This window comes from Triticum aestivum, chromosome 7B, assembly GCF_018294505.1.
Source record: "Triticum aestivum cultivar Chinese Spring chromosome 7B, IWGSC CS RefSeq v2.1, whole genome shotgun sequence".
NCBI classification, from domain to species: domain Eukaryota; kingdom Viridiplantae; phylum Streptophyta; class Magnoliopsida; order Poales; family Poaceae; genus Triticum; species Triticum aestivum.
In genome coordinates this window covers 236,386,204-236,458,292 of record NC_057813.1, presented here as the reverse complement: position 1 = coordinate 236,458,292, position 72,089 = coordinate 236,386,204, and the positions used below count along the sequence as shown (strand labels likewise).

Here is a 72,089-nt window from a genome sequence, read left to right as displayed (position 1 = left end):
TTGTCACGCCTAATGGAAAAACCGACGAATGTATATTGTTCCTTCAGGAGGAACTTTCGCAGGGATGTGCTCACCCTTGGCGACTAGCATACCTGGTAAACGAGTCAATTAGAGTCGTTGCAAAAGACAGATGATTGATGCGTTGTCCTGCGAGGGAGTGTACTACTCGAGGTCTATGCCGACGACCACCGGTTCATACGCTCGCATGTACGCCTCGCTCTCTTGTATCCACGTGTTGATGGTGTTGATCTCATTGGTGTAGACGATGTTGATGGTGCAGCCACCATGGAGGTCGACATGGTATTCCCAAGTGAACGGGGATAGTAAGCCCGGCATCGCCGTCTTGTCGCCATCGAGGGTGCTGAAGGATCCAGCGCGAGACATGGTGCTAGTGATAGAAAGATGCGGGAGAGATTGAGAGTGGAATGGGGAAGGCGATAGAGAGGGGAGTTGGCAATCGCTAAAATCATGGGGGGAGACGAGGAGGCCGCCAAAGCAGTTTGAACGACGGCCATACCAAGTGTGCACCGTGTAGCCACGATCTGAGGGTGCCTAGTTCATGCGAGGCAGACGAGGAGGCACATGAAGACTTGACGTTCGTTGCTTTTTTTCTACACACGAACACGTGGCAGTGCATTGCTTTTTTTCAACGTGCAAACACTATGAAAGTGCTCTTGGTGTATAGTGGAAGCTCTCAAATTGTTTTCATGCATATTTTGAAAGCCTTTACAAATATTTTTGAAATTTCTCACACTATTCATGAAAAAACATTTTCAAAAAGTTAACAATGGTGCAATCACATATTTTTACCTGAGCACCATGCATTTGTACATCACCACACCACTTATTCTATGTAAATAAGTATAATGCAAGAACACACGACATCTTTGACCTAGTACAATCATAGTTACAACATATGATTGCTCATACTTAAATTAGCATACTACTAGTTGAATGTAGACACCCAAGTTCTTGCAATAACACACAACGTCTTTGACCTACTGCGGTCATAGTTAGAACATATGTTCGCTCGATCTAAATGAACATACTACTAGTTGAATGTACACACCCAAGTTCTTGCAATTCACCACCTATTGTCTCCCTTTCGGTGCTTCTAGTCACTCGAAGATCCCTCGTCTTTGTTATTACAAGGGTGGAGTCATTCCCTTAATGGTGGTTAGAGAAGATGATGTAGCCCATCCTTAATGATTAGGATCCTACGGTACAACTCGTAGCTAATGTACCTGTTTTTTGCTATGTACTCGAGGTGGGGTGGGGAAAGCAGCTTTCACTCCCAGTACCAGTGATTGTTCCTTGGGAATGATTTCTTCATGTTCTTGTACGACGGGTCGATGATGGCCCCTGCAAGGTCACCCATGGAGTCCTTTTCTCCACCACCTTTGATATAGAACTGCTCTTGGATGTCGACTTGGTGTTCGTTTGGAATCGTTATCCATGCACGGGAAAGCATGATCTTGTCGCCTCTCATGTCCATGCTAGTGAAAATTATCGATTTGTGTTGCAAAAATTGATCCAACGCCTGGCACCACTTGGACCTGTAGTAGTGGTACACGAGGACATGCTTGCACATTGTGAGTTGCATGACGGTGACCCCTTGTCATCTGTAACTTCTCAAACGGGTGTACTGGAGGTCGAGTCCAACGAACTTGTTCTTCTCCTCCTAGAGCCATTGCTCGTACATGGAAATGACTCACACCACAGTCCCAGGCTCGTTGGTGTACACCACCTCTAGCACGGTTGTGCCATGGGCAATGATATGTTGGGTTTCCATTGTTAGTTTCTTGTCGTTCATTGATACCTCCATTTTGCATCATGTTTTCCTAGTGTTATTTATGATGTTTTCATGCATAACAATGCTTTTTGGAGTAATTCTAATGCCTTTTCTCTCATAATATGCAAGGTTCCCACAAAGAGGGAGAATACCAGCAGCAGGAATTCTGGACCTAAAAAAGCTACATCGGACTACCTATTCTGCATAACTCCAAATGAGCTGAAACTTCACGTGGAATTTTTATGGAACAAATAAGAATTATTGAAGCAAATAACTACCAAAGGGGGCCCACCAGGTGGGCACAACCCACCTGGGTGCGCTTGGGAGCCCAGGCGCGCCCTGGTGGGTTGTGCCCTCCTCGGGCCACCTCCGGTGCCCATCTTTTGGTTTATAAGTCATTTTGACCTAGAAAAAAATAAGGAGAGGACTTTCGGGACAAAGCGTCGTCGTCTCGAGGCGGAACTTGGGCAAGAGCACATTTGCCCTCTGGTGGAGCGATTCCGCCGGTGGAACTTCCCTCCCGGAGGGGGAAATCATCGTCATCATCATCAGCAACAACTCTCCTATCTTGGGGAGGGCAACATCCATCAACATCTTCAACAGCACCATCTCCTCTGAAACTCTAGTTCGTCTCTTGTGTTAAATCTTTGTATCGGAACTATAGATTGGTACTTGTGGGTGACTAGTAGTGTTGATTACATCTTGTAGTTGATTACTATATGGTTTATTTGGTGGAAGATTATATGTTCAGATCCATTATGCTATTTAATACCTCTCTGATCATGACCATGATTATCATTTCTGAGTAGTTACTTTTGTTCTTCAGGTCACGGGAGAAATCTTGTTGCAAGTAATCATGTGAACTTGATATGTGTTTGGTATTTTAATGGTATGTATGTTTTGATTCCCTTAGTGGTGTCATGTGAACGTCGACTACATGAAGCTTCACCATACTTGGGCCAAAGGGAATGCAATGTGGAGTAGTTATTAGATGATGGGTTGCGAGAGTGACAGAAGCTTAAACCCTAGTTTATGCACTATTCCGTAAGGGACTGATTTGGATCCAAAAGTTTAATGCTATGGTTAGATTTATTCTTAATACTTTTCTTGTAGTTGCGGATGCTTGCGAGGGGGTTAATCATAAGTAGGAGGTTTGTTCAATTAAGAACAGCACCGAAGCACCGGTCCACCCACATATCAAATTATCAAAATAGCGAACACAAATCAAACCAACATGATGGAAGTGACTAGATGAAATTCCCGTGTACCCTCAAGAATGCTTTGCTTATCATAAGAGATAGTTTTGGCATGTCCTTTGCCTCAAAAGGATTGGGCTACCTTGCTTCACTTTTGTTACCATTACCATTACTTGCTCGCTACAAATTATCTTGCTATCAAACTACTCTTTACTTATAATTTTAGTGCTTGCAGACATTACCTTGCTGAAAACCACTTGTCATTTCCTTCTGCTCCTCGTTGGGTTCGACACTCTTACTTGTCGAAAGGACTATGATTGATCCCCTATACTTGTGGTCATCAAGGCTCTTTTCTGGCGCCGTTGCTGGGGAATGAAACGCTCTTGGTAAGTGGAAATCGGTAAGGAAAAATTATTACTATGTGCTGAAATTTATTGTCACTTGTTACTATGGAGAACAATCCTTTGAGGGGTTTGTTCGGGTATCTTCACCTCGGCCGGAACCACAATTAGTTACCCCTCAACCTACTGCACCTACTGAAAATATTGGTTATGAAGTTCTTCCGGGTATGATAGAACAACTGCTAGCTAATCCTTATGCAGGAGATGGAACCAAACATCCTGATATGCACTTTATATATGTGGATGAAATTTGTGGATTATTTAAGCTTGCATGTTTACCCGGAGTTGAATCTAAGAAGAAGGTTTTCCCTTTATCTTTGAAGGGAAACGCATTGGCATGGTATAGGCTATGCGATGATATTGGATCTTGGAATTGGAATTGATTGAAATTGGAATTTCACCCAAAAAAATTATCCTATGCATCTAGTTCATTGTGATTGGAATTATATATATAATTTTTGGCCTCGTGAAGGATAAAATATCGCTCTAGCTTGGTGGAGCTTAAGTCAATTTTATATTCATGCCCCAATCATGAGCTCTCAAGAGAAATTATTATTCAGAATTTTTATGCTTGGCTTTCTTATGATGATCGATCCATGCTTGACACTTCTTGTACCGGTTCCTTTATGAAGAAGGCTACTGACTTCCAGTGGGACCTTTAGAAAGAATTAAATGCAACTCTGAAGATTGGGAACTCGACGAAGGTAAAGAGTCAGGTATTAAGCTTAAGTATGATTGTGTTAAATCTTTTATGAATACTGATGCTTTTCAGAAGTTTAGCACTAAATATGGACTTGACTCTGAGATAGTAGCCTCTTTTGTGAATCATTTGCTACTCATGTTGACCTCCCTAAGGAGAAGTGGTTTAAATATTGCCCACCTATCAAAGAAGAAATTAAAGAACCGGTAATTGCTAAAGATGAAACTATTATCTATAATGTTGATCCAGTTGTTCCTACTGCTTATATTGAAAACCACCTTTCCCAGTTAGGATAAAGGAACATGCTGAACAAATCAAAGTAGAACCTAGTGTTGCTATGGTTAAATATCTCTTGGTTGAAAATATAGATGTGCATGTTATTTACTTCTGTGATGAAGCTACTAGAATTGCCAAACCTGATGAAAAAGATAAACATAGACTTGTTGTTTGCATGCATGTTGTCTCGGTTAAAATAGGATAACATTGTTATCATGGTTTATGCGACATAGGTGTTAGCGTGAGTGCTATTCCTTTTACCTTATATCAAGAAATTATGAATGGTATAGCACACGCTGAAATAGAAGACATAGATATTACTCTTAAACTTGCTAATAGAGACACCATCACACCACTTGGGATTGTTAGAGATGTTGAAGTCTTGTGCGGGAAAATAAAATATCCTACTGATTTTCTTGTTCTTGGTTCCCCACAAGATGACTTTTGTCCCATTATCTTTGGTAGACCTTTCTTGAACATCGTTAATGCTAAAATAGATTGTGAGAAACAAACTATCGGTGTTAGTTTTGGTGATGAGTCTCATGAGTTTAATTTTTCCAAGTTCAGTAGAAAACATCATAAGAAAGAATTGTATAGTAAGGATGAAATAATTGGTCTTGCTTCTATTGTCATGCCTCCTACTGATCCTCTAGAACAATATTTGCTAGACCATGAAAATGATATGCATCTGCATGAAATAAATGAAATAGATAAAAATTTCTTTGAACAACGTGCTCTGCTTAAACACAATTTTCCTATTGAAACTCTATGAGGTCCTCCTCCACATAAAGGTGATCATGTGTTTGAATTAAAACAATTACCAGACACTTTGAAATATGATTATCTTGATGAGAAAAAGAAATATCATGTTATTATTAGTGCTAACCTTTCAGAACATGAAGAAGAAAGATTATTGAAGGTTCTGAAGAAGCACTGAGCTACCATTGGATATACTATTGATGATTTAAAGGGCATTAGTCCCACTATCTGTCAGCACAAAATTAATATGGAACCTGATGCCAAACCCATTGTTGATCACCAATGACGTTTAAATCCCAAAATGAAAGAAGTGGTAAGAACAGAAATACTGAAGCTTCTGGAGGCAGGTATAATCTATCCTATATCTGATAGTAGATGGGTAAGTCTCATTCATTGTGTCCCTAAGAAAGAAGGTATTACCGTTGTTCCTAATGATAAGAATGAACTTATTCCACAAAGAATTTTCACTAGTTATAGAATGGTAATCGATTTTAGAAAATTAAATAAAGCAACTAGAAAAGATGATTACCCTCTGCCTTTTATTGATCCAATTCTAGAAAGACTATCAAAGCACACATATTTTTGTTTCCTTGATGGATATTCTGGTTTTTCTCAAATACCTGTTTCACAACCTGATCAAGAGAAAACCACCTTTACTTGTCCTTTCGGAACTTATGCTTATAGACGTATGCCTTTTGGTTTATGCAATGCACCTGCTACCTTTCAAAGATGTATGACTGCAATATTCTCTGACTTTTGTGAAAAGATTGTTGAGGTTTTCATGGATGATTTTTCCATTTATGGAACTTCTTTTGGTGATTTCTTAAGCAACATTGATCGAGTTTTGCAGAGATGTGAGAAAACTAATCTTGTTTTGAATTGGGATAAGTGCCACTTTATGGTTAATGAAGGTCTTGTCCTGGGGCATAAAATTTCTGTATGAGGTATTGAAGTGGATAAAGTTAAGGTTGATGCGATTGAGAAAATGTCATGTCCCAAAGATATCAAAGGTATTCATAGTTTCCTAGGTCATGTTGGTTTCTATAGGAGGTTTATTAAAGACTTCTCTAAAATTTCTAGGCCTCTTGATGATGATTGTGTAGAAGCCTTTGAAACACTTAAGAAAGCCTTGATTTCTGCACCTATTGTTAAACCACCTGATTGGAACTTGCCTTTTGAAATTATGTGTGATGCTAGTGATTATGCTGTTTGTGTTGTTCTAGGACAAAGAGTCGATAAGAAATTAAATGTTATTCATTATGCTAGCAAAACTCTAGATAGTGCCCAAAGAAATTATGCTACTACTCAAAAAGAATTCTTAGCAGTGGTGTTTGCTTTTGATAAATTTAGATCTTACATTGTTGATTCTAAAGTGACTGTTCACACCGATCATGTTGTTATAAAATATCTTGTGAAAAAGAAAGATGCTAAACCTAGACTCATGTGGGTTCTTTTGCTAAAGGAATTTGACTTACATATCACTGATAGAAAAGGAGCTGAGAACCTCGTAGCTGATAACTTGTCTAGGTTAGAAAATATTCTTGATTACTCACAACCTATTAATGATAGTTTTCCTGATGAACAATTAGCTGTAATAAGTGTTTCTCATAACACTCCTTGGTATGTTGATTATGCTAATTATATAGTTGCTAATATATACCACCTAGCTTCACATACCAACAAAAGAAAAAAATTCTTCTATGATTTAAGACATTACTTTTGGGATGACCCACATCTTTACAAAGAAGGAGTAGATGGTATTATTTGACGTTGTGTACCTAAGCATGAACAGGGACAAATCCTACAGAAATGTCACTCTGAAGCTTATGGAGGACACCATGCGGGAGATAGAACTTCTCACAAGGTATTGCAATCTGGTTTTTATTGGCCTACTCTCCTCAAGGATGCCCATAAGTCTGTTTTATCTTCTGATGAATGTCAAAGAATTGGAAATATTGGTAAGAACCATTTGATGTTTGGGGATTTGATTACATGGGACCTTTTCCTTCCTCTAATGGGTATACTCATATTTTGGTTGTTGTTGATTACGTTACTAAGTGTGTAGAAGTTATTCCAACTAGTATTGTTGATCACAACATCTCTATGAAAATGCTTAAGGAAGTTATTTTCCCAAGGTTTGGAGACCCTAGATATTTAATGACTAATGGTGGTTCACACTTTATTCATGGTGCTTTTTCCGTAAAATGCTTGCTAAGTATGATTTTAACCATAAAATTGCATCACCCTATCATCCTCGGTCTAGTGGTCAAGTTGAACTTAGCAATAGAGAAATAAAGTTAATATTACAAAACACTGTCAATAGGTCCCGAAAGAACTGGTCTAAGAAATTAGATGATGCACTTTGGGCTTATAGAACAGCATATAAAAATTCTATGGGTATGTCTCCTTATAAAATGGTTTATGGAAAAGCTTGTCATTTGCCTCTTGAGTTAGAACATAAAGTTTATTGGGTAATTAAAGAACTCAACTATGATTTCAAACTTGTCGTTAAACGAGGTTATTTGATATTAGCTCACTAGATGAATGGAGAACCCAAGCTTATGAAAATGCCAAGTTATTTAAAGAAAAGGTTAAAAGATGGCATGATAAAAGAATCCAAAAGCGTGAGTTCAAGGTTGGAGAATATGTTCTTTTGTACAACTCTCGTTTCAGATTCTTTGCAGAAAAACTCCTCTCCAAATGGGAAGGATCATATGCTATCGAGGAGGTTTATCGATATGGAGCCATCAAAATAAATAATGCTGAAGGTACTAACCCGAAGGTTGTTAATGGGCAACGGATAAAACATTATATCTCAGGTATGCCCATTAATATTGAAAGCAATATTATCCAAACTATGACACCAGAAGAACACATAAAAGAAACCTTCCGGAACACTCCAGAATCATGAAAAAACGAGGTACGTGATACAGTAAGTAAACAGACTCTGAAAAATCTGCAAAAATATTTTCTGTCTGTTTTGGAATATAACAAAAAATAGGAAAATAAGAAACAACCAGGAATGCATCCCTGGTGGGCACAAGACACCAGGGCATGTCTGGCTTGCCAGGCGCGCCCAGGTGGGTTGTGCCCACCTCGGGTACCTTCCGGACTCCGTTTTTCTTCCGTTTGCTTGTTTCCCAGGATAAAAAATCTTTATATACCCCCCCCCCCCACCGAACCCATTGACCACCGTATCATTGATAAATCTTTTGTTTTCTTTTCCTTACTGTTTTTCTGACAGATCTAGTTCATCATGGCTGCTTCGAGCTCCCCAAAGGACAAGTTCTTCGAGAACGTCATCAACCCATATTTGCAGGAGGTGATGCAGCACCCCCAAGCTATCCATATGCATGAGGGGGTGCTCCACATCCGCGATGTGCAAGGCCCCAAGGGGACTAGATCCGTGTAAGCTAGGCTTGAAGCTATGGAGTAGGAAGTCTTCCAGTGTAAGGGGATGGTGGAACATGGACTCAATGCCAATCACCTCATGATCGCGGACTACACCCATGATCTCAAGGTGGATGGCAAGTCCATGAAGGGCATCGTCTTCACCTTCAATGAGCAAATCAACTTCCTCCAAAGCCTTATCTATGATCTCCAAAACCAAGTCTTTGAATATGAGGCAAGGTTTAAAGGTATGAGTTTGGCTGCCAGTTGCAGGACCCGTGAGACTCACTCCTCCTCTTATGATGGTGAGCCCTTGCCATGGAAACTCGAGGATAATATTGCTACTACTTCATCACCACCACCTCCTTCATCACCAAACGAAAATTGAGTATCGGGTATGGGCACTCCCCTTGGCTTGTGCCAAGCTTGCAGGAGGTGCCCCGGTATCGTATCACCCCCATTATCTTTATACCTTTACTTATCTTAGTTCGGTCCATAGTTATCTTTTGCTTTAGATGAATAAAAGTTTAGTTCAATCCTTTCCTTTCGAGTGTTTGCTTAGTGATCTATCTTTATAATCGTGTGCAAGATACATAATAAAGTTTAGTTTGAGTTTTTTTCTTTAATTTCATGTTCAATAGAAAGAAAGGAAATAAATGAAAAAGATCATATGCTAATCTTATGGTAAGTAATGACATCACATAAGGAAGAGTATAAGTAGAAAGTTTTATTGGAGATTGACAAACATAGCGTTGGTCAATGATGCAAGAATTAATAAGGGAAGAGAAGATTCACATGCAAAATAAGTATCCTGGACATCTTTTGTGATTGTGAGCCCCCATCAAAATATTATATGCCAAAATTGTTGACGTTCGACAAGGAAGACAACATAATGATTTATGTTTGTTCATATTCACATAGAAGTTATATTGTCATAGATCCTTCAACATGTGGTGCTTGCCCCACCTTTGCTATCCAAAAATTATGCACTAAGTAGAGATACTACTTGTGCATCCAAAAACCCTTAAACCCATATCTTGCTTTGAGAGTCCACCATACCTACCTATGAATTGAGTTACATCCTTCAAGTAAGTTGTCATCGGTGCAAAAAGGCAAGAAAAATTGCTTCTAAAAGTGTTGGATCATTTAGTGTAAGAGAAAATTGAGCGTTGTACGAACTTGTGATGGCAAAGAATAAAAGCGACATACTGCATAATAAAGGTTGCTATCATAAGGGGCAATATAACGTGACGTTCTTTTGCACTAAGAGATTGAGCATACAAACCAAAAGCGCATGGCAACCTCTGCTTCCCTCTGCGAAGGGCCTATCTTTTACTTTTACGTATTTACTTTTATGCAAGAGTCAAAGTTCTTATCTCTATTTCTTTTTATTTTCTCTTTTGGCAAGCATCATGTGGTGAGGAAAGATCTAGGCACATATATCCAGTTGGATATGGGTAGCGTGAGTTATTATTGTTGACATCACCCTTAAGGTGAGTATGTTGGGAGGCAAAACTATAACCCCCTATCTTTGTATGTGTTCGGTTGAAACTTTTTGCTCATGTGTATGAGGTGAGTGTTAGCAATCATAGAAGACTATATGATGGTTGAGTATGTGGACTTGCCAAAAGGCTCCGATACGTGACCCTTCCTGAAAAGATGATGAATTTTAGTTGCAAAGTTGACTGAGAACATTGTTTGTTGGTTTTCAATAGAGTTTTTGCTTTATACTTCGATGTTGTGATGAGTTGTTACTTGTTCATGAGAAGTCTATGATAGAAATTATATGATAAAAGTTCTATGATAAAGTTTTATGTTAAAGTTTGTTGATGTTATAATAATATACATGGTGCTTATATGCCTGTATTTTGTTTTTATTGACACCTCTCTCTCTCTCTCTAAGCATGTGGACATGTTTTTTGATTCCGGTTTTCGCTTGAGGACAAGCGAGGTCTAAGCTTGGGGGAGTTGATACGTCCATTTAGCATCATGTTTTCCTACTATTATTTATGATGTTTTTATACATAATAATGCTTTTTGGAGTATTTCTAATGATTTTTCTCTCATAATATGCAAGGTTCAAACAAAGAGGGAGAATACCGGCAAAAAAGCTACGTCAGGCTACCTATTCTGCACAACTCCGAATGAGCTGAAACTTCATGAGGAATTTTTATGGAATAAATAAGAATTATTGGAGCAAGTAACTACCAGAGGGGGCCCACCAGGTGGGCACAACCCACCTGGGCATGCTAGGGAGCCCAGGCACGCCTGGTGGGTTGTGCCCTCCTCGTCCCACCTCCGGTGCCCATCTTCTGGTATATAAGTCATTTTGACATAGAAAAAAAATAAGGAGAGGACTTTCGAGACAAAGTGTCGCCATCTCGAGGCGGAACTTGGGCAGGAGCACTTTTGCCCTCCGGAGTGATTCCGCCGGGGGAACTTCCCTCCTGGAGGGCGAAATCATTGTCGTCATCATCACCAACAACTCTCCCATCTTAGGGAGGGCAATCTCCATCAACATCTTCAACTGCACCATCTCCTCTCAAACTCTAGTTCATCTCTTGTGTTCAATCTTTGTACCGGAACTATAGATTGGTACTTGTGGGTGACTAGTAGTGTTGATTACATCTTGTAGTTGATTAATATATGGTTTATTCGGTGGAAGATTAAATGTTTAGATCCATTATGATATTTAATACCCCTATGATCATGAGAATGATTATCATTTGTGAGTAGTTATTTTTGTTCTTGAGGTCATGGGGGAAATCTTGTTGCAAGTAATCATGTGAACCTGATATGTGTTCGATATTTTGATGGTATGTATGTTGTGATTCCCTTAGTGGTGTCATGTGAACGTAGAGTACATGAAACTTCACCATACTTGAGCCTAAGGGAATGCATTATGGAGTAGTTATTAGATGATGGGTTGCAGGAGTGACAGAAGCTTAAACCTTAGTTTATGCGCTATTCCATAAGGGACTGGTTTGGATCCAAAAGTTTAATGCTATGGTTAGATTTATTCTTAATACTTTTCTCGTAGTTGCGGATGCTTGCGAGGGGGTTAATCATAAGTAGGAGGTTTGCTCAAGTAAGAACAGCACCTAAGCACCGGTCCACCCACATATCAAATTATCAAAGTAGCGAAAACAAATCAAACCAAGATGATAAAAGTGACTTGATGAAATTCCCGTGTACCCTCAAGAATGCTTTGCTTATCATAAGAGACCGTTTTGGCATGTCCTTTGCCTCAAAAGGATTGGGCTACCTTGTTGCACTTTTGTTACCATTACCGTTACTTGCTAGTTACAAATTATCTTGCTATCAAACTACTTGTTACTTATAATTTATGTGCTTGCAGACATTACCTTGCTGAAAACCACTTGTCATTTCCTTCTGCTCCTCGTTGGGTTCGACACTCTTACTTATCGAAAGGACTACGATTGATCCCCTATACTTGTGGGTCATCATCCATGGCTATAGGGAGGCTGCGGGGGTTGTGGAGGACGAAGAACGGTCGACGAAAAAGATGCAAATGGATGCGGTACAAGGAATGCAATCATTAATTTCTCATGCAAAAAGGTAGCCGACTAGAGCAGTTTCGACATGGGTGGCAGTTCCAAGATGCATGGGCAATCAAGCATCTATTGAAGCAAAAAAAATTATGTATTTTTACTTGAAGCAGGCCTCTGTATCCACGAAAAATAAATCTGGACCCTGTTCCGGCACCCTGACGGAGGAGGAAATCATCACAAGTGGCCATCTTCATCATCCTGGCGGCCACCATCATGAGGAGGGAGTAGTCCACCCTCGTGGTTGAGGGTTAGTACTAGTAGCTATGTGTTTAATCTCTCTCTCTCTCTCTCTCTCTCTCTCTCTCTCTCTCTCTCTCTCTCTCGTGTTCTTGAGATGGCACGATCTTGATGTATCACGGGCTTTGTTAATATAGTTGGATCATATGGTGTTTCTCCCTCTCTATCTTGTTTTGATGAATTGAGTTTTCCTTTGAGATTTCATTCTTATTGGATTGAATATTTTTACGGATTTGAGAGCACTTGATATATGTCTTGCTTATGAATATCGGTGGGTATAATGGGGTATTATATTGATTCACTTGATATATGTTTTGGCACTCAACTCATGGATTCCTGAGGTGACATTGGGGTAATCTATGCATAGGGGTTGATGCATGTTTTCATCCTAGTTTCTCCGGTAGAAATCTTAGGGCACTCTTTGAGGTTCTTTGTGTTGGATTGAGTATTATGAATCTGAATTTGCTTTGGTGTTATTTTATTACAAACTCTTGATAGATCGATCGGAAAGAATAACTTGGTGTTATTTTAGTACGACTCTTGATAGATCGATCGGAAAGAATAACTTGGTGTTGCTTCAGTATGAACTCTTGGACAGATCGATCGGAAAGAAGAGCTACAAACAATTTCTTCTTATGTTCTCTGCTAGATAAGAACTTTGGAGTGATTCTTCGTCGCACTTTGAGGGATGGTTATATGATCCAATTAGATTAGCATTGTTGAGAGATTGCACTAGTGAAAGTACGGACCCTAGGCCTCATTTTCAAGCATTGCAATACCGATTGTGCTCAGTTTTGTTACTTGCTACCTTGTTGTTTCTATTTATTCAGATTACAAAAATATATTTCTACCATCCATACTACACTTTTATTACCATCTTTTCGTCGAACTAGTGCACCTATACAATTTTTCATTGTATTGGTGTGTTGGGGACACAAGAGACTCTTTGTTATTTGGTTGCAAGGTTGTTTGAGAGAGACCATCCTCATCCTACGCCTCCCATGGATTGATAAACCTTAGGTCATCCACTTGGGGGGAATTTCTACCATCCTACAAAACTCTGTGTGTTGACATATAAATGTGTTGCCTAGTCTCTTCCATCAGATCGGTCTTTTGGTTGCATTTGCTAGAGCATGCACTTCTACATGGTATCGGAGCCAAGAGGTCTTCAGTTCAAGACCCAGCTGGCGCAATTAAATTGCAGCCCAATTTTAGTCCATGTTTAGGCCTGAGGGAGCCACATGTGAGGGGGAGTGTTGACGTATAATGTGCTGCCTAGTCTCTTCCATCATATCGGTCTTTTGGTTGCATTGGATAAAGCATGCACTTCTACATGGTATCGGAGCCAAGAGGTCTTGAGTTCAAGACCCAGCTGGCGCAATTAAATTGCAGCCCACTTTCAGTCCACGTTTAGGCCTGAGGGAGCCACATGTGAGGTGGAGTGTTGACGTATAATGTGTTGCCTAGTCTCTTCCATTAGATCGGTCTTTTGGTTGCATTGGCTAGAGCATGCACTTCTACATGGTATCATAGCCAAGAGGTCTTGAGTTAAAGACCCGGCTGGCGCAATTAAACTGCAGCCCACTTTCGGTCCATGTTTAGGCCTGAGGGAGCCAACGTATAAATGTGTTGCCTAGTCTCTTCCATCAGATCGGTCTTTTGGTTGCATTGGCTAGAGCATGCACTTCTACACTGCGCTTGGAGGCCCAACACGACTCTACAAGAATAAAGTTGAGTAGTAGACATCAAGCTCTTTTCTAGCGCTGTTGCCAGGGAGGTGAGTGCTTGAAGGTACATCTTTAGATCTTGCCATTGAATCTTTTAGTTTCTTGTTTTATCACTAGTTTGGTTTATAAAAATAAAATACAAAAAATGGAATTTAGGTGTTCTCATATTGTTCATCTTTATAATTTCTTTCTTGAAAATGATGGAAAGGAAAATTGTGCTCAATTGATAGAAGAAGAATTCAATAAAATGTTTGTCATAAATGATGAGCATGATTGCAATGTTGTTAGTATGAATTCTTTGAATATCCATGATGCTAATGATATGCAATGCTACAAGCTTGGGGATGCTATGTTTGATGAAGATGATCTTTTTTGTCCCCCAAGTTTTGATGAGAAGATTTGTTATGATGATTGCATGCCTCCTATTTATGATGATTGCAATATTTATGAAAGTGGTTTTGTAAGAGTGTCAACTTTAGATAATATTTATCCCACTATTTTGGAGGGAGTTGAATCTTATTATAATGATAAAAGTAGATTTGGAGAGGTCATGACTTTATTTAGTGATGAATCCACTATTTTGAAAGAGGTTTCAATTGATTATGACAACAAAGTTTCTATCTATGATGATTATGGTGATGACATGTATGCTATATTGAATAATGATAACCATGAAACTTGTCATCATGATTTTAATTTTCAATCACATGATAGTTATTTTGTTGAGTTTGCTCCCACTACTATTCATGAGAATAATTTTGCTTATATGGAGAGTAGTAAAATTGCTATGCTTATGGATCATGAAAAGAATGCTTTATGCGATGGTTATATTGTTGAGTTCATTCATGCTGCTACTGAAAATTACTATGAGAGAGGAACATATGATTTTACATATTGCAATAATATCAAGTTTCCTCTCTATGTGTTGAAAGTTTTGAAGTATTGCTTGTTTTGCCTTCCTATGCTAGTTGATTCTTGTTCCCATAAATTGTTTGCTCACAAAATCCCTATGAATATGAAGTATGTTAGGCTTAAATGTGATTTCCATGTGATTCATGATGCTCCCATTACGTTTCATTTCTTATCTTTTATGTGAGCATCATTGAAATCATCATGCCTAGCTAAAAAGGCAATAAAGAAAAGCGCTTGTTGGGAAACAACCCAACATTTACCCCTACTATTTTTGTGTGTTCACATGATTAAGATACTATAGTAATCATGTTTTATAGCTTTTGCTTCAATAAAGTGCCAAGTGAAGCCTTTGGGATAGTGTGGGTGATAGTTGACTTGACTCTGTGCAAAAATAGAAACTTTTGCGCTCAGTCCAAGAATTTTCAAAATTCACTGGAACATGCTTTTCTCTGAAATTTTTACATACGATTGATATAAAAATTCTCTATGTTGTCCTAATTTTTCAGAATTTTTGGAGTAGCAGAAGTGTGGTCTTTGTTCAGATTACTATAGATTGTTCTATTTTTTGACATATTCTGTTTTCAATGCGTAGTTTGCTTGTTTTCTAGTTTCTATGGATTATATTGGTCAATATAAATTGTAGAAATGATAGGGTATAGTAGGCATTGTGTGAGAAAAATTATGAATCTTGTCTTGACAGTACCAAATTGAGTGATTTGCTCTTTATCATACTAACACATCTCACGAAGTTTCGTCATGTTTTGTGTGATTGAAGTTTTCAAGTTTTGGGTGAGATGTCAATATGAGGATAATAAGGAGTGACAAGACCCTAAGCTTGGGGATGCCCAAGGCACCCCCAAGGTAATATTCAAGGAAGATCCAAGCAACTAAGCTTGGGGGTGCCTCGGAAGGCATCCCCTCTTTCGTCTCCAACATTATCGGTACCCTCACTTGGAGCTATATTTTCATTCGTCACATGATATGTGTTTTGCTTGGAGCATCATTTTCTTCTATTAGGATTTGCTTGATGTTACTTATAATAATGTTTTATATCTTTTATTCCAATAAAAATGTCAAGTATAGCAAACCATGCTTATTTTGCAAGTTTATATGTTGCTATTTGAAAACAGAAAGTTACACGCTAGTGCGTGAATTCTTGAGAAAAGTAAGAATGTGATAAAATGTTGAAACATTTTGCACAGTAAAATATGATAAATTTTCTACACTTTGGTAATTTTTCAGAATTTTTGGAGTCAAAGAAGTATGGATCTTCTTGCATTCTTTACAGACTGTCCTGTTTAGATAGATTGTTGTTATGTTTGCATATGTTTGCTTGTTTAATGATTCTATTTGAGGATAGGAGTATTAAATATGTAGAGGCATAGTATGCAATATTAAATAATAATTTTAGTGATTTTCTACAGCAGAGAGTGATAAGATTTTTGCATTGATTTATACTAACTTATCTCATGACTTGTTGAGTTTTGTGTGGATGAAGTTTTTCGAGATTTAGGGAAACCGTGATATTGAAGGAATTAAGGAGACAAAAGCTCAAGTTTGGGGGTGCCCAAGGCATCCCAATATAATATTTCAAGAACTCTTGAGCACCTAATCTTGGGGATACCCCGGTAGTCATCCCACCTTTCTTCATCAACAATTATCGGTTAGCCTCGATTGAGCCCAGGTTTTTGCTTCTTTACATGATGTGTGTTATTCTTAGACTTTCATTTTATTTTGTTTTGTTTTGTGTTTTAATAAAATAATTAGATCTGAAACTTTTCAATAAGAGAGAGTCCTCACATAGGTACCTATTTACTTAACTACTCATTTGATCTTCTCTTATATCTTTTTGGAGTAGTTTGTCGAACACTCATGCTTCACTTGGATTATTTTGAGAGTTGAAAATTTTGAAGAAATATGTATGCTCTCATGCTTCACTTGAATTTATTTGAGAGCTTATTAGTGATACGCCCACTTTGCATTATGCTTTTATATCAATATTTATTGCATTATGGGATGCTATTACACATTCTAGCACAATACTTATGCCTTTTCTCTCTTATTTTATAAGGTTTACATGAAGAGGGAGAATGTCGGCAACTGGAATTCTGGGCTGGAAAAGGAGCAAATATTAGAGACTTATTCTACACAACTCCAAAAGTCCTGAAACTTCACGGAGAGTCATTTTGGAATTAATAAAAAATATTGGGCGAAGAAAGCACCAGAGGGGGGCCACCAGCCATCCACAAGGGTGGAGGGCACACCCTCCTTCCTTGTGAGCCCCATGCCAGGCCTCCGGTGCCCATCTTCTGCTATATGGTGTGTTTTGACCTAGAAAAAATTCAGAAGGAAGCTTTCAGGATGAAGCACCACCGTCTCGAGGCAGAACCTGGGCAGAACCAATCTAGGGATCCGGCGGAGCTGTTCTACCAGTGAAACTTCCCTCTGGGAGGGGAAATCGAAGCCAACGTCATCACCAACGATCCTCTCATTGAGAGGGGGTCAATCTCCATCAACATCTTAACCAGCACCATCTCCTCTCAAACCCTAGTTCATCTCTTGTATCCGATCTCTTTCTCAAAACCTCATATTGGTACATGTGGGTTGCTAGTAGTGTTGATTACTCCTTGTAGTTGATGCTAGTTGGTTTATTCGGTGGAAGATCATATGTTCAGATCCTTAATGATAATTAATACTCCTCTGATTATGAACATGAATATGCTTTATGAGTAGTTTCGTTTGTTCCTGAGGACATGGGAGAAGTCTTGTTATAAGTAATCATGTGAATTTAGTATTTGTTCGATATTTTGATGAGATGTATGTTGTCTCTCCTCTAGTGGTGTTATGTGAACGTCGACTACATGACACTCCACCATTGTTTGGGCCTAGGGGAAGGCATTGGGAAGTAATAAGTAGATGATGGGTTGCTAGAGTGACAGAAGCTTAAACCCTAGTTTGTGCGTTGCTTCGTAAGGGGCTGACTTGGATCCATATGTTTCATGCTATGGTTAGATTTATCTTAATTCTTCTTTTGTAGTTGTGGATGCTTGCGAGAGGGGTTAATAATAAGTGAGAGTCTTGTACAAGGAAGGAGAGTGCCTGAGGGAGTCCTGGACTAGGGGGTGTCCGGATAGCCAAACTATCATCATTGTCCGGACTCCAAGACTGTGAAGATACAAGATTGAAGACTTCGCCCTGTGTCCGGATGGGACTTTCCTTGGCGTGGAAGGCAAGCTTGGCGATATGGATATGTAGATCTCCTACCATTGTAACCGACTCTGTGTAACCCTAGCCCTCTCCGGTGTCTATATAAACCGGATGGCTTTAGTCCGTAGGACGAACAACAATCATACCATAGGCTAGCTTCTAGGGTTTAGCCTCCTTGATCTCGTGGTAGATCTACTCTTGTAACACACATCATCAATATTAATCAAGCAGGACGTAGGGTTTTACCTCCATCAAGAGGGCCCGAACCTGGGTAAAACATCGTGTCCCTTGTCTCCTGTTACCATCTGCCTAGACGCACAGTTCGGGACCCCCTACCCGAGATCCGCCGGTTTTGACACCGACATTGGTGCTTTCATTGAGAGTTCCTCTGTGTCATCACCGATAGGCTCGATGGCCTCTTTGATCATCAACAACGACGCAGTCTAGGTTGAGACCTTCCTCCCCGGACAGATCTTCGTATTCGGCGGCTTTGCACTGCGGGCCAATTCACTTGGCCATCTGGAGCAGATCGAAAGCTATGCCCCTGGCCGTCAGGTCAGATTTGGAAGTTTGAACTTCACGGCTGACATCCGCGGGGACTTGATCTTCAATGGACTCGATCCACAGCCAAGCACGCCGCACTGTCACGACGGGCATGATTTAGCTCTGCAGCCGGACAGTACCCTAGAGGCCGCACTCGAGCCCGCTCCGATCTTCAATTCGGAGCCGGCTGCGCAGATCGAGGACGGATGGCTAGACACCGCCTCGGGGGCTGCAACCTCTACGGTGATAGAGCCGAACACTGACCTTGTCCCTCATGAAGCTTGTGACTCCGAGGTGCTGGACTCCTTGCCGGACTCCAAACCTCCCGTGCCCCCTCCGATCGAATCCGATTGGGCGCCGGTCATGGAGTTCGTCGCAGCGGACATCTTTCAACACTCACCTTTCAGCGACATCTTGAGTTCGCTAAAGTATCTCTCGTTATCAGGAGAGTCTTCGCCGGACTGCGGTCAGGACGGTTGGGATGCGGATGACGAAGAAATTCAAAGCCCACCCACCACCCACTTAGTAACCACTGTCGACGATCTAACCGACATGCTAGACTACGACTCTGAAGACATCGACGGTATGGACGACGATGTAGGAGACGACCAAGAACCAGCGCCTACCGGGCACTGGAAAGCCACCTCATCATATGACATATACATGGTGGATATCCCAAAGGATGGGAATGCCGAAGCAACAGCGGAGGATGACCCCTCCAAGAAACAGCCCAAGCGCCGGCGTCAGCGGCGCCGCTCTAAATCCCGCCACAGCAAGAATGAAGATTCCGGCACTTGAGATAATAACACACCGGACAGTGCCGAAGATAACCCACTCCAGCAAGATTCAGCGCAGGAGGACGGAGATGCCAGCCCTCATGAGAGAGCGGCAGAAGAGGAGGTAGAGGATTATATGCCTCCCTCCCCTCCGGAGACGAGGCAAGCCTCGACGATGACGAATTCTTCGTACCTGAGGATCCCGTCGAACAAGAGCGTTTTAAACGCATGCTTATGGCCACAGCAAACAGCCTCAAGAAAAAGCAACAACAGCTTAGAGCTGATCAAGATCTGCTAGCCGACAGATGGACTGAAGTCCTCGCGGTCGAAGAGCATGAGCTCGAACGCCCCTCCAAAAGTTACCCTAAACGCAAGCTGCTCCCCCGATTAGAGGAGGAGGCGTATGAACCTGCATCACCAGCAGACAATACGGCTGACCGACCACCCCATGGTCGCGACAGAGAGGCCCCTAGGCCCTTCTCTAGAACCGTACCCCGGCATCGCTCGAAGAGCACAAAGCCACAGGGGAACGCTCCGAACTTGCGAGATATATTGGAGGATAAGGCAAGAAATCAAGATCGATCTATGGATCGTGTGGGCGCCCCATGATACGTGACGACAACCGTCGTGCCATACACAGTAAGTCCGACCGGGCCGAACAAAATAGACAAAGCTCTTTCGAGCTCCGTCGTGATATCGCCCAGTACAGAGGCGCTGCACACCCACTATGCTTCGCAGACGAAGTAATGGATCATCAAATCCCCGAAGGGTTTAAACCCGTGAACATTGAATCCTACGATGGCACAACAGACCCCGCGGTTTGGATCGAAGACTATCTCCTTCATATCCACATGGCCCGCGGTGATGATCTTCACGCCATCAAATATCTCCCACTCAAACTTAAAGGACCAGCCCGGCATTGGCTTAACAGCTTGCCAGCAGAGTCAATCGGGAGTTGGGAAGACTTGGAAGCCGCATTCCTCGATAACTTCCAAGGCACGTATGTGCGACCACCAGACGCCGATGACCTAAGCCACATAATTCAGCAGCCAGACGAATCGGCCAGACAATTCTGGACATGGTTCCTAACCAAGAAGAACCAAATCGTCGATGTCCGGATGCAGAGGCCCTAGCGGCCTTCAAGCACAACATCCGCGACGAGTGGCTTGCCCGGCACCTAGGACAGGAAAAGCTGAAATCCATGGCAGCCCTCACATCACTCATGACCCGCTTCTGCGCGGGTGAGGACAGCTAGCTAGCACGCAGCAATAACCTCAGCAAAAATTCTGGCAGTCCGGATTTCAAGGACCGTAATGGTAGGTCGCGTCGCAACAAAAACAAACGCCGCATTAACGGCGATAACAGTGAAGATACGGCAGTCAATGCCGGATTCAGAGGCTCTAAACCCGGTCAGTGGAAAAAGCCATTCAAAAGAACTACTCCGGGTCCGTCCAATTTGGACCGAATACTCGACTGCTCGTGCCAGATACATGGCACCCCGGAAAAGCCAACCAACCACACCAATAGGGACTGTTGGGTATTCAAGCAGGCAGGCAAGTTAATTGCCGAAACCAATGACAAGGGGCTGCACAGCGATGACGAGGAAGAGACCCGACCGCCGAACAATAGAGGACAGAAGGGTTTCCCCCCACAGGTGCGGACGGTGAACATGATATACGCAACGCACATACCCAAAAGGGAGCGGAAGCGTGCACTCGGGGATGTATACGCGATGGAGCCAGTTGCCCCGAAGTTCAATCCATGGTCCTCCTGCCCGATCACTTTTGATCGAAGGGACCACCCCACCAGCATCCGCCATGGCGGATTCGCCACATTGGTTCTAGACCCAATCGTCGATGGATTTCACCTCACCAGAGTCCTGATGGACGGCGGCAGCAGCCTGAACCTGCTTTATCAGGACACAGTGCGCAAAATGGGCATAGACCCCTCAAGGATTAAACCTACCACGATGACCTTTAAAGGCGTCATACCAGGTGTAGAAGCCAATTGTACAGGTTCAGTTATACTGGAAGTGGTCTTCGGATCCCCGGATAACTTCCGAAGCGAGGAGTTAATCTTTGACATAGTTCCGTTCCGCAGCGGCTATCAGCTCTGCTTGGACGTACCGCGTTCGCAAAGTTCAACGCGGTGCCGCACTACGCATACCTCAAGCTCAAGATGCCAGGCCCTCGAGGGGTCATCACGGTCAACGGAAACACTGAACGCTCTCTCCAAACGAAGGAACATACAGTGGCTCTCGCGGCAGAAGTACAGTGCAGCCTCTTAAGGAAATTCTCGAGTCCGGCCGTTAAGCGACCGGACACGGCTAAACGTGCCCGGAGTAACATACAACAAGACCACCTGGCACGTTCCGAGCACGCGTAGCAGTGCGGCCCCAACCCCAGCCCCTGCAAAACATCAAGACAGGTCCTTCGCGTACACCATTACGCTCTGAAGATACCATGGGCATGGGGAGAGGGGCATGACCACGATAGGCCCAGAATACGGCTTAACCACACCAGGGGCTCCCAAGTGTGTCGTTCCTTTTTTCTTTTCTTTTCTTTTTACCCACAGGACTCCGTTCGTCAGAGGCCCTGTCCGGCAGTAGACCTGCCGAACTCACGATGCAACAGCCAGGGAAGGAGAAAGGCTACAACGAATATCCAGGTGGTCTCCATTACGAGCATTAAATCTGTTTTATGCACCATTCCGCAGCCTACCCCTGGAGGGGGACATATTTAACAGTCCCATCCCTTGCTTATCGCACCATTTCTATCGTTCTGCACTTACAGCAGTTTTTCTTGAATAAATAATGCAGCACCTTTTTGCTTCCAATTGCATTTCTCTCTTATACATATGTTCATTTGTGACATGTCGCATCCGTACGTTTTGGTATGGCTAAATACACCAGGGGCTTATGTTTCCCGCATCATGGTGTGATAAGTCCGAACACTTTCACAAGTGCGGCACCCCGAACTTATAGCATTATGTGCATCGGCTCCGAATCATGTCTTGGGTCAATAGTTGGGTTTGCCCGGCTCCCATGTTTTTGTACCTTACGTTCCGTTGTATCGGCTAAGGTAGCACTGGGAGAACCACTGCAATTGCGCCCCGGTTGAGCTGGGCGAGCGCCTCAGTGGAGAAAGCTAAAACTGACTGTCATGATGAGGCGAGAGCTGGTCGCTGTTCGAGAGGTTTTTTGCGAGTCCTTAAAGACTTATGCCGCTTAGAGCAAGGAGCCGACTTTGTCCGGCCCAGGCGTGGATAGCGCCCCAAATTCGGCCTTCTGAAGACTAGGGGCTTCGCCGAAATTTAAAATTATAGAATTCTATGGCTAAGTGAGAGTGTTCAAGCATTATAAGTCCGGTTGCCTTGTTCGTTGTGTTGAGCGCCTCCCTAGATGGACCCAAATATGGGAACAAGAGTGCTCAAATTTATCCCGAACACCCCAGCACTCGTGGCATGAGGGCTGAAGCCGACGACTTGCCATCTCTCAGATTTGATAAACAGCCGCACAGAAGGTAATATTTTAAATTAAAAATGTGTTGCTTAGCGCAAATGAACTAAGTTTTCAGCGCACAGGATAACAAAATGCGAGTCTACTCAAATATTACATCTTTGGAGCACTCACCCGCAATAGTGCGGGCGCCCTTCAGCACACTCTTATAATACATCTCGGGCGTACGATGCTCCTTGCCCTGCGGTGGCGGGTCCGTCACGAGCTTCTGGGCATCCATCTTGCCCCAGTGCACCTTTGCGCGGGCAAGGGCCCGGCGGGCACCTTCAATACAGGCGGAGTGCTTGATGACTTCAACCCACGGGCACGCATCCACTAGCCGCCGCACCAGGCCGAAGTAGCTCCCAGGCATGGCCTCCTTAGGCCACAGCCGAACTATGAGGCCCTTCATGGCCTGTTCGGCCGCCTTGTGGAGCTCGACCAGCTGCTTCAGCTGGTCGCTAAGGGGCACCGGATGTCCGGCCTCAGCATACTGAGACCAGAAGACCTTCTCCGTCGAGCTCCCCTCCTCGGCCCGGTAGAATGCGGCAGCATCGGACATGCTGCGAGGAAGATCTGCGAACGCTCCTGGAGAGCTCCGAATTCGGGTAAGCAACAGGTAATTAACACTCACATGCTTACTTTGCATGAAAAATGCCTTACCCGCTGCTATTTTCTTCAACGCCTCGATTTCCTGGAGGGCCTTGTAGGCTTCGGCCTTAGTGGCTTTGGCACTCTCAAGAGCCGTTGCAAGCTCAGATTCTCGAGTCTTCGAGTCACGCTCCAGGCTCTCATGTTTTTTCACGAGATCCTGGAGCTCTTGTTGTACCTCCGCCATCGGCGCCTCCTGCTTCTCTCGCTCGGTGCGCTCCGCGGCCGCATTGCGTTCGGCCGCGGCCACCGCCTCTTTCAGGGTCGCCACCTTGTTAGTGGCCCCTGCAATACCCACGTTATCCTTGTCATTCTTTTTGCAACCAAAATCCTTTTCTGTAAGGTACAATTTTAATAAGGTGTTACTCACCTTCCTTGTCCTCGAGCTGCTTCTTGGCACGGCCGAGCTCGTTCTCGGACCGCTCGAGGCTTTCCTTCAAAGTATTGACCTCCGCAGTCAGTGCGGCAGAGGTCAGCAGCGCAGCCTGCAATCCCATATCGACATATTTTTTATGACTCCTGCGTATATCTTCTTAGATCCTCAGTCCGGCTTTTCTTTCCGAACACCGAACCGAGCATCAGGGGCTACTGTCTATGCGTTACTATTTTACATATCTCAAAATTCTTACCTCAAAGCCTATTAGAAGGCTGCTGCAGGCTTCGGTCAGCCCGCTCTTGGCGAGCTGCACCTTCTGAATCACCGCACTCATAACAGTGCAGTGTTCCTCTTCGATGGAGGCGCCATTGAGCGCCTCCAGCAAGCTATCCGGCGCCTCCGGTTGGACGGAGGCTGCCGGTGTCACGATCTTGCCCTTCTTACGAAGGGGCCGCCTACCGGACTCCGGAGCCACTATGGGATCCGGAGCCGAGTCTGGTGCAAAGTCCGGGAGGGTATCCTGCGACACCTCCAGGGCCTCCTCCTCCTGGTGGGTCCCTTCCCGTGATCCCACCTCGGCATCATCCGTGTCACGGGGGGTGGAGGCGGTCGGAAGAGAATCCATATCCGACGCACCTAAGGACCCGCTCGACGAAGCGGGAAGATCGTCCTTGGGCGGACTGCAGGGTCGTATGCGGCATTAGACAGACATTGTGTGGCAAAAAAGAAAAACCATGAAGTTATTCGGGAGTCCGAATACTCACGATCTCGCCAGGGGCTTGGCCCTTGGAGGCCAGTCCTCGTCATCGTCACTGGCATTGGCAGAGCAGTCCAGGGGAAGAGTTTTTCCCTTCTTGGACCCTTCGGCCTCCCTTGTTGGGGAGGCCTTCCTTTTCTTCTCTCCCCCCGCTGGGGGAGAGGCTTTCTTCTTCTCCTCCTCACCTTGGTGAGAGGAGTCGGCCTCGGAGTCGTCATCCGATAGCACCTGAAAACAGGAACTCTTCCGAGTCCCCGTGGCCTTCTTCTTGGCCTTCTTCTCCGGCACCATGTGGGGTGCCGGAGCCAGCAGCCCCATTAGGCGGGCGTCCGCTGGGTCCTCTGGCAATGGGGCCGGACAGATAGTCCGCTCGGCCTTCGCCAGCCAGTCCTGTCAAAGGAAAGGGAGTTTAGATCCCGCATAGAGTCAAACTATGGAGAACAAGCGTCCCGTAAAGGACAAAATCGCTTACCTCGTCAGCCGGACGCTGCGAGCTGAATCCGCGATCTTCGGTAGCGAATGCTGGAGCCTCGGCGCCCTTGAACATCACCTTCCAGACATCTTCGTACGTAGTGTCGAAGAGCCCGCTCAAAGTCTGGTGTTGCGCCGGATCGAACTCCCACATGTTGAAGCCCCGTCGTTGGCACGGGAGGATCCGGCAGATGAGCATGACCTGGACCATGTTGACAAGCTTGAGCTTCTTGTCCACCAGCTTTTGGATGCAGGCTTAGAGTCCGGTCAGCTCCTCTGAATCACCCCAAGTCCGGCCGCTCTCTTTCCAGGAGGTGAGCCGTGTGGGGATGCCAGATCTGAATTCGGGGGCCGCTGCCCATTTAGGGTCACGCGGCTCGGTGATGTAGAACCACCCCGATTGCCACCCCTTGATGGTTTCCACGAAAGTGCCCTCAAGCCAAGTAACGTTGGACATCCTGCCCACCATGGCGCCTCCGCACTCTGCTTGGCTGCCCTTCACAACCTTCGGCTTGACACTGAAGGTCTTGAGCCACAAGCTGAAGTGTGGCTGGATGCAGAGGAAGGCCTCACACACGACGATAAACGCCGAGATGTTGAGGATGAAATTCGGGGCCAGATCATGGAAATCCAGGCCGTAGTAGAACATGAGCCCCCGGACAAAGGGATGGAGTGGGAAGCCAAGTCCGCGGAGGAAATGGGTAAGAAATACTACCCTCTCGTGGGGCCTGGGGGTGGGGATGAGCTCTCCCTCATCGGGGAGCTGATGCGCGATGTTGCTGGACAAATATCCGGCGATGCGCAGCTTCTGGATGTGCCCCTCCATAACGGAGGAGGCCATCCACTTGCCTCCCGCTCCGGACATAGTTGGAGGAGGTTGAGGTGAGATGTGCGGACTTGGACGCTGGAGCTCGAGTTCGCATAGATGGATAAGCCAAAGAGGAAGAAGGCGCAGGTAAAAGGGTTGGATCTTTATCCCCTTATATGGGCGGACGAAAACATGCGTCCCCACCGGCCTAATAAAACTCGCTTATCCCCCAAGCGCCGCAATCAATGGAATGGTTGGGTTACCCACGTCCGTATTGATGGGAATCCTGGAATAAGGGGAACACGATCTCTGCTTCGACAAGACGTGCCAAGGAAACCGCTTCGCTAAACGCGCTGAGGTGGTACAATAAAAACAATTCGAGTAAAGGCTTGGTAGCGGCGTGACGACACGCCACGAAATACGTCAGCAGATTGAACTTGTGTAAATATTATTCTCTCTACGGTGGTATGTGGAAATTATTTTGCAGAGCCGGACACTATCCTGGTGTTCACAATCTTCTATAAATTATTCGGAGGAGGAACCCGCCTTGCAATGCCGAAGACAATATGCGCGCCGGACTCGTCGTCATTGAAGTCTGGTTCAGGGGCTACTAAGGGAGTCCTGGACTAGGGGGTGTCTGTATAACCGAACTATCATCATCGGCCGGACTCCAAGACTGTGAAGATACAAGATTGAAGACTTCGCCCCGTGTCCGGATGGGACTTTCCTTGGCGTGGAAGGCAAGCTTGGCGATACGGATATGTAGATCTCCTACCATTGTAACCGACTCTGTGTAACCCTAGCCCTCTCCGGTGTCTATATAAACCGGATGGCTTTAGTCCGTAGGACGAACAACAATCATACCATAGGCTAGCTTCTAGGGTTTAGCCTCCTTGATCTTGTAGTAGATCTACTCTTGTAACACACATCATCAATATTAATCAAGCAGGACGTAGGGTCTTACTTCCATCAAGAGGGCCCGAACCTGGGTAAAACATCGTGTCCCTTGTCTCCTGTTACCATCCGCCTAGACGCACAGTTCGGGACCCCCTACCCGAGATCCGCCGGTTTTGACACCGACAGTGCCCAAGCACCGGCCCACCCACATATCAAATTATCAAAATAACAAACGTGAATCATATGAGCATGATGAGAACTAGCTTGACAGTAATTCCCATGCGTCCTCAGGAGCGCTTTGCTTTATATAAGAGTTCGTCCAGGCTTATCCTTTGATAGAAAAAGGATTGGGTCACCTTGCTGCACCTTAGTTACTTTTGTTACTTGTTACCCGTTACGAATTATCTTATGACACAACTATCTGTTACCGATAATTTCAGTGCTTGCAGAGAATACCTTACTGAAAACCGCTTGTCATTTCTTTCTGCTCCTCATTGGGTTCGACACTCTTACTTATTGAAAGAACTATGATAGGTCCCCTATATTTGTGGGTCATCAGTTAGTAGCAATGGTAATATATAAATTTAGTCCCAAAGTGATGAATATCCAAGAAGGATATAATAAAAGCTTTCATGTAGATCATTGGATATGATAAGTTTGATTCCCTGCAATAGTTTTGCGATATGGAGATAATAATATGTGTCATGTTGGGGAGTAATTGTGCTTTAGTAGTAATATTGGTGTTAAAGTTTGTGATTCCCTATGCAAGCACGAAAGTCAATAGTTATGCAATGAAGTTACACCCTACTTGTGGTGCATTATTCGGTGTTAGTTATGCTTAATGCTCGTTTATGTGAATTTTTGTTTCTTCGTTGGTTGCTTCTCAATCTATTTGCTAGCCTTCACTTGTACTAAGTAGAAATACTATTTGTGCATCCAAAATCCTTAAACCAAGTTTTGCCATATGAGTCCACCATACGTACCTGTATGCGGCATTTCCATGTCGATCTAAGTAAATTTGTATGTGCCAACTCTAATTTTAAAAATGAATTTCCTTTTTGTGTGCCCGTACCACTCATGAAGTGGCAGGGGGTGGGCAATATTTTTCCATCCTAGATGTGTTATTCTCAAGATGAGTGTTTATTCACTTGTCATTGCACGAGAGTGTGGTGGTAATAGGGATGCCCAGTCCCGAAATGAAAAAGAAATTTACTTTATGTTATCAAATAATAAATTCCTTGGAAAGTGTTGGTATGGAAGGCACCCGTGGATACGGCTAGCCATGGATTGTGAAAGAATGGTGGAAAAGGGAATAAACTTTATTTTATGTTTGGGAACCACCTATGATGTATCTAGCATGGAAAGTATTGGGAATTACTCGGTCATTTTTGTTGACGGGAAAAGCATGCCTCTCAAAATATTTTTTATCTCTCAATTTAAGCTTTGAGCTCTGGCACCTCTACAAATCTCTGCTTCCCTCTACGAACGGCCTATCTATTTACTTTATGCAATTTTTATTTTTATTTGAGTCTCCATATTCTCTTATAAACCACCAACTAGGGAGCACTGTGATCATACTTGTGCATTGGATGCAGATAATATTCGAGTGTGTTTTATGAATGGATCAATGATTGAGCATGATGGGATGGGGATAACTTCCTTTAGTGTTAATATTTTGAAATACATGGTTGCTTGTTGATATTCTTGAGTATTGATGTCCTCATGTCAAATTATAAATTATTGTTTTGAATCATTCGAGTCCAAATGTCCATGCTACAAAAGAAAGGTTAAATGATGAATATGATAGGTAGCTTTCCATAATAAAAATTTTGTTTTCAATTGCTACTTTATCATGATAAGTTTTATGAGAAAGAGTTGTTGTTACGATGCTAGGAAAAGTGAATGAAATTATCATTGATCAAACTTATGCACTTTGCTAGCATTCACACTTCATAATTATTTCTTTTATCATTTACCTACTTGAGGACGAGTAGGAATTAAGCTTGGGATGCTGATACGTCTCCAACGTATCTATAATTTATGAAGTATTCATGTCATGTTTACAACAAATTTTATATGGTTTTGGAATGATTTGCATGGAACTAACCCGGACTGACGTTGTATTCAGCAGAAGTACCATGGTGTTGTTTTTTGTGCAGAAATAAAAGTTTTTCAAATGAGCTGAAACTTTTTGACGATTTTTTGGAAACAAAAGAGACCCTTGAAGCTTCGTGGGAGGGCCAGAAGAGCCACGAGGAGGGCGCAACCCACCAGGGCGCGCCGGGAGCCCAACCCGAGGCATGGTGGGTTGCGCTCACCTCGAGGCCCATCTTCGCGTGATTCCAACACTGGAAACTTCTATAAATAGAGAAACCATTGTTGACATCGATTTTATTCAAGATAAAATTATGCATAGACCACATAAAATTTAAATGCAAAATGGCAAAAATCAGTTTTATAATGAAAAGAATCAATTAAAAGATATAATCAACCGCTCAAATCGACGACCGACAAAAAAGGCATATTATATATTCGAACGTTGATAATGCATACATTAAACCAACAATTATGAAATATGACAAAATAAATAAATATTCATAAATTTTTGTCATGTATGTACGCGCATCGTCGCCGACGGTTATTGATCTAAAATTTCACCGTCAAAGACAACACCAATATTGTCGAAGCATGGTGCAATATGTTCCTCCATCAAAATATCGTCGTATCTTAATGGATGCACACAAAATATAATTTGATAGAGAAATCCAATAATAAGGTCAATTCATGGAACTTCACAAAAAATGATTCATTGGGTAAAAAGTGCACATGTACATACACGTATAGGATGTATGTACGTGACATGGCCTATATAATCAGATACGTAATGGAATTTTTCCTTTTCCTCTTGGTCCATGCATAGACATGCATGTATGTACGTGTATTAAGGCTTCCTAACTAAATCAGGAAGCCATAGGTACGCGAAAACGAAAGAAAATTGTGTCTGCATGTAGTTAGAGCTTAATCAAATAATTAGGCTCAATGGGCCCAGGGCCTACACGTTGTAGAAAAACTTGGCCTAACTAAGCCCATAATGGCTGATGGAACCTTGCCGGTTAGGGTACTTGTCCCCTCTCATTAGGGTTTTCATCTCCTCCCGGTGGTGCTTTGGCGATCGACATGGAGACCTCGCTCCCCAGCCTCCTCCATTCGTTACGGGGTCTAGAGCGTTGCCTCTCGACTACCGCTGCCGGGGAGGAGTGGTTAGGGTTCCTCCGTCCGCGGCAACCCAGGTTTTCTCGGACAAGAGATCGTGATGGCGGGCTCGGCAGCGGACTCAGAAGCCGCGTTGAGCGATGTTGAGAAGATGATGAAGGAATTGGGTCTGAAAGAGGAGGATCTCTCAGACATAGTTGTGGAAGAAGGAGATATCCCGGAGGAGGAAGCTAGATGGATGGCGATCGCGTGAGTCCACAACGACAAACCATATAGTCAGTATTGGTTCTTCAGGAATATGCGAGTCGCTTGGGATCTCGCTCAAGAGGTGAAATTCAGGCCATTAGAAGACAACCTTTACACCCTTTAGTTCTCATGTTTAGGCGACTGGGAAAGAGTCATGCAGGATGGGCCATGGACTTTCAAGAACAAGGTGGTGGTGATTGAACCCTATGATGGATACACAAGGCCGTCCACCATTGAACTCAACAAGGTAGAGATTTGGATACAGATCCATGATCTGCCAGACCTTCTCTTTCGGATGTTAAAACCACTTGCATCAACTGCTGGGGAGTTTATCTATGCCGAGCCAAAATCTCAAGACTTTGAAGGGAATTTCTTCAAAGTAAGGGTTAAAATAGATGTGACTAAACCTCTGAAAAACACGATCTCATTGGTCTTAAAATAGAAGAGGGAGATCTTCCTCGTGAAATATGAGCGGCTTCCCGATTGGTATGCAGTTTGCGGGCATCTTGGCCACTTGTTCAAGGAGTGCGGGACTGGAATCCATCCTCCGTCAGCATTGGTGTTCAAACACCTTCGGGCAGATTGGTTCAGGGGGCCAGGCAAGGGGCCCGGAGAAGGGAGAGAAGAAGGAGGCAACAGGGGCCGTGGCAGGTCAGGAAGGAACGGAGGTAGGGGAGGAGGCCGCACAGGCGGGAACGCCAGTTCTACCACATGTAGTCAAGCTCGGGACACAACAATGGCGGATGCAGAGACGAATAGGAAGAGGGATGCAATGGAAGTGATTTGGAATTCAGGAAAAACAGCAACAGACTTGGAGGCTCTTGAAGGGAGTCAGACATCGACCCTTCCGCTTGCCATAATACCTCCAAGCCCATCCAAACAGGATCCAAAGAGAACCAAGACAGTTGTGATCCAAAGTGACAAGAACTCCGGAAAGATTACCACTACCAATAAAAATGATGCGCGTTTGGCGGGCCTCCCAGGGGGGTCGCGCCTAGCGCAATGAGTATCCTAACATGGAATTGTCGTGGGGCTGGCAAACCCGCGACAATTCATGAGCTTCGTGACCTCATGAAGCAACATGCCCCCTCTATCGTGTGTATCCTAGAAACTCAAATAGAGGGCTCCCGTCTGGAGAATTTAGTAGGTACTTTGGGTTTTGATAAAAGTTTTGCAGTTAGCAGTTCGGGTAGGAGTGGAGGAATTGGTCTTTTTGGAAAGATGAAATAAAGGTTGAAGTTATCGGTTATTCTGAGTACCACATTGATGTTACTATTGATGCACTTGTTGAGTTTCAAACAAGAGTTACATTTGTTTATGGCGAAGCCCAGGTTAATCAGAGGTTTAGGACGTCGGACATGCTTTGTGGGATTGCTGGTTTGAGTAATCTCCTCTGGGCGGTGATCGATGACTTTAACGAAGTTATACATGCACATGAACATGATGGAGTAGGTCAGCGAAGCCAGGCTCAAATGGATGCCTTTCGTGATGCATTGGATATATGTGGTCTAACGGATGTTGGCTACAGAGGCACCACATGGACCTTCGAGAAAAAGGTGGCAGGTGGTACGTACACTCGAGTCAGGCTAGATAGATGCGTGGCCAACGCAGCATGGTTATTGGCATTTCCCTCAGCAGTTGTGGAACATAAGATATCAGCCTCATCTGACCATATACCCATCTTGCTGAAGTTGATGGATACACATGCATGCAGGAGGGCCCCTCGAATGTTCAGATATGAAACCTGTTGGGAGAGAGACCCAACTCTAGCGCCAATAATTCAAGCGGGGTGGACGGAGACAGAAGGAACTTCGGTTCAAGCAATGAAAGATCGGTTGCGGCGTGTTTCTGGGGATCTAGCAGCCTGGGACAAGGACCACTTTGGGAACATACGCCGCGAGATCGCACACTTGAAAACGGAGTTGCAGAGACTGCGTGAGGTTCCAGGAAGAACAGGACCAGTCCATGCAGAACTAAAGATCAATGAACGTCTAGTCGAACTTTTTCACAGAGAGGAAATGCTATGGAGGCAACGAGCACGCATCGACTGGCTGGTCCATGGGGACAAGAACACATACTTCTTCCACCTCAAGGCATGTAGACGCAGAAGGAAGAACAACATCAAATCACTCCTACGTGGCGATGGACAGTTGACAAAAAATGTTGTTGAGATGGAGCAGATGATCACCTCGTTCTATAAGGATTTATACAGTACCGAGGGGGTGCAGGGGATGGATCACGTCCTCCAAACGGTCCCTAGCAAGGTCACAGCCGACATGAACGAGATGATAAATGCTCCTTACACCCCAAAAGAAGTCAAGATGGCATTGTTTCAGATGTTCCCAACAAAATCCCCGGGCCCGGATGGCTTCCCCGCCCACTTCTTTCAGCGTCACTGGGAACTTTGTGGAGAAGAGGTGACCTCGGCAGTCCTGAAAATTGTTGAAGGAACTGAATCTGCAGAGAGCATAAATGACACAGTGTTAGTCCTCATCCCGAAGGTAAAAAACCCATCTTTGCTTTCTCAGTTCTGCCCTATAAGCCTTTGCAACGTCTTGTACAAAATTGCATCTAAGGTGATAGCCAACCGTCTGAAATTGGTACTACCGGAGATTATATCAGAAGAACAGTCGGCTTTCGTTCCGGGAAGACTGATCACTGATAACATCATTACTGCGTATGAATGCTTACACTTCATGAAGAGGAACAAAGCAAAGAAACACCAAGCATGTGCCCTTAAACTTGACATGATGAAGGCCTATGATAGAGTCGAATGGAGTTATCTAAAGGCAATCATGCTAAAATTGGGTTTCAGTGAGAGGTGGGTTAATATCATCATGAATCTTGTTACTTCAGTAAAGTTTTCTGTCATGTTTAACGGGAAGAAGCTTGAAGAGTTTGTTCCATCCAGAGGGATAAGACAAGGGGACCCGATTTCTCCATACTTATTTTTGTTGGCAGCAGAGGGCCTTTCGTGCCTCCTAAAATCAAGAGAGTCATCTAGTTTGCATGGGCTACAAGTGGCACCGTCGGCGCCACCAGTAAACCATCTTTTATTTGCAGATGACAGCCTGCTGTTCTTCAAAGCAAGTTGCGAGGAAGCATCCGAGGTGAACCTAGTTTTAGACCAATACTGTCAAGCTTCTGGTCAGAGAATTAATCATGCCAAATCATCGATCTATTTCAGCAAGGGTGTCCCGGACAGTTTAAGGTTGCAAGTGAAGAATCTGTTGAATGTTCCTAATGAAACTTTGAATGAAAAATACTTGGGCATGCCCTCGGACATTGGGAGTTCAAAGAATGGAGCCTTCAAGTATCTAAAGGATCGATTATGGAGCAAAATCCAAGGATGGATTGAAAATGCTTTATCATCAGCTAGGAAAGAGGTGCTAGTGAAATCAGTAGCCCAAGCGGTTCCAGTGTTTTCCATGTCATGTTTTAAATTGCCCAGAGGTCTTTGTGAACACCTAAACATGTTGGTGAGGAAATTTTGGTGGGGGAGTAAAAACGGGAAACGCAATCCTCATTGGGTCTCTTGGAAGACTATGACACAACCAAAGAGTATGGGCGGCCTTGGGTTCAAGGATTTTGAGTTGTTCAACTTAGCCATGTTGGCCTGGCAAGCTTGGAGACTCCTGCAGTTCCCAGACTCTCTCAGTGCGAGGATCGTAAAGAGCATCTACTACCCAAACTCCACGATCCTTGAAGCAACACTAGGGGGTCATCCTAGCCAAGTTTGGCGCGCGTTGGTGGAAGGCAGAGACACCTTGAAAGTTGGACTGATCAAGCAGATTGGAAACGGTGAATCTACAAGTGTTTGGGATGACAACTGGCTCCCCAGGGATGAGATGATGAGACCCTACGGTTGCATATCCCCCAATCCACCGGTGCTGGTCAGTGAACTTATCGACGCCATGACGGCTACGTGGGACAGACAGAGAATTTCGGAGGTGTTTATGCCTATGGACGCTCATGTGATAATGGGCATCCCTATATGTACATGGAATACACAAGATTTCTGGTGTTGGCACTTCAAAAAGAGCGGGAACTTCACAGTTCGGTCAGCCTATAATATGATTGTGGCAATTCGACAGAGAAGGGAGGCATGGCTCGAAGGCTCGCCAGGGCCTTCGTCATCCATGACCGAAACTACCATGTGGAAAACAATGTGGAGAACACAAGTACCAGGCAAGGTTAGCATGTTCTTATGGCGCTTGTCAAAGCATTCTCTTCCCACTAATGACGTGCGGGCGCATCGGCACATGGCGGACTCGAGTGCTTGTGGCTTCTGCGGGGCCGAGGATTCTTAGAAACACTCTTTGATCGACTGCACCATGTCTAGGTGTACCTGGGCATTGGTAGATGAAGAGCTGGCTCAAGCGATCGCATCAACAGTGGAACCGAATGCTAAACAATGGCTTTTCACACACATAGAATCTCTACCTCATGAGCAGTTTGTGAAGCTCTCGGTAACACTATGGGCGATTTGGGCGGCGAGGCGGAGAGCTATCCATGAAGGGATCTTCCAGAGCCCACATGCAATATGCAGTTTCATTAACCACTACCTACAAGAACTGAACATGATCAAGGAGACGATGAAGCCTCAGGGGCGAACCACAACTGCTACCACAGGAGTTACCGCAGCTAGACCGAAAGCACCACCGGCTGGATTTTGCAAGATTCATGTTGATGCTGGGGTGCACTTTGCCTCTCGGGGTGCAGTCGTTGCTGTCTGCAGGGATGGCACAGGAAGGTATATGGGCAGCTCAGCCCTAGTCATAGAAGGGATGCATGATCTAGCAACGTTGGAGGTGATAGCTTCCAGGGAAGCACTGGCTCTGGCGGCGGATCTGAACATCAATAATCTGGTGGTGGCCTCTAATTCTAAGCAAGCAGTAAATGATATCAACAATGAAGCAATGGGTACTAGTGGTGCAATAATCAGAGAGATCAAGTCTAGGGCTTTACTTTTCAATTGTAATTTTACTTTCGAAAGTCGTGCTGCTAATTATGAAGCACATGCTTTAGCTAAATTTTCTCGTAGGCTCCAGCAAGGCCGTCATGTATGGTTTGGCCAACCTCATGACCAACATTGTATCCCACTTTCTGTGGCTTTTGATGAATAAATTTGGTCGTCCCCTCAAAAAAAGCAATAAAGAAATAAGAGAAAGGAAAGGAGCAGCCCACATTCCCACGATCTCACGATCCCACGTACACAGTGGGCAGGCGAGCGCGGCAGCGATCCAAAAATCAGCTCTAGCTCTGCTCCAGCCTTCCCTATAAATACCTTCTCGCTCAGTATACACAGGGTCGGCCCTTCATTTATCTTTCCCATCTGCTCCTAGAACACACACACACATATGAACTTACAAAGAAAATAAGAGAAAGAGGCAAGCGTGTTGCGTCCTGTTGGTTTGAGGGTGAGATTGAATGGCTCTCATCTAGCCCCTGGTTTGGCCATTGTGGTACAGGCCAGGGAGCTTTCTTCTCCTTCTTCTCCTAAATTTCTAGCCCTTGATTCGGCCATCGCAGTACAAATCAAGGGGCATGATTCATCTTCCCAAAATTCTTGTTCTTGGTTTGGCCATCGCGGTACAAATCAAGCGTATTTCATCTCCCCAAACCTCTTGCCCTCGGTTCGGCCATTGCGGTACAAACCAAGGTATATGTTTAATCTACCTCAAAATTTCGTCTTCGGTTCGGCCACCGTGGTACAAATCAAGGAGCATGTTATAGCTACCTCAAATTTTTGTCCTTGGTTCGATCATTGTTGTACGAATCAAGGAGCATGCATATTTCTTTTACATATTGCATATACTTCGTCCTAGTGATCTCCTTGTTGGTTCGGTCCCCTTAGCGATACAAGCCAGGATGAGCGTCTCGTTCCTTGGTTTGGTCCCTATACGCGGATACAAATCAAGAGAGTATCATAAGTACGAAAACCTCATAAAAAATTGTCTTGGTTTGGTCATCATAAACGAAACTCATATGACTAAGTCAGAGCCAAATCACAAAAATGTTAAACTGAATTCATAGTAAAATTCTTGTTCGGTTACGCTACGGACTTTATGTGTCACGCTAGCCGTAATACGGACAAGAATATATGAAACAAATCTTAACTTGGTTACGCTGCACGCGGGCATTATCTTAATGCTACTCGGTGTTAGTAGTAATACAAGCAAGGCAATGCATTCATGCTACACATGCAAAGACCAAAATCATGTGAGATGAGTTATAAAACATGTTGCATCATAAAAACAAAGTTTACCTGGTTACACTACACGCGGGCATTATCTTAATGCTACACGGTGTTAGTAGTAATACAAGTAAGAGAAAATTAAGAAAAACATTCGGGGCCCATATTTTGGCCAAAGTCAAATAAAATATGATATGAAATGCTCCAATGCTATAAGAGCCTAAACTATTAGCATCATCACAAATGGATATCACAAACTCACTTTACTTGGGTTATGCTACACACGAGAGCCAATGAAATGACGCTATGTGGAGTTAGTGATAATACCATGTGAGGTACAAACATAAACAAAAACGATAGATGTCATATGACTCATGCAACACCGTAATTGCTCCACAAACCTTTGCTTGGTTACGCTGCACGTGGGCATTATATTAGTGATACGCGGTGTTAGTAGTAATACAGGTAAAGCAGAACTTAATAAAAATAGGTCCACTCCACATCCACATATGCATTAAAAATTCATGCAAAATACATGATAAGGGATGTTTCATGTAGTCCACATAGGCTTTAAACAGACAAAAATATCATAAACAAACTCCACTCGCAAACTCCATTCGGGTCAAGCTATACGGGTGTGTCATATCATTGCACCGCGTTGTTAGTTTTGATACCGTGTGAAGTCAAAATCAACAAAACATGGCACATATCACATGCACCATACAAAACATCAAGATTGTGTCAGAAAGCTTCAGTCCGTTACGCTACACACGGGCACCATACCAGTGCTACGCGATGATAGTAGTAATGTGATGATGCAAAACTTGTTAAAATTGGTATGTCACATAAATCCATGCCACCAAAACCAAAGATGTCATATAAAATTCCCAAAGAAAATATGAACATATCCTATATGCCAAACGTAGGATAAAACTATGTGTAGCCAAAATTAACATGCATTATGCATATACATGAGGTTGAACACACACAAATCGTTGCATGCTAGGAAATACATTCCCAAACATCACACATGAAATCATAGAGGAGTATTTGCATGGAACCAAACTTCAAGATCACCAAGAAGGAGTTCATCATCGAACGCGAGGAGGATTTTTCTTGTAGATTATTGTAATAGGCATATGATGTAATCCTATGTAATAGATATATTGGAATTCTTAATCGGGGGTTTTCTCTTCGGAGATGTAATTAACAGACCTTTTATGTAAATGTAATAGTTCTGGAAATAAAGTACCTACAATGTTTGATCTCTATTTTATTTATGCATTTATGCGCTTAAATTTATTAACTCTATATCAATGACGTGGACCCGTATTTTCACGCTCGCCATTTTCCCGTCATCAACCATCAGAAATAACCCTAGATCGAAAGTTCCGCCGCCGCAGGCCTCTGTATCCATGAAAAATAGATCTGGACCCTATTCTGGCACCCTGTAGGAGGGGGAAATCATCACCGGTGGCCATCTTCATCATCCCGGCGGCCACCATCATGAGGGAGTAGTCCACCCTCAGGGCTGAGGGTTTGTACCAGTAGCTATGTGTTTAATCTCTCTCTCTCGTGTTCTTGAGATGGCACGATCTTGATGTATCACAGGCTTTGTTGATATAGTTGGATCATATGGTGTTCCTCCCTCTCTATCTTGTTGTGATGAATTGAGTTTTCCCTTTGAGATTTTATTCTTATTGGATTGAATACTTTTACGAATTTGAGAGCACTTGATATATGTCTTGCATATGAATACCCGTGGTGACAATGGGGTATTATATTGATTCACTTGATATATGTTTTGGCACTCAACTCGTGGATTCTCGAGGTGACATTGGGGTAATCTATGCATAGTTTTCCCTTTGAGATTTTGTTCTTATTGGATTGAATACTTTTACGGATTTGAGAGCACTTGATATATGTCTTGCATATGAATACACGTGGTGACAATGGGCTATTATATTGATTCACTTGATATATGTTTTGGCACTCAACTCGTGGATTCCCGAGGTGACATTGGGGTAATCTATGCATAGGGGTTGATGCATGTATTCATCCTACTTTCTCCGGTAGAAATCTTAGGGCACTCTTTGAGATTCTTTGTGTTGGATTGAGTATTATGAATCTAAATTTTCTTTGGTGTTATTTCAGTATGAACTCTTGATAGATCGATCGGAAAGAATAATTTGGTGTTATTTTAGTACGAACTCTTTACAGATCGATCAGAAAGAATAACTTGGTATTATTTTAGTAAGAACTCTTGGATAGATTGATCGGAAAGTAGAGCTACAAACAATTTCTTCTTATGTTCTCCGCTAGATAAGAACTTTGGAGTCATTCTTCATCGCACTTTGAGGGATGGTTATATGATCCAATTATATTAGCATTGTTGAGAGATTGCACTAGTGAAAGTACGGACCCTAGGCCTCATTTTCAAGCATTGCAATACCGTTTGTGCTCACTTTTGTTACTTGCTACCTTGTTGTTTTTAATTATTCAGTTTATAAAAATATATTTCTACCATCCATACTACACTTTTATTATCATCTCTTCGTCGAACTAGTGCACCTATACAATTTTCCATTGTATTGGGTGTGTTGGGGACACAAGAGACTCTTTGTAATTTGGTTGGATGGTTGTTTGAGAGAGACCATCTTCATCCTATGCCTCCCACGGATTGATAAACCTTAGGTCATCCACTTGAGGGAAAATTGTTGTTGTCCTACAAAACTCTGCGCTTGGAGGCCCAACACGAGTCTACAAGAATAAAGTTGCATAGTAGACATCATGCACTGCAATCTAATGTATGGCAGGGATATTATTGTCATCAACTAGAATCGGTGACTAAGGCTCTACATGTGCTGCTTCAAGAGTTCAAACATCTCATATCTCTGAATGCATATGTATTACCCAGCTCAAGCAAATCAAAGCGAAAGCGAGTTCACCTGGTGAGTAGGCCAACTCTTTTGTGTAAACACTTCCTTAGTTTTGACCTTTGTTCACCCATGTAGCTATATATTGCGGCAAATGCATCTATAGCTTTTGGAATTCTCTCATATGATGTAACCTGCATGTATTTTTTCTGTAGGGTTAGGACACTCAAATTGTGGCCTTACTGCAGGTCATTTGCCTGAGAAACAACAATCTGAACCAGTTATCAGTCCACTGGCAATGCAGCAGGAAGAACCAGTAGCAGTCGAGCAAGACGTGACAAACCAGTATGACAAACTAGATGCTATGAAGAAGGACCTAGCATGGCATCAGCTAGAACTTGAAATTGTCAAGAAGGCCCTGGCAAAGCAGCAACAAGAACATGAATTTGTGAAGCGCCTCCTGCCAGATGTGCAGATCAACTCGAATATGTCAACAATATCCTTCTAAAGCAGCAAAATGTACTTGAAACTGTCAAGAATGCTCTGCCAGAGCAACAAGATGACATTGAGGACCTCAAATTGAGGGTGTTTGATCGGTACAACCGTATTCGATTTATCAACAATGGCCTCCAAGAGCAGCAGGAAGAACTTGCAGTTGTCAAGAATGTGGAAGAGAAAACTACGACTATCGAAAAGAGACTGGATGAACTTGATGCCCTGGCTAGGTACATCATCATGGTTGCAATGCTAGGATGTCGTGACGGCGTGGAGCTGGTTGGGTGTGGAAATTTTCCCGCACTGGCATGTTGAACCCTCTGGGAGGTCGGTCGGCCACATTGGCGGCTAATTCATCATTAAACTCAGGCAGTAGACGCCTGCGTGGATAAGATTTGGGCGCGCTATGATGTCGTTCTTCGAGATCTTGTTTGGCCGAGAGTATTTCGACACACTTGTCATTTGGTGCATCTTCGTTGGCCTGTAGTTGTTGCTGCTTCCGCTTCATGCTTCAGGCGGTAGCGACAAGGCGTCGCTGGAAGCGTTCTTGCTCAACAGGGTTTTCAGGGACTATGAAGTCCTCGGTACCGAGGCTCTTGTCTTTCTCGAATTCCGGCATGTAATTGTCGTCAGCCCCTTCAAAGAGGTCGCCAGGGTACAGGTTCTCGGGGATTCCTTTGGGGCTGGCGTGACGTTCTGTGGAAGCTTGAAGATCCTCCCATGGGTGGTCAGTCTCGTCAGTTGTCGTGTCGCTGTTATCGGCGGTGGCATTGTTCCCACTGAGGTCCCTGCTGGTGCCCTGTCCACGTCTATGTCGACGTCTAGAGGGGTTTCTAGTGATGTCGACCATGTACACATCGTAAGTATATGTTGCGGTCCACTTGGTGGTGTTTATCAACGGCGGGGTGTTTTTCGTAGGGCCATCGACATCTTCATCCATGTTAGTGGCCTCGTCGTAGTCTAGCACGTCAGTTAAGTCGTCGAACGCTAGATGGGTGGTGGGTGGGACATAACTTTCCTGATCATCAACTTTAAGTCCGATCTTATCGTAAATCGAGGTCTTGCCATCCAAGATTGATAAGCTGGATGCGATCGAGCATCTCATGCAGCTGACACAACTCCTCGGGGTTCATGGCCTGGCTATAGGCGAGGCTAACTCGAAGTACGCCCGGCATATAATTCAACATGTTTTTAGCGCGGTGAGGATTTGAAGCCAACTCCAGATCCTGCACTAGGGTCGATTCTAAACCTGATGTCACTTCCTAGATGGGGGTCGGACTAGCATCCGGGCTTGGTGGCAAAGCGAGGTTGCTCGGGGTCATTATGTTAGGTTCCTTCGGTGGGGCCAGGGAGCCTAGTATGATGTCCCCGAAGGAGATCGTTTCCGGAGTCGAGCCTCTGATGTCTGATACACCTTCAACCCAGTCGGGCGTCCATCCTGATAGGACAAGCTCGTCGTGGGAGTCCGCGGTGTATTCCATGCCTCCAAAAGTTATGATCTGACCCGAGGCATAGTTCTCGATGAAAGCCAAATGGCCTGCCGAGTCAGCGCAAAAGATCATGCTACCGAACACAAAAATTTGGCCGGGGACATAAACATTCCCTTGGCAGGTGCTGCAGTTGATCTGCAAATGAGCCATCAATCCTTCTGGTGATCACACGGCGGAATTCTCAATGAAAGCACCAGTGTCAGTGTGAAATCTGACAGACCTCGGGGTAGGGGGTCCCAAGCTGTGGATCTCGGATTGGTGGTAACAGGAACAGGGGGAGACGAGTTTACCCAGGTTCGTGCCATCTTGATGGAGGTAAAATCCTGCGTCCTGCTCTTGTTTATATTGATGGAGATGTATCAAGTACAGAGTTGATCTACCTCGAGATCGTAAATTGTGTTCTACCTCTAGGGATGGGTGAATGAGATTGTGATTCCCTCCCCTCTACGGGCTAAACTCCTTGGCTTATATACACACCAGGTAGGGCATCTAGGGTTACATGGTCGGTATCCAGAGGATCGTATGGAGGCGGTAGGAGATATCTTGGAGTATACGTCAAGTCTTCGGCACGCACAATCTTGATCACATCCAGGCGTGTAGCTTCCGGAGTCCATCTTAATGGGAATGAGGGCCCACCAGCCCAGCCCCAAGACTATGGGCCGACTAGGTTAGTACCCCCTAGTCCAGGACACCGTCAGGTAGGACTCGAGCAGCGCCTCCTGCTTCGCCAGGTCCGCGTCAGGCACGACAGCCCTGCCGGTGGTGAGCTGCTCCTCCGCCTGCACGTACTCCTGCAGGAGGTGGTTGTTGTAGGCGGCATTGGCTTGCGCATCCCGAAACTGCTCCTCGCATCATGTCCATGTAATGGGCACGGGCCTCACCGATGGTCATGGTGCAATGCACGGGAGAGGGTGGTGCGGAGGAGGAGGAGGGAGGCGGAAGTTTATCGTCATCAGCGTCCTCCATTGGGACATAGTCGTCCTCCGACTCCCTGCCAGCCAGACAGCCGGCAGCAATGGCGACCATCTCCTTCTTCTGGTCCTACGCCAGTCCGTCCGAGAGAACTTTGGCGGGGCAGGGATCCATGGTGGGAGTGGTGCGGAGAGCGATCGGAGGTAAATGACTGCGACAGCGGTTTATATAGCAATGATGGGCGGCAGAGGGACGGACGGGTGGCATCAGAGGAGACGCCTCGGCAACCGTGTATCATCAATGTGGGCGACAGATGGACGAATAGGTGTTTGAATGTGAGGCAGTCGCCTGCACCGGAAGCAGTGCGGGCGATGCTCGGCTGACGCGTCGCTTCAATGCCGGCACCAGTGAGCGGTCTTGACCACTCTGGCCAGGCATGAATGCGGACGCTGACGCTCTGAAGCAATGCTGACCGATAACGCATGAGAATGATAGGTTTTTTTTTTATGGGCCAGGGCGATCGGACGAGGGTTTGGGATCGGTCCGGGCTCCCGCCCCGTCGTACATGATTCATAGTACAAACACTCCATGTATATGTATAAACATGAAGGTATTGCTTCTGATCATCAGCCTGATGCAGGAGAAGCGGCTCAAACTAACAGGCGTCTATAATATCACGAACGTTTATTACTTAATCCATCCGCTTTTATTTGCTTCACATATTAATTTTGGTCAAAATCAAACTTTATAAACTTTAACAAAGTTTATAGACAAAAATATTAACATATACTTCCTTTATTTTTATTTAGTCTGTATATTAGATTTGACTGAAGTGAGTAAGTTTATAAAAATAACAGCATGAATACTTCCTCTATTCATTTTCATAAGACGTTGAAGATATTTCAAACAGCGCGCAAAGCAGCCCACTTTCAGTTGTCAAAAAGACTTACAAAAGTGAGAGGGAGTATATGTTAATATTTTTTCCTAAACTTTATCAAATTTTATAGAGCTTAACTTTAACCAAAGCTAATATATGGAGTAAATGAAAACGGAGGGAATACAATAACAAATCAATATCATTGGATTGATTATTGAATATACTTTCACATCATATAAATTTGTTATTGTAATGTCATCATATTTTTTATAAATTTTATAAAGTTTGACTTTAGTCAAATTTAATATGCAAAGAAAATAAAAACGGAGGGAGTATATAAGATTGTAACAACTCGGTGCATGCATGAAATTTAACGCAGGATGATGGATCGATGCCTATTGGTGGTAGTACGGCAGCACGGTGTACACAGTCTGCACGACGGTGAGGATGAGCAGGAGCACAGCGGCGGCGGCTGACATGCTCGTCCACGGGTTGCTGAAGTAGTCGTGAGCGAGCACGGCGCGGTGCCGGTTCCAGCTGCGGCCGCAGTATCCCCTCACGTCGCGGAACATGTCGGCGTAGCAGTTGTTGGCGACGCCCGGCGTGCCGGCGGCGGCACCGCCGCAGAGCTCGCCCAGGTGCGCGTAGAACGCCGCCGTCTCCTCGTCCCCCTTGACGAACACCCCGGCCCGCTGCAGGATCTCCACGTCGCGCCGCCCGTGGGACGCCACCGACGCCATGAGCACCACGTAGCTCATCAGCCGCTGCAGCTCCCACCGGCCCCGACTCTGCTCGTACGCTAGGAGGTTCGCGAACATGGCGCGGTTCGTGTAGCTCTCCACGGCCGGGATCTCGAGCACGCCGTCGCGGGCGCGGAACGTCACGTCGACGAGGCTCCGGGGGGACTTCTTGGCCCGGAACGTGACGCCGGCGTCCTCCAGCTCCGACGCTGAGGGGAGCACCCACGGCAAGCGCTCGTCCATGGGCTTGGCCAGCCACTCGTTGAACGCCTCCTCCTCCTCGGCGATCTTGTTGCTGTCGCCGCCGGCGGGAGGGACGGCGGCGTCCTCGTCTTGTGGTGGGAGGAACCAGTGGTAGTAGAGGTGCAGCAGGTGTAGGATCTCGCCGTCGGGGGGCCTCGCCGTGGCGGCGTCCTGCGGGGTCTCGACTGTGAGGTACTTGGCGAGGAGGCTGGTGACGAGGTGGTCGCGGCCTCGGCCGCCGGTGGCGATGGCGTAGAAGCGCTCGAGGACGAAGAAGGGGAGCTGGTTCTCGAGGAGGAAGAGGTCGCTGTAGACGTTCTGCATGGCCCAGGCGGCGTCGATGAGCGCGTCGGCGGCGCCGTCCTCGCCCTTGAGGAAGAACTCGACGATGAAACAGCCGTCGAGGAGCAGCATCTCGGCGAAGTCCCGCGGCGTGAGGAGGTCATCGGTGGGCTCGGCGTAGCGGCGGCGCGCAGCGGGCTCGAGGGCCCGCGCGGCGCGGGCGTAGGACGCGAGCGGCGCGTGGCCCCGCGCGAGGAGGTCGCGGAGGTAGCGCCACTTGTGCTCCTCCATGGCGCGGAGGCGGGCAGCGCCCCGGTGGAAGGGGCCGACGGAGACCATCTGCGGCTCGTAGAGGTGGCGGTTGCGGTCGCGCATGGGCCCCGCCACTCGGAAGATGGTGAAGGGCTCGCTCTCGTGAGGCTTCCCCGGAAGAGCGTCCAGGCGGCGCTGCATGCGCGATGCCATCTCTTCGTCCGCCTCGTCGCCGGCGCCAGCCGAGGCTGTGCCGCTCTCCTCCAGCCGGCTCTGCGTGGCCGTGGACATCTCCTCCGCTTCTTCGTCCTCGTCCTCGGCGTGTTTGTTTCCGTTCCCGGGCACGACGGTGATGCGCCCGTCAGCCTCGTGGTCGTGCTCCGCCGTGGCGAGCAGTGGCTGGGCCGCGGGGTCCATCCTCACCTAAACTGCTCGGGAGGCAATGGCGATATCCGCGTACCAGGCCGTGTTAAACAGGCGTCAAAGGTAGTGGAGGAGAATGCGTGGGAGACCCGGAGCCACATTACAAGACTTCCAACACAGGGGTGCCGAGAAAAATCTTTGACTGTCCACAAGAGATGCCACGTAGGCTAAAGATTGAAAATTCAATAGCTTCATTACAACTTACGTACTCCTTAAGACTCAAAACGTATGGTAGTTGATGTCAATTCCATTGTATGTGTATGCTAAAACATTCTCAAAATGTATAGGTAAGATCATGACAACGGGCGTCTGCAGCAATGCAGCATGCAGAGCTGCCATCAACAGCAGACCGGTATGAACCGGGCAACTGGAAGATGAACGACGTTTTGGTGATCTGGACGGGGACGGTGCAGACTGTAGCCACACAACTCACTCCTGGTCACCTTGGGGGCCAATATGACTGGGATACTTGAATGAAATATCGGTCCAGGTGCTTTGGCCTTCTGTCAGCTCCTTCACCACGGATGCCACCTCGTCGATGCCCACCCTCACCTGCTGTTTGCTGTCCCTCTCTCGGATCGTCACCTCTGTTGCAGAATCAACCGTTACTGCAAAAGGAACACCTATCTCGTCCGTTCTTGCGTACCTCCTCCCGATAGAAATGCCTTCAGAAGCAAATAATAATATGAGCATGTGCAGTTAGTAAGCCTCGGTGTTATGTACAATGGTGATTTGGACATGTCCCAGTGTACATAACTACTCAGCCACATCATCTTCCATCATTAAATTCCACGATATAAATCACGGGATGACAAACAATGCTTTTTAAGTTTCTTTATTTTTTATTAATAAAGGTAATGGTCGAGAAACTATTTTCCTGCTCAATATGGTACGTACCAGTCGTGTCAATAATGTGTGAGATGCCTGCAGCTGTTAATTCTTTAGCAAGCACTTTGGCGGCACCATCAAACTCTTGATTCTTTACCAGCGGGAACACAGTGCACTTGATAGGAGCCACGATAGGAGGGAACCGGAAGACATTCAGCTGCTCCTCTTCTGATTTGCTAGGTCTTGTGTAGAAGGAATGCTCAAACAGACAATAGATTATCCTCCCTATGCCAAATGAGGGCTCAACAACTGAAGGGGTGAAGACTCGCTGGTGCTCCAGCTTCTTCTCCATACTGATCGATACCATTTTCTTTGTAATCACCACGTCCTTTCCAAGTGTGCAAACTTGGAAGTTCGTCTCCCCCTTAGATTCCAATGCAGTCTTCATGTCCATTGCTTCCTTCTCACTCATAGCCTGTTTGTCCAAGAATAAAGTCAACGATGAAAGTTTCTACTTTGGTAGACATGATAAAACTTGCCTAAGAAATTGTAGACAGAGCACAAGATGTGTTACCTCCAATGCTTCAACCACCATCTTCTGATTGCCCTTGAAAGCAAGCCCTAGGTCTTTCTTTGAGGGCACGATAAAAAGTTTCTGTAGCAGCAAGGAAATTCAGATATATTAATGGTAGACCTAATTGATTATGCATTACAGGACAAAGACTAATAATGTCATCAAAGAATGCTTCTTGATGATGGAACTTGTAATATACTTCAAGAGCAAAAATAAAACATAACTAGTAGCACACATTATTCAATAGTACTACATTATTAGTGACTCCAAAAATACTGAAGAATCAAAGCTGATAGATAACTCACCTCAACTTCTCTAGGCTTTGAAAACTTTTCATGAGCAACAAGTGGAACGCCACTTTTCTCCTATGATACACCAATCAGGAAAGCATGATGAACATTAGTTGCACACTCAAGAACACAATCGAGACTAAATATATTAATGAATGAAAGGAGTGACTTCCATTTAAATTGCAACATGTCCAAAGGACTAAAATCAGTAACTGCAAAATTATTCATCGGATGTGATGTAACTTACAGAATGAGCTTTTAAATCATATGCAGATCTATCTGCAATGCCCACACACTCTATCCATCCATAAGAACACTCAATCTCTGCATCCCAGCAGTCAGCAGCATAATGAGCCATCTCATTAGGTAGATGCTGTCTGAAGCGCAATCGGCTCTTATCAATTCCCAAACGTGTCAGGAAAAGATAGACCCTTCCAATAAAGTAACCAAGTGTCTCATTATTAACAGTTCCCTGTAAGGAAGAAACATATTATAAGTTCTAGAAATAGAAGCGAACCACCTCTAATCCAAAGTGGAACAAGATGAAAAGTGACTAACTCAACTGCCTCTAATCCAAACAGAAGAAGAAGAAAAACAAGTAACTCAACAAAAGATAAGATAGACATCAAGTTCAAACCTTCAAAACTGCTTCTGCAAGCTTCGTTAACTTGGCTGACTCCCCTGAGAGCTGCAGCTCTCTCGGAAACATCAAGAACTCCAAATCAGCAACATCAACAAACTTGGGATGTGACTTATCCTCAGGATCTACGAAGTGCTCAATCTCGGCCAATGTGAATTCACGCACTCGTAGAAGACCTTGACGTGGAGAGATCTGATTGTCAAATAAGTAGAAAGTAGTGAGTGGATGAAAAGGATATATATATATATATATAGGGAAAATGCATCCTACTACCGGGTGTAGCTACACCCATTTCTCATATACTACCATGTGGTAGTATATACTCTACTTTATTATTTTTAGTATGTTCATATACTACATCTAAGATACTCCAAAGTGAGTTATATGAAAAAATTGCAAGTGAGCTCATGGTTTTATTGTATTTGTGAAATACGTGCATATTTGTACGCGAAATAGAGTATGCATAAAATATGATACATACTACCAAAAAAGTAGTATATATACTACCTAAACATTCTTATATACTACATACTACGCATACATACTCTCCAATATGATAGATACTACCTAGAACGTATCAAACAAAAGTGGGAGTAACTACACCCGGTAGTAGGAAAAATATATATAGGGTATATATATATATATAGGGAAAATCCATCCTACCACCCGGTGGTAGTTACCCCACATATCTCATATACTACCATGTGGTACTATATATACTATTTTATTATTTTAAATATGTTCATATAATATATCTAAGATATTTCAAAGCAAGTTACATGGAAAAATTGCATATGAGCCCATAGTTTTTGTTATATTTGTGAAATACGTACATATTTGTACGTAAAAAAGAGCACTCAAAACATGGTACATACTACCTAAAAATTAGTATATATACTACTTAACCATTGTTATATACTACATACTACACGTACATACTCTCGATTTCGACAGATACTACATACAACATACAAAACGCAAGTGGTGGTAACTACCACTGCTTGTAAGAAACATTTGTCCTATATATATATATATATATATATATATATATATATATATATATATATATATATATATATATATTACTACTGCAAGCGAATTTTCCACTCTTCGAATGTTTATTAACATTATAGTGCATGACAAATGTATGTTTAACCATGTATGTTAGCAGGTCTAAATTTCTCCCAAGCATTCAAGTCTGAACGCAATGAAGGTTCTATACAAATGGAATGATGAAATAACAGCACATATCTTAAATCACATTGTTCATGCAGGTATTCAAATCAATCATATGAAGTGTGATGTAAATGGAGAAGGTTGCATCTTATTTTAAATAGGTAGATCACTCATTCAAAATCATGTTGCGGAAGTGGGTAATTTAACAACAGCATAATACATTCTGTGTATAAAAAGTCTAGATTTACCGTTCATCTTCTTTTCACAGCATGAAGATCATCAACCATTCATTCAAAAATCATGTTGCAAAACATTTTTAACAAAAACAGAAGCAGAGTAGTTTAAACAACAGCACCATACATTCTCTATATAAAAAAGTATAGGTTTAGCAGTATTGTTGCCACATGAAGAACACCCATCATTCATTAAAAATCATGTTGCATAAATATTTTAAATAAAAACAGAGGTAGTCTAAGTCAACAGAATCATCAATTCCATGAAAAAAGAAGTCTAGATTGAACATTTGATTAAATTCAGGAAGCAAACACTATGTGCTGAATCATCATATGAAGAATAATCTGTTGGTGAAGTATAATACCGTTGCAAACATGCAAAGAATTAACAAGTGAAATGGACATTCCAATGAAAGCTAAAAGCATGGTGTGACACAACACAGACCTCGTTGCGGAATGCTTGACCAATTTGAGCTGCTGCAAAGGGAAGCTTTTGGCCATTGTAGTAGTACAAGTCCTTGAAGTTGACAAAAATACCCTGTGCAGTCTCTGGCCTCATATACCTGTTTGTACACACACAAAATGAGCATGTTTGGTCAATTCAGCACAAAAAACATGATTAATGTGGTGACTGGTAATCTTCTTACCCCACGCTAAGACCTGTTGGGCCAATTGATGTCTGGAACATAAGATTGAATGGGTAGGGAGCAGAGAGTGGGTTCTTTGTATCAGGGGCAACAATGCCATATTCCTTGATCTTTGCACCGAGTTCCTCTGTTGAGAGGTCATCTAACACAGCAAGGACGCGCTTAAACTCGGCAGCCGTCTCAGGGGATAAGGTGAGATCCTTCTCAAGCTTGTCCTTGCAAAAATCTTTCAACAGGTGATCAGCACGATAGCATGTGCCTGTCTTCTCATCCTTAACCATGAGGTCGGTGAACTTCTCGACATGCCCTGATGCCTTTAAGACAACCTCAGGTGTCACACAGGGGCAGTCAACCTCCAACATATTCTCCTCCAGAACAAAATGCTGGAAAAGGAATGGAGAAATTAGCATCTTCCCAAAACAAATGGCACGAGATGGTGTCATAAAATATATTACTATCTAAACCCAACCAACATCAAGCACAGAATTTAGAGAGAAACAGAACCGTACCAATACAAGCTAGCAAATTGAACCCTGATCTCCACCAATATCAGGCATAGAAATGAACTGACAAAAACCATATTTGCCAACTAGTACTAATGAGCTGACAAAATCCATATTTGCCAACTAGTACTAATGAACTGACATCAGGAATCTTCGTTATAAATAAACTGCCATATTGTAATTCGAGTACTGCAGTGGCAGAAAATGCAAGTGATATGTAAAAACTAAAAAAAGCTTGTTTAATCGCCTTTAGAGGTGTGCACTTATAAGTTTCCATATCTAGATTCTTTACTGAAACATGGGTAACTATCTTCCTTGTTCAGTATATCCAGATTCCATATCCAAATTCCACATAAACCACAGTGCAAGTGGTAAATCATCGCTACCCAAATACCCCTACATCAAATCGCAGCAGCTACGCAACAACGACTAGGATACAAGTATGAAAAATAAATCACACCATTCCGAGATGGGCTGGCGGCCTCACTCACCTGCCTCCAGAAGGCCAGGACGTTGGACTTGACCGCACACCCGGGCGGCCCGTAGTCGTACAGGCCAGCGACGCCGCGGTAGATCTTGAACGAAGGTATGTAGAAGAGCTTCCGCTCGAGGGTGTTCACCACTGTCTGCCGCATCTCCTCCCGCGCGGCGCCGCCGCCGGACCCGACGGCAGCTTGCAGCCTGCGCGCGGCCGCGCCAGCCTCGATCTTCAGCGCCTTCAGCGCCTCGACCGCCGCGTCGACGCCCTCCTTGGCACCGGAGGCCTTGAGTGACCGCACGGCCTCGGCCTGCGCGTCCACTGCCGTCTGCCTCTCCGCCAGCGCCCGGCGGAGCGCTTCCTCCGAGGGTGCTGCCCCGGCCATGGAGGAGGAGGAGGAGAAAGAGAGGGTCGCGGTGAGGGAGCGGCGGCGAGGGGCTGTGGGGTTAGGGTTCTGCTGGGTTTAGGGGCTCGGAAGAGGGAGGAGGCGATAAGCTGGGGGTGGAATCGCATAAACACCATCGACAGCGTGCGAGGTCGCGGCGGTTGTGCGTTTCCACCCTCGTGTTTACCAACTTATTGCTATTCGGTGGAAGGGTGTCTGCGTGATCTGGGCCTGGCTTGTTAGGTGCCTCGTGTGTGATGCCACTCCGCATTTGGAGGGATGTTTACGTAAGAGTGGCAGTGTGTTGGGATGTGATATGGACCGTTGGGCCAATTGTATCGGACGGTGAAGATTTGCAGCACGGGGGGGGGGGGGGGGGGGGGGGGGATATCAACATATAGAATACCAAATCAATATCATTAGATTCGCCATGAAATGTATTTTCATACATGGAGGCGTTTCGGCTCCGAGGAGCATTTGCTCTCGGATGAACAATACCTAAAAATGCAGTAAAATGTTTTCAAAAAATTCTGAATTTTGTTGTGGATGTTCGTGTTAGTGTCACAAGCATGCCTGACAATTTTCATGCGAAGCGGAGTACTAGTGTTTCGTCGTTGAGAAAACAATTTTGGGATGACATTTTTGGGTAATATTTGGTGTTCAGTATGGTTCTTTTGCGCAAGCCAAAATGTTTAGCCTTTTTGCCTAAAACTTTGCAGGTAGCATTTGGATGTAACTATAAAATACATTAAAAAATGGGGATTTTCTTACATATAAAAAAAAAACACGGACAGGAGCACGTGCTCCCGGGGGCCAAATTGGATTTCCGTTTCATATGGTATATATTTGGTACTATAGATATAGATAATTTTCTCTACAAACTTGTTCGAATTTTGTGAAGCTTTACTTTCACGAAAATCAATATGCACTACATTATGGGACAAAGGGAATATTAGGATGTCATAATAAAACCTATAGAAAACTCCATAAAGATCCTATAGGAATTGGAGACATAGAATCTACAGTAGAAGCTGTTTGGTTGCGCCGTATAGAAAAAACAAAACAAAAAATCTTACTAGTAGAATATTATGTGCATGCCATAGTTGTTACAGCCCAAAGAAAAAAATCATAAAGTGGGATTGCATGCAAAGTAAACCATAGAAAGAAAAATCATATAGTTTCCAATCGTGCATACCAAACAAGTTCTATAAGCAACATGAATATTCTTGAGTATTGGAATCCCCAGAAATCCTGTGGAATTACATTGAACCAGGCTTAATCTCAATGAAGGAAGTGATCCGAGTCGCCTGGACTATAAATGAGCAAGTGTCCAGCAAACAAGATCTGGTCTCATTCATGTACAATTGTTTTCTTTCTCCTCTAGGTGGTATTTTATAAATGACCTGTTAAAAAGGATATTCTCAAAGGATCAAGGATATTGACTAGAGGGGCGAATAGGTGACTGGATTTTAACTAGTTTGTTTGATTTAGTTAAATGTGGGTATGTAACTTATCCAAAAACACATGTGAATCGCTTTATATGGCAAGGAAACACTAGTAAGCAAGACTAGCAAAAAAACTGGTTAGGACTATATTGAGCATAAATAACGAGAATGTATAAATAACAAATAGCAAAAAAGCACTACCTTCTTTTTTTAGGGTAGCACTGCCTTTGGCAAGCAAGCCCCGTCAACTGCGGCCAAATCATGATATCGTGTAAATTTTGGAAACAAAAAACACAATTCAGTAGCCAAAAGGTCACTACGAGAGTGATCAGAACATTGATTAAAGAAAGGCCCGTACAAACTAAGCGTACTTCAGATGGTTAGGTTCCTTGTGATGGAGTCAACTCATTAGGGTTCAACTTGTAGACTTGCAGTGATGGTCACATTTTCTGCATTTATTTTAGACTCCCAGGCGATGTTCGTTCAGGAGAAGACGTCTCAGTCGACTACGAGACACATGTGATGACTTCGTCAATCTCAAGATGTTGTGTCAACTCCGAAAGGGCTCACATGGGGTAGGGTGTGCGCGTGTGTTTATAAGGGCCAGTGTATGTGAGCATATGTTGGGCCAACAAAAAAGATGATTACCTAAAGGGGTACTAATAACCTTTATTTGTGAACAAAAAATACCTTTATTTGGGTGAAAAGGGATACTAATAATCTTTTTTGCTAACAAAGGAGACTAATAACTTTAATTGTAGTAGGTTAATATAAGGAATTATATCCGAGTAGGGCATTTTCAAGACCGAGCTCCATGGAGCCCTCCATTTGAAAATTCCAAAATTCAAAAATTTCAGTTTCAATTTTTTTTTTTGAAAAATGCACATGTATGCAAGGATGTAAAGTGTATGTGTGAAAAATTTAGGATGAAATACCTCGAATTGCAAGCTGTGCAAAAAGAACAAAATCGTGGACTTTGAGGATGGACAGTACATATGCTAAAAAAACCTAGATTTGTCCTTTTTGTGTAGCTCACATTTTAATGTATTTCAACCTAAAATTTTGCACACAAGTACATTATGTATCTAGTATATTTGTACTTATTTTTAGAACTTTTTGAAACTAAAAAATTTGAATTTTAAAATTTTCAATTAAAGGGCTCCATGGAGCTCGGTCTCTGTTTGGCATTTTCGATTATATTCTCACAACAACAATTTTTTGTACACGATCGAGTGATGCACATCTTATTTCCAAATCTATCCTACGTTGTGTAGAAAAAAGGAACCGCGAAGTAAATGGACTTTAGAGCGTCATTGTATCATCCAAGATTCGAGCCGAATGCTACATCGCATACCGATATCCTATTTTTTTCTTTAGGGCTGTCCATATTCTGCTGGGGAGTGGGGTTCCGTCGTTCATTTGTTGGGCATCATTATTGTGAAAAATCTGGTCGGTTTCCTTTCGTTTTGTTCCAGAAGATTAAGAAGGTATTTATTGTTTCACTAAGCATAATGATCAGATGGCCGAGTTGGTCTAAGGCGCCAGATTAAGGCTCTGGTCCGAAAGGGCGTGGGTTCAAATCCCACTCTGGTCAATTGTTTTTCTATTTTCTTCAAAGGGATCCCCCGGTAGGGCTGTAGCATACATTGCAATAATAAAAAAATACTACAGTTTTTTTCAAAAGAAATAAAAATAAATACTCCACTAAAATATACAATTCAGAGCATGACTAATCTGTATCAAATTCGACTCTGATCAATTCGTTTTCTTTTTATGTTCTCGAATAGGAACTTATCGAGTACTGCCTCCGTCCGGATTTATAAGTCTCATTGCATTTTGGGTCAAACTTTGACCAAAAATTAAGTTATACACCATAAAATTTATAGCATTGGATACGTATTTGAAGAAGTTTCAAATGATATTATTTTAAATACATAAAATATATTTTTATTAGTTAAATTTAAAATCAAACTTCAACACAAAAATAGGAGGGGAACAATATACTCGGACGAGTGCAGTAGGCCAGTACATTGATTACTAATAGTAGTTATTTTTATTTCAGTTTCTTGAAGAGGATTCGCCCGGCCATGAATAGTTATAAAGAATAAATACCCCACTTAAATATAGTATTCAATTCATGACAAATCTATGGATCAAATTCTACACTGCTCAACCTATTTCAATTTGTTTTCTTTTTCGGAAAGAGTAACGCTCACATGTGTGGCACTTCTCCAACCCGCCCACACGTCTGGATCGTCGTCTATTGAACTTGCACGAATCTTGGCACGATGATGCAATATTTGGTTGCCATGTAGGACAAGGGCTACGTGCGGTGTCTTCATCAGTTCGCCCGCACGCGTTTCCCCCTCGATCGTCAACGGTTGCGAGTCGGGGCGTGCGATGGAACCGCCGTCGCGCCCACACGCATGGCGCACGACTTCTGTCGCCGTCTCCCTCGACTGGCCATTCCCCCTCAGTGCCTCTGCAGTTTCTCCCCGTCTCATTCATTTCTCCCCAACCAACCTTCCAAAGGCAGTTTCGCTCGATTGAAGGAGAAGACGAGAGGAGGAGGAGGCGGTGGCGGCGGAAGAGTCGACGGCATTCGCGGCCGTTGCTGGTGTTCACCGGACCGGAGCATCGTCGCTGGAGCAGCCGCAGTGAGAAGGTAAGACTGTCGAAGCTTCTGTACTCTCCCCCTTCCTCCTTGGTCTCATTTCTATCGAGCCCCCCCCCCCCCCGAGATTCAGGCAGATTCGCGGCCGCTCCAGCATCCCCGTCGGCGGGGGAGTCGTGCGTGTGCTATTTTACGGCGACATTGCGCAGCCCCGTCGCCGTCGCGGTGGTACTCAAGCCGGTGAGGCGCGCCCGAGTCGCAATTAGATTGTTGCAATTACATGCATGAGCGATTCCGTTTCTATTTGTTAGTTGTGATTTGTCTCGAAGGCTATGATCTTCAGTGTTTTAGGGCAATGTTGTTGTTGAATTGAGGGGTATGATAGTTGTGTATGAACCCTAGATCTAGGTAGGTGCATTTCAATGTGTAGTATCATGGCAGTCATGGCAATTTCAACATACTTGTTTTTATTCACAACTATCCTCATCAATGGCAACTAATTTTCTGAATCAACTATGTCAGTTGCCATGCCCTGTGTAGGATAATGGCAGTTTTATGAGATCCAAACTCAGGGAGTGATAGTTGTGTTTCTGAATCAACTATCCTTCTAAGTGGCAACTAATTATGTAAATCAAGTATGACAGTTGCCATGTCATATGTAGAGTGATGGCAGTTTTGTATGTACCATGTACTCACTTCGTTGCCATACTGTCATGTGATAGCATAACATATTTGACTGCAGTACATGGCAACTCATTTTTTTCACCAGGCCAATGTGCGAGTTGCCACATTACATGTTGTGGACTGGCACACTCTGCTATTCATGATTTTCTCATCCACATTCTTCACTCTATATATACTCAGAGCAGAGAAAGCAGAGTCAGTGGCGGAGGATGGGGTGCTGGCAGGGGCCTTGGCCTCCCGTATGCTCTCAATAGTACACATATATGTACTCCTAATCCTCCATTTATCCTCCATTTATCAGACAAAATTAGCTATGTTTCGGAGATTTGGTCCCCTCTAGCATTATATGACATGTCTTGGCCCCCTCTATATTCAGTTTCTTGCTCCGCACTGAGCAGAGTATATATTCAGAGTTCTGGAAACAAGGGGGCTCCCGCTGCTGGTGCCACCACCTCCACTAGGTCGTCTCCTTGCACATCGACGTCCAGCACCGGGGAACCTGTTGTGCTGGAAGACTTGAGGAAGACAACCAAGAAGTGGGTTCTCCCTGTCTATTTTTATCTACCTTTTTTTGTGATTGAGCTATCTTCATTACATCGCGATATGGAAATGCATTCTCTTTGAACTATTTGCATGGCAAATGCACGCGATGAGCTTGCCAAGTCATTTATTGGCATGATGCTAATTTTGTTTGATGCATTCTAAATCATATACAACCTTTTACTTGACCCATTTTTTGTGGCAACTATTGTCTGCCTCTCATGGCACTAACTTGACACATGGCTAATCATGTCTATCCCACATGGCAACCATTGTTTTATGATCTAAATTTTTTTCATGGCAACTCCTGCTTCTCCTGCATGGCAACTGCTTACTAGACCACATGGCAAATCTTGTCCACTCATATGGCAACTGGTAGCTTCCACTTACTTCAACCGCTTTTTGCACTTCATTTGTGTTCATCCTTACGTTGTTTTCAAATGGCAGCTCTGGCATATCACTCATATTTTATTTTATGATGACTACAATGGCAATTCATTTTTGTTCCTAGCGCTCACCTTTTTTGTTCTCTTCATGCGTTTTCTTTAATGGCCATTTATCATTCGACACATTCCTTTTTTGCAGGGTGAAGAAGACTACTACACGCTTGACAAGTCATACTACCAGAGACCCACTTGAACGCATTCACTCCAAGTTGTCGACATATAATGTTGCAAAAATTCATGAGCCGCCAGTCGACCAATCTACTGCTGCACCGTCCATTGTTTCTGCTAGCTCTGATGCAAGGGGCCGCGCATCTCCGCCGGTTGCAGACGTGCAGACTACAACTATAGGCATCCGTACATCTGGGAGTGATTAGTCTGTATCTGCCAGGACTGATGAGATGTTGCCTACCCTGATGGCAATGAGAGATGTTGTTGTCACCCATGCCACCCGATCAGCAAGTGTTGAAGTGGACGCTCTCGAGGTCAACCTAAACAAGGAAGATTTCCGGTCATCTGATACGGATTCCAAGCGTGTGACTGGTGGCACTTCTGTGTCCACGAAAGAAGGGGATGCGACCACATTTCAGAATGAAATGCCATCCATAGCTGACTCTCATGTCACAACAGCTCCAGCGGCTGGTGGCCCAGAGTCTGCTACTGTTACCGTTGTGCGATCTGGCCTGCCACCTAGGCGGTGTAGCCCCCGCAAGATTCCTGCACATGTATCTAATGCACCACAAGTAGTTAAGAGTAGCAGAGGTGACTCTGGTTATGTGCCTGCTTCCACACTGTTCCCACCATCTGCCAAAAGCAATGTACCCGATAAGACGGAAGTCAGTAGTACAACAGATGCAGCTGGTAAGCCGTGCGCTACTGAAGGAGGTGGACGTTCAAAGTAGACTGCATCTTTTACCACCATGGAGAACACCAACTTAAATCTGTGCACTTCCAAGCTCCCTCTCAACATTGTTGTCCCGTACAACCCAAACAGAAAGATAGGCAAGAAATTTGTGATTGAGATCGCTGACAGCATGCCCCGACCTACTAACAAGCCTGATGATCCTGCCGCATATGAGGGAGACATGTTTGTTGATCTGTCACCTCTAGACTCCGCCAATCAATTTGTCCACAATCCGGCTGGTAGACAGGAGACTCACCCCATGGCTTTCACCCCACCGAGCTTTAGTCTTGGAATCGACAACACTGAGGATGTACTAGTGCATGATCCTATGCCTGTTGCCTTTTCTTTCCCGGCAGGCCCGGTCCCAATGATGGCGCAGCCACTGACTAATGGCAGGAAGGCTGTCAAGTTTGCAGATCCCATAGTGCAAGGTAAACTTTTTTTGGGTTCTCAACTGTGATGGCAAATCTCATGGGATGCACATGTAGTTGTCATTTTTAGGTTACCTAATTTTGCAGTTGCTGTTCATATAAACATGGCTACTGATTTTTTATTTTTACTAGATGCCAACCGTTTTGTTTTCTATAGAGGTTGATGGATGGTGTCTGTAGTTAGTTGCACATGGCAACTGTAGTTGCTGCCACATGCCGACTCAAGTTGATTGTACAGGGCAATTACAGTTCATTTTGCACATTGCTACTGTAGTTGCTGACACATGGCAATCGGAATTGTTGCCATGTGGCAACTGCAGTGCACCGCACTTGGCAAATGCAGTTGTTGCCATGTGGCAACTGGAGTGCACTGCACATGGCAACCATAGTTGTTGCCATGTGGCAACTGCAGTGCACTGCACATGGCAAATGTAGTTGTTGCCATGTGGCAACTGCAGTGCACTTCACATGGCAAATACAGTTTGTTGTCTTATGGCAGATGAAGTGCCCTGCAGATGGCAACTGCATTTTTACTTTCCACATGGCAAACTTTGTTTTACAAACTACCAGTTGACATTGATACTTTCTTACCAGTACTTTTCACTTCACATTTTGAACTTCATGCACAACAATTTGCTATCTCCAAGTCTCTTATGCCACTGTTTTATTCTACTAGCCACCCCTGAGGAGATTTCGCCGTCCCTTGAAGAAGCTTACCGTAGGGTTGAGCAGGATGCATTGAACGCAGGTCTTCACGGAATCGGGGCCAATCAAGTTCTGACGTGCCTGCCGAGGTAGTATCCGAGGATACCATCCGAAGTGCAACCCTTGGATTTGTGAGGCAAGCGAGGGTAGTTCATGCACCACCAGTGGATGACTTTGAGCCCGATGTTAGGGCTACAAAGGAGCGGACCCAACTATACGATATTGTCAAGCGATTTGGAAATGCGAGGTCGAACGACAAGCACATGAAGGAGCTGAAAGCGTAATGTCCACACCACACAACCGCTTACTTGCTTTTTTGTGCTTTTGTCCATGCATTGTTTACTTCTACAATTTTTTTAGTATACATGATTCTTTCATATTATATCATTTTCATACAGCTCATGTTTGGACAGAACCAAGATCATACAATGCGACGCAACATACGTCAACCTGGGCGATCTTGCTGAGTCCATGAGGCCTACTGGTAAAATGTCAAAGAATGTAGTTGCCTGTGGGATTGACTTCATCAACAGCCATGTGGACATTTCTCCCGACAAGACGATCATGCAGTACAACGTGGCCTGCAAAATCTGGGATGGTGACTTCCACCATAAAATCCCGAGGAAGCATTTTGCCGCGCATGGTGATTTTAAGCTCACAATGAAGAAATACGTAAGTGTTTCTTCTCGTTGTACATCTTTTTTCCATGCTATGTTTTTGTCAGCACTTATACTTCATATGTGGGTTACATACTCTTCGTGACAGATGTTTCATGTGGCAACAACTGCCATGTAAAATTAGTGCGAAATTTTTAATTCAACTCATGTGGCATTTTCACTATAAATATTAGGCAACTATGTTTGCCCATGGATGGCAATTTCTTATAACTAAACATGGAAAATGAACCTTTTTTCCATGCGTGCACCTGACCACTTTGATGGTTGCCTTTCTTATGTATCTCTTACTGCATGTGGCAATTTTTATACATATCATTTTTCCAACTACATCATTCTATTTTAGATGTGAACTCTGTTTTTTATTTTCCCTTTTTTTACTTGCAGGTCATGTTCCTCATGTTCCAGGAGCTTGCACCAGAAGACCCAGATGACAAGTGTGGTCACCACTACGCCATTTTCCTTGACCTGAAGAACCAACGTTTCGAGGTGCTTGATTCAATCCGTTCAGGAGCTGATGAAGACCTTACTACTCATGTTGAATTCTTTATCAACAACCTAAAGGAGACCTGGAACCGTCATTATGAAAACTCAAAGGTCTAGATCAGACACTTTCCAATTGAGTACGTCACGACTGAGAAGCAAGGAAACGGGTAATTACAATCTTTTTTCATGTGTTCACCATCTTTTTCATGTCTTTCATCAATGTTTTATTATGTTTCTGTTTGCATGTGTTCACATGGTTTACTTTGTTCTAGGCATGATTGCGAGTTTTACATGTTGGAATACCTTGCAAAGTGGGATGGTCGACTGGTCCCAGTGATCACAACTGCAATGGTTGTGGAGCTCCGTAAAATATACACATGGAACTGGTTGATGAATGAAGATTTCAACAGGCGGGCTTCAACACGAGAATATATAGAGTCAGCTATCAAACCCGCAAACAAGAAGTACAAGTGATTGTGTGATTCTTCACACACATGCCTACCTTACATTCTATGGTTGAGGAATGTAAGGTATCACTTTGTTCTTTGAAACTATGTCTGTGTGCTATGTTATGACTGCATCCCCATTTGATGTAGTATATAGTGGTGGCGTGTATGTGGCGTTGAATATTTGTAATATAAGTGTGGTCCTGAACCTGTTTAGGTGTGACAAGAACTACTTTATATTAACTATTAGTATGTGGTTGTGAATGTGAGTACCAATTTGAGAGTTTGAGTGTGTTTATGATGGCTGAAACACGACAAATATAGTTGATCACGCACGGTTAGTGCAAGTAATCACTTCATTTGTTTTTGGGTTTTTGCATTGATAACGGTTTCGGTAAGCATGGTTGTTTCAGTAGCAATTTTTATCTCTCGTGTTTTTGCACGTTGTCATTTCAACTAGTTCGTACAGGGTATGTATACAATTCAATATGTGTGAAACAAAAGTGCGAGGGCTGAAGAACGGTAAACTACGCGAAGGCAGTTTTAGTAGCAATTACATGGCAGATTCAGTGCAGGCTGCATGGCAGATTTAGTAGCAACTACACGACAATTTTAGTTCTGCATACATGGCATTTTTTCAATTTCTGTTGTCCACCAACATTCACTCTCACACTTTTTAAACCTTGATCATCTACGTTACAAAATTGTCATCAACACCCAAGTTACAATCCTCCACAGTTGCTTTATGGATTGATGATACGTCTCCAACATATCTAATTTTCGAAACACTTTTGCCCTTGTTTTGGACTCTAACTTGCATGATTTGAATGAAACTAACCCGGACTGACGCTGTTTTCAGCAGAACTGCCATGATGTTGTTTTATGTGTAGAAAAGAAAAGTTCTCAGAATGTCCTGGAAATCCAAGGAGGCACTTTTGGTAATTAATAAGAATTTTTGGTGAAAGAATTAATGCCAGGGGGCCACAGCCTGTCCATGAGATAGCCCCCCCTAGGGCGCGACCTCCTATCTTGTGGGCCCCCTGGACCTCCACCGACCTCAACACCAACTCCATATATTCCGTCTCGGGGAGAAAAAAATCAGAGAGAAAGTTTCATCGCGTTTTACGACACGGAGCCGCCACCAAGCCCTAATCTCTCTCGGGAGGGCTGATCCGGAGTCCGTTCGGGGCTCCGAAGAGGGGGATTCGTCGCCGTCGTCATCATCAACCATCCTCCATCACCAATTTCATGATGCTCACCGCCGTGCGTGAGTAATTCCATCGTAGGCTTGCTGGACGGTGATGGGTTGGATGAGATTTACCATGTAATCAAGTTAGTTTTGTTAGGGTTTGATCCCTAATATCCACTATGTTCTGAGATTGATGTTGCTATGACTTTGCTATGCTTAATGCCTGTCATTAGGGCCCGAGTGCCATGATTTCAGATATGAACCTATTATGTTTTCATGAATATATGTGTGTTCTTGATCCTATCTTGCAAGTCTATAGTCACCTATTATGTGTTATGATCCGACAACCCCGAAGTGACAATAATCGGGATACTTCTCGGTGATGACCGTAGTTTGAGGAGTTCATGTATTCACTATGTGTTAATGCTTTGGTCCGGTTCTCTATTAAAAGGAGGCCTTAATATCCCTTAGTTTCCGTAAGGACCCCGTTGCAACGGGAGGGTAGGACAAAAGATGTCATGCAAGTTCTTTTCCATAAGCACGTATGACTATTTACGGAATACATGCCTACATTACATTGATGAATTGGAGCTAGTTCTATATCACCCTATGTTATAACTATTACATGAGGAATCGCATCCGACATAATTATCCATCATTGATCCATTGCCTACGAGCTTTTCACATATTGTTCTTCGCTTATTTACTTTTCTGTTGCTACTGTTACAACTACTACAAAACCCCCAAAACATTTATCTTTATTGTTGCTACCGTTACCTTTATTATCATACCACTTTTGCTACTAAACACTTTGCTGCAGATACTAAGTTATCCAGGTGTGGTTGAATTGACAACTCAACTGCTAATACTCAAGAATATTCTTTGGCTCCCCTTGTGTCGAATCAATAAATTTGGGTTGCACTTTACCCTCGAAAGCTGTTGCGATCCCCTACACTTGTGGGTTATCAAGACTAATTTCTGGCGCCGTTGCCGGGGAGCATAGCTCTATTCTCTGAGTCACTTGGGATTTATATCTGTTGATCACTATGAAGAACTTGAAAGACGCTAAGACCAAGATTTTGCCCTCAACTACGAGGGGAGGTAAGGAACTGCCATCTAGCTCTGCACTAGATTATCCTTCCATTATTAGTAGGCTTGCGACACCTAAACCTGCTACTGCTATGAATTCTGATATGTCGCATGTTATTGATGATGCCACTTCTGCTATGCATGATGAAACTACTTCTGTGCGTGATACTACTTTGCCATTAGGTGAATTTCTAGATGAACAACTTGCTAGAGTTAGGGGGGTGAAAATATTGAAGAACCTATTATTAATGATAGTGATGATGAACGTTCCCCCAATGATTATGTATTACCTGTTGTTCCTAAGGGTTATGTTATGAATGAAGCAGCTGCTATGGAAATTCTTGCTTGCAATGATAGAAATGATCTTAGGAAATTATTAGCTAAATGGAAGCAGCAGTCTCTTAATGCTAGAATGAAACCCGATCCTGCTTTTGCTACTTCACCTATCTGTGTTACTGATAAGGATTATGAATTCTCTGTTGATCCTGATGTTATTACTTTAGTTGAATCTGATCTTTTTTATGGCCTTGAATCTGAAACTGTTGTGGCACATCTTACCAAGTTGAATGATATAGCCACCCTATTTACTCATGATGAGAAGTCTCGCTATTTATATATCCTTAAGACATTTCCATTCTCATTAAAGGGTGATGCTAAGACTTGGTATAATTCTCTTGCTCTTGGTTGTGTGCATAGTCCCCAGGATATGATTTATCATTTCTCTCCTAAATATTTCCCTGCTCATAAGAAACAAGCTGCTTTGCGGGAAATATATAATTTTGTGCAAATCAAAGAAGAGAGTCTCCCACAAGCTTGGGGGAGGCTTCTCCGGTTACTTAATGCTTTGCCCGATCATCCTCTTAAGAAAAATGAAATACTTGATATCTTATATAATGGACTAACTGATGCTTCCAAGGACTACTTGGATAGTTGTGCTGGTTGTGTTTTCAGGGAAAGAACAGCCGACGAAGCTGAAATGTTATTGAATAATATGTTGACTAATGAAAATAATTGGACTCTTCCTGAGCCAGTTCCTGAAGTAATTCCTGAACCAGTTGAGCCAACTCCTGAGCCTATTCCTAAACCCACTCCAAAGAATAGAGGTGTTTTATTTCTCAGTCCTGAAGATATGCAAGAGGCAAAGAAGTCAATGAAAGAAAAAGGTATTAAAGCTGAAGATGTTAAGAATTTACCATCTATTGAAGAAATACATGGTCTTAATTTACCACTTGAAGAACCACATTGTCTTGATAACCCGACACAGGTAGTAAAGGTAAATTCTCTCTATAGATATGATAAAGTTGAAATACCCTCTACTAAATTTCATAGCCCATGCTTAGATGAATTTGATGACTTTATGGCTAGACAAGAAGGTTTTAATGCTTATGTTGGTAGAGAGTTAAAGAATAATGCTTTCGAGATAGGACGCGTCGGTGATAATCTGGCTAGAGTTAAAGATGAACTTCACCGTGTTAGCATATATGCTTCTATGGTTGCTACTCAAGCTGAGCAAGTACTCAAAGCTCAAAATGATTTTCTTGATGAATTGAATAATAAAAATGACTTTGCCGTTAGAGTGGCTACTAGAACTGGTAGAATGACTCAGGAACCTTTGTATCCTCAAGTCCACCCTAAGATAATCGAGCAAGATTCTCAGAGAAATAATTTAGAGGCACCTAGTTCTTCTAAAAAGAAGAAGAAGAAAAACGATAGAACATTGCATGCTTCTAGTGAACCTACTGTAGACACACATGAGAATCCCAATGATATTTCTATCTCTGATGCTGAAACACAATCAGGTGATGAACATGAACCTAGTGATAATGTTAATGATAATGTTCATGTTGATGCTCAACCTAGCAAAGATAATGATGTAGAGATTGAACCTGCTGTTGATCTTGATAACCCACAATCAAAGAATCAACGTTATGATAAGAGAGATTTTTTTGCTAGGAAGCACGGTTAAGAAAGAGAACCATGGGTTCAGAAACCCATGCCCTTTCCTCCTAAACCATCCAAGTCAAAGGATGATGAGGATTTTGAGCGCTTTGCTGAAATGATTAGACCTATTTTCTTACGTATGCGCTTAACTGATATGCTTAAAGTAAATCCTTATGCTAAGTATATGAAGGATATCATCACAAATAAAAGAAAGATACCGGAAGCTGAAATTTCCACCATATTTGCTAATTACACTTTTAAGGGTGGAATGCCAAAAAACTGGGAGATCCGGGTGTTCCAACTATACCATGCTCCATTAAAAGAAATTATGTCAGAACTGCTTTATGTGATCTTGGAGCCGGTGTTAGTGTTATGCCGCTCTCTTTATATCGTAGACTTGAATTGAATAAGTTGACACCTACTGAAATATCTTTGCAAGTGGCTGATAAATCAACTGCTATACATGTCGGTGTTTGTGAGGATGTGCCTGTTGTGGTCGCAAATGTCACTATCTTAACGGACTTTGTTATTCTTGATATTCCCGAGGACGATAGTATGTCTATTATCCTTGGTAGACCTTTTCTTAATACTGCAGGGGCTGTTATTGATTGCAACAAAGGCAATGTCACTTTTCATGTAAATGGCAATGAGCAAACGGTACACTTTCCGAGGAAACAATCTCAAGTTCATAGCATCAATTCTATTGAAAAAGTTCCAACTATCATTTTTGGAGGTTTTGAATTTCCTCTCCCTACTGTCAAGAAAAAGTATGATATTCTTATTGTTGGGGATTTTCATATCCCCATTGAGGTAACTTAGTGTTATTCGAAATTTCTCCGGTTCTGTGTTATTCGGAATGAGTTTGTTAACAAGACTTGATCAACCTTGTTAGCGGGTTCATTTTGATGATCACGAGATGGATGAAACTAGAAGGCACAACCTTCTGTACCCTATTTTTACTTTCTGTTATTTAGAATAAATAAAGCAAAAATAGTATTATCCGTCTGTTTTCTGAATTATCCGTGCATTAAAAAATAGTCCGAAAATAAAAGTGCTCCAAATGCCCTGCAAATTTAGTAGGATTTTTTCTGGAATATTTGAGGATTTTAGGCACTGAAAACACTGCAGGAGGGGCAAGTAGCAGGCCACGAGAGAGGAGCGCCCCCCCTTGTAGGGCGCGCGCCCCTGTCTCGTGGGCCCCTGGTGGCTCCCCTCCACTTATGTCAGCACCCAAACACTTCATCTTTTACCCAGAAAAATCCCCATCCAGCTCAAGCACGAGTTCTAGCTTGTTTTGTTGCGATTTTCAATCTCTTAGCTCAAAGCTCCATTCACAAAACTGCTTTGGGAGATTGTTGCTTGGTATGTGACTCCTCCATTGGTCCAATTAGTTTTTGTTCTAGTGCTTTATTCATTGCAAAATTTTTCTGCTTAGGTGACCATGTTCTTGAGCTTGCATGTTAAATTTTTGAGGTCCCAAGCAATTCCAATGCTTGATATAGGCTCTAGGCACTTGTAGGAGTAGTTGCTATCAATCTTGTTTAGTTTTATCCACTTTTATTTTGAAGTTACTAAAATTTCAGAAATTTTCAGAAAAAGAAATATGCTTAGAAGAATGTACCAAGGAGGTTCCTCGGCAAAGAAAGGGCCAAGGATTGTTATACGTGAACAAGATATTAATTTGCCAAGGGACGCAAATGTACGGGCTTGTGAGTGGTCATCCGATGATTTTATGGTCGAAGCAGGCTTTAAGGAAGAATTTGACGCATATGTGCATAATGCCGAGCTGGAGGACTTCTTACAAGATAAGTGTCCTCAATATTATCAATTGACCGATTCCTTTGTGCGGAGGTTCGAATATATTTCTGCGCGTAATTCTCCTAGTGTCATGTTTGATATTTATGATACATCTTATACCATGGATTTAGAGGATTTCACAACCGCTTGCAAACTCCCTCAGTGGGGTAATATCAATGATCCTCGCAAATTTGAATTTAGAGATTTTCTTGGTAGTATTACTGTGGGAGAATCTAGGGACGTAGCACAAGCTACCATAGGGGGCATTCATTTTCCTACTTTACATTACTTTGCTCTCTTTATTGGTAGATGCATTAACAACAAGGACGAGGTATGTCACATGTGTGCCCCTGATCTTTGTGTCCTCAAGAGTGTTGTGTCAGATTATAAAGGTTATAACTTGGGGGCAATAGTTGCACGTAGGCTGCAGAATAATAGTAAAAGGGGAAATTTCTTTGGAGGAATTTATGCAACCCGTGTGGCTAATTTTCTTAATATAGCTCCACGAGAGGGGGATATGATTGTACCTCCTGTTTATTTGGATAAAGAAGCTATGTTTGATCATCATTTTCTTGAGAGGAATGAACAATTCCTCCATTATCGACTAATCTATGACAGACGCAACGTCGTCCCTGTTACTCTTCCTGCTCCCTACCTTTTTGATTATCAGGCAAAAGGAAGATATGTTATCACCAGGGAAGAAGCAGCTGATTATGAGAGGGGAATGGAGGCAGCCCGCCAACACGCTGCTGCTCAGGAGGCGGTCGCCTCTGCATCTTAGTACTATCCCAGTTTCACTTATGGATATCAGCCAGGCGGTCCTTGGTATTAAACCAACTTAGGCCAAAAGCCTAAGCTTGGGGGAGTACGTATTTCTCACCAACTTTACATTCATGTTCACACACTAGTCGTCGGTGCTCATACTCTTTCATTGTATTATCCATGTTAGTTTAAATTTCTTTTTCTAGTTTTCTTCTTGTGTGTTCGATAAACCTTGAGAAAAAACAAAAAAGTTAGTTAGTTTAATTTCCTTGCCTGTCGTAGGAATTAAAATGAAAACCCAAAAAGATTTCTAGTTCTTCTTCTTACTTGTTGGGAGCTTTCCCATGTAAATAGTTTTCTTTTCTTTTCTTTCCTTTGGGGGTCGAGAAGACCATATTGAAAATACTTAGTGGCTCTTATATGCATGATTGTCTATTTAATTTAGAGCCCATATTACTTGTATTCTCTCTTGAGTTGAATGCTTGCAGATTCCAGCTTAGTCCAATGCACGTACACTCTTATTATTATACACATCGTTCGGTCATGCGAGTGAAAGGCAATAATGATGATATATGATGGACTTATTGGGATGAGAAAAGCTGGTATGAATTCGATCTCTCTTGTTTTTGTAAATATGATGATTCATCATTCCTGAGTCAGCTATTATAAAGTAAACATATTTGCAATGACATTTAGAGATTATAGTTACTTGTGCCATGCTTGATTAGTTATGAGTTATAATGGTTTACCTTGCGTGCCAACATGCTATTATAATGATTATGATGTGATATGATGGGATGGTATCCTCCTTTGAATAAATTGAGTGACTCGACTTGGCACATGTTCACGCATGTAGTTGAATCAAATCAACATAGCCTTCACGATATTTATGTTCATGGTGGATTATATCCTACTCATGCTTGTACTCGATGTGAATTAATTTTAATGCATGTTTACGACTGTTGTCGCTCTCTTAGTTGGTCGCTTCCCAGTCTTTTGCTAGCCTTCACCTGTACTAAGAGGGAATACTGCTAGTGCATCCAAACCCCTTAAACCCCAAAATTGTTCCATATGAGTCCACTATACCTACCTATATGCGGTATCTACCTGCCGTTCCAACTAAATTTGTATGTGCCAAACTCCAAACCTTCAAATGAAATTCTGTTTTGTATGCTCGAGCAGCTCATGTTACAACTAGGGCTACCTATATCTTCCATGCTAGGTGGGTTATTCTCAAGAGGAGTGGACTCCGCTCCTCATTCACGAGAAAGGGCCGGTAACCGGGATGCCCAGTCCCATGATCCAAAAAGATCAAAGCAAATCAAATAATTAAACAAAACTCCCCCAGGGTTGTTGTATATTGGAGGCACTCGTTGTTTCGAGCAAGCCATGGATTGATGCTTGTTGGTGGTTGGGGGAGTATAAACCTTTACCATTCTGTTTGGGAACTGCCTATAATGCATGTAGTATGGAAGATACAACCATCTCATAGGTGTTGTGTTGACAGCGAAAGTATGCCGCTCAAAATGTTATTCAATCTCTATTTTAAAATTGAGCTCTGGCACCTCTACAAATCCCTGCTTCCTTCTGTGAAGGGCCTATCTATTTACTTTTATGTTGAGTCATCACCCTTCTTATTAAAAGCACCCGCTGGAGAGCACACTATCATTTGCATGTATTACTATTGGTTTATATTGGGTATGACTTGACTGGATCTCTTTTACCATGAATTACAATGTTTAGTCAGTCCTTGATCTTTAAAGGTGCTCTGCATTTATGTTTTGTGGTCTCAGAAAGGGCTAGCGAGATACCATTTTGTTATATCATGTTATAATTATTTTGAGAAAGTGTTGCCATCCGAGTTTTATTATTATGGCTCGCTAGCTGATTATGCTATTGATATCAGTGATTGTGAGAGCTAAGTATTATTGTGAGTATGGTTAGTTCATAATATTTGCTGAAACTTGAATGCTAGCTTTTCATGTTTACAACAACAAGAGCAAACAGAGTTTGTAAAAGTTTTTCTTTATCACTTTCAGTTTATCAACTGAATTGCTTGAGGACAAGCAAAGGTTTAAGCTTGGGGGAGTTGATACGTCTCCAATGTATCTACTTTTCCAAACACTTTTGCCCTTGTCTTGGACTCTAACTTGCATGATTTGAATGAAACTAACCCGGACTGACGCTGTTTTTAGCAGAACTGCCATGATGTTGTTTTATGTGTAGAAAAAAAAGTTCTTGGAATGTCCTGGAAATCCACGGAGGCACCTTTTGGAATTAATAAGAATTTTTGGCGAAAGAATTAATGCCAGGGGGCCACAGCCTGTCCATGAGACAGGGGGCGCGCCCCCTAGGGCGCGGCCTCCTATCTCGTGGGCCCCCTGGACCTCCACTGACCTCAACTCCAGCTCCATATATTCCGTCTCGGGGAGAAAAAAATTAAAGAGAAAGTTTCATCGCGTTTTACGACACGGAGCCGCCGCCAAGCCCTAATCTCTCTCGGGAGGGCTGATCTGGAGTCCGTTCGGGGCTCCGGAGAGGGGGATTCGTCGCCGTCGTCATCATCAACCATCCTCCATCACCAATTTCATGATGCTCACCGCCGTGCTGAGTAATTCCATCGTAGGCTTGCTAGACGGTGATGGGTTGGATGAGATTTACCATGTAATCAAGTTAGTTTTGTTAGGGTTTGATCCCTAGTATCCACTATGTTCTGAGATTGATGTTGCTATGACTTTGCTATGCTTAATGCCTATCACTAGGGCCCGAGTGCCATGATTTCAGATTTGAACCTATTATGTTTTCATGAATATATGTGTGTTCTTGATCCTATCTTGCAAGTCTATAGTCACCTATTATGTGTTATGATCCGACAACCCCGAAGTGACAATAATCGGGATACTTCTGGTGATGACCGTAGTTTGAGGAGTTCATGTATTCACTATGTGTTAATGCTTTGGTCCGGTTCTCTATTAAAAGGAGGCCTTAATATCCCTTAGTTTCCGTAAGGACCCCGTTGCAATGGGAGGGTAGGACAAAAGATGTCATGCAAGTTCTTTTCCATAAGCACGTATGACTATTTATGGAATACATACCTACATTACATTGATGAATTGGAGCTAGTTCTATATCACCCTACGTTATAACTATTACATGAGGAATCACATCCGGCATAATTATCCATCATTGATCCATTGCCTACGAGCTTTTCACATATTGTTCTTTGCTTATTTACTTTTTCGTTGCTACTGTTACAACTACTACAAAAACCCCAAAACATTTATCTTTACCGTTGCTACCGTTACCTTTATTATGATACCACTTTTGCTACTAAACACTTTGTTGTAGATACTAAGTTATCCAGGTGTGGTTGAATTGACAACTCAACTGCTAATACTCAAGAATATTCTTTGGCTCCCCTTGTGTCGAATCAATAAATATGGGTTGTACTTTACCCTCGAAAGCTGTTGCGATCCCCTACACTTGTGGGTTATCATTTGACCGCCCCTTTCTTTGACTTCTTGTGCTTTGCTTGAATTTCCAACCCCGATTTGTATCATATCTCTTTTGGACGCCCTTTTGTGATGGAACGGGGTGGGTTCCTGACTTGAGTCTATGTGCTTGCTGTTCCAGAACCTACCTCCGAGTTTTCAGAGGATGGACTCGTGGACGAAGGCACACTTGAGGTGTGGGGAACCGATGCAAGGCTTCTTCATCCTTCATCTTCTTGATCTCATCATGCTCTCTTTTCAGGGCCCTCCTGTGCTTTTTTGCCACCCTGGCTGTCTCATCACTCTTGCATGCTTCATCTATTAGCTCAGCATAGTTTTTTGTCAATACAACATGCCTCACGGACTCCATGGTTGCCTCTGGTCTGTCATCATGTACAGCCAAAACTGCAGCTGATGTTTGTGGCCCCAATGCATCGTCAGTGTCCCAAGTCCACCACCATCGTATGAAATGGCGGGGCAATCGCGTGACCGCGTGCATGTCCATTACTTTGAGTATGTGGCAGCACACAATCACGCCCCATTCTTATTTGCAGCATTGATAGCAGTATTCACCTTCGGTTATTGAGGCCTTGACAAAGTAGTTTTGTCCCTTGTCCGGGTCTTCAGGTTCTGAATCGGACATGCCCATGAGAGTACACACCTTGAAGGTTTGTTCGTCAACCTGGTAAGCTGTGTACATGCTAGCCCGCTTTATTTCTTCCTGGAATCTACATGTTTTGTGCTCGTTAAATCATTATATCATCTTTTTTGTAGCACCTTTTGTTGATGTAGGTCACAACATAACAAACATATTGAAATCAAAGATGGCAAAGAAAGCTTTTATTTTACACTTTTTTTGTAATGATTGTTTCCCACATGGCAACTGCAGAGTATTAACATGGCAAATGCAGTTTCTTTCACATTGCAACTGCAGTTTATTTCACATGGTAAATGCGGTTTCTTTCACATGGCAAATGCAGTTTCTTTCACATGGCAAATGCATTGTATTTTCACATGGCAACTGCAGTTTATTTCACATGGCAACTACTGTCATTCACACAATCAGCATGTCAAAAGATGGCAACAACTTTCATGGTACTACAACTGAATCATGTTGTTCTTAATGCATTTGCCATGTGAAAATAAAGCTTGCATTATACATGGCAATTAAACTACATCCCACATGGCAACCACAACACATTCAAAGTGGCAGTTATACTTTGTTTCACAAAAAGCAGCAACTAATATTTGTTTTTGCAACTACATAGTTTTTTTTCATTTTTATTTTGCATTCATGTGTTGACTATAGATGTCAGCTTCAAACCAGCAGATATGGCAAACATATTTATTTTCTTTTTTTAGCATTTTTCAATGTTGAACGTGTCGTGTCATACATGGCAAATAAGATCGTAAGATCAATCGCGTACTTGTTAAATATCTTGTTGGTGTATATCTTGCTCATATGCCTGTCCATCGGTAAGTATGTTAGCAATTTAGGCTGCTTG

At 43.4% G+C, this 72,089-nt stretch overlaps 2 protein-coding genes and 1 non-coding gene across 3 annotated transcripts; 1 reads left to right on the top strand and 2 right to left on the bottom strand.

The window, feature by feature from the left end:
* Positions 1-43,585: 43,585 nt before the first annotated feature.
* Positions 43,586-45,236, bottom strand: LOC123156087 (UPF0481 protein At3g47200). Its single transcript, XM_044574255.1, has one exon. It carries the CDS (start codon positions 45,181-45,183, stop codon positions 43,645-43,647), a length of 1,539 nt encoding a protein of 512 aa, XP_044430190.1. The 5' UTR covers positions 45,184-45,236; the 3' UTR covers positions 43,586-43,644.
* A 90-nt stretch (positions 45,237-45,326) lies between these two features.
* Positions 45,327-51,026, bottom strand: LOC123156086 (glycine--tRNA ligase, mitochondrial 1). Its single transcript, XM_044574254.1, has 9 exons — positions 50,572-51,026; positions 49,578-49,960; positions 49,376-49,493; positions 47,519-47,713; positions 47,129-47,353; positions 46,897-46,956; positions 46,592-46,672; positions 46,087-46,492; positions 45,327-45,854 (listed from the first exon to the last, which is right to left on the bottom strand). Exons 1-9 carry the CDS (start codon positions 50,941-50,943, stop codon positions 45,619-45,621), a joined length of 2,076 nt encoding a protein of 691 aa, XP_044430189.1. The 5' UTR covers positions 50,944-51,026; the 3' UTR covers positions 45,327-45,618.
* A 2,875-nt stretch (positions 51,027-53,901) lies between these two features.
* TRNAL-AAG (transfer RNA leucine (anticodon AAG)) lies at positions 53,902-53,982 on the top strand. The gene has a single exon. It is a non-coding gene; the product is annotated as a tRNA-Leu (tRNA).
* Positions 53,983-72,089: the final 18,107 nt, after the last annotated feature.

Coding starts and splice junctions, on each gene's coding strand:
- LOC123156086 (XM_044574254.1), bottom strand. CDS start 50,943: ATGGCCGGGGCAGCACCCTCGGAGGAAGCGCTCCGCCGGGCGCTGGCG. Junction 46,957..47,128: donor ATGATTTAAAAGCTCATTCT/GTAAGTTACATC, acceptor GGTGTATCATAG/GAGAAAAGTGGCGTTCCACT. Junction 46,493..46,591: donor TGGTGGTTGAAGCATTGGAG/GTAACACATCTT, acceptor TTGGACAAACAG/GCTATGAGTGAGAAGGAAGC.
- LOC123156087 (XM_044574255.1), bottom strand. CDS start 45,183: ATGGACCCCGCGGCCCAGCCACTGCTCGCCACGGCGGAGCACGACCAC.